The following is a 64384-nucleotide window of genomic DNA, read 5'->3' as shown; positions in this document are numbered from 1 at the left end:
GATGGACAGGTGTGGGATGGACAGGTGTGGGATGGACAGGTGTGGGGATGGACAGGTGTGGGGGATGGACAGGTGTGGGGGATGGACAGGTGTGGGGATGGACAGGTGTGGGGATGGACAGGTGTGGGGGATGGACAGGTGTGAGGATGGACAGGTGTGGGGGATGGACAGGTGTCGGGGATGGACAGGTGTGGGGGGTGGACAGGTGTGGGGGATGGGAAGGTCGGAGGGGAGGAGTCCACACAGCCTGCATGGGTTCTGGACACTCACCCCAGGCAGGGCTGGGATTCAGGAAAACTTCCTCCAGTCCCAGGACAGGTGCAGAGGCGGGTGGGGATGGAGGCAGGGGGACCAGTGAGGGCAGGGCAGAGTCCCAGGGACATCAGGGAGGCAGAGATGGCGTGGGGCTAGCCGGGCAGGAGGGGAGCTGGGGCACAGGAGAGAGGGTCCGGCCTACAGGGACAGCAGACCCTGGGAAGGGCCAGGCCGGCCCCCACTGCACGGGCCTGGGGCCTGTGTCCTCGGAGAAGCTCCGAGCCGTGTGGGGAGGGCGACCCCAGGAGGTGGAGGCAGCAGCGGGGCCATCTTGGGCCTCAGGCTCCGCTCCGTGGGTGAGGAGACCCAGGCTCCCCGCCTCAGTTTCCTCCTCCGTACTCCTTGGCAGGGCCGGGAGGGCTCCGTGCGCGGATGTGTGCCCGGCCCGCGGCTGGGACTGGCATGTGCCCTACCACCCTCCTGAACACACCCAGCCACAGCTGGACAGCGCAGCCGCGGACGATGCCCCGGTCGCGTCCCCCTTCCCAGTAGGCACGGCCTCCGGAATTTGGGGCCCAGGAGCCGTGCTTGTGGAAGGTGCCCCCGGGCCGGGCTGTGGCCACGCTCACGTTTCTCTGGGTGAGCACACTGCAAACAAAACCCAGACGCCACCACAAGACTCAGCCCTGCGGTGCGGCCGCCTGAGCTGCAGGGCCATCTTATTTTCATCAAACAGCTCTGCTTCGTCTCCAGCGCTGCCTGTCTTCCTGCTCACAGCCTCGAGCTGGACAGAACAAAGGAGAAGGCGCTCTGAGGCCACCCGTGCGGCTGGGAGAGGGGCCACGCGCACAGACAGGGTCCCTCAGCCAGCGTCACCCCCACACTCCACAGGGCCCCTGCTTCCTCTTGAGGAAGGGGACTTGGCAGAGCAAGCTCAGTTCTTGGGGTTGGGTGGGAGGAGAGAACGCTGGGGGTCTCCAGGCAGCTCCCCAGGACTCACCCTGGCATGGCTGAGCTGGGTGCTCTTGGGCACTGGCCCCTGGCCTCAGACCCCCACCCCGTCGGCCCTGGACAGGGGTGCACAGGGCACCTTCCTGGCCCGCGGGGCCCACTGGGGCTCCTCAAGCTCAGGCACTCCGGCACCAGGGGCTCTGGCTCTCTTCCCAGACTGCCACAAGATCGCTTGGGCCATGAGAATGGATGCCTTTGGCAGCCAGGGTCTTTGACCCCCTGCGCCATCCTGGGGGCCCAGCTCCCTGTGGCTCAGTCCAGAATCCTTCCCCTTGAAGGGCAGGAGGCAAGAAACCAGGGCCCCACTGTCTGCCCCCAAGGGCATCTCAGAGACCAGAGCAGAGAGCTCCTGGCTAGCGCACGGTCTTCGGGGAGGGAGTGGGGGGAGAGGGCAGGGGGACAGGGGATGGAGGGGAGGGCAGGGCAGGGGCTGGGAGGTAGAGGGGCACAGGGAGGGGGAGGGGAGGCCAGGCCTTTGATCCCAGTGCCATCATCAGAGGCAATGGTAGACCGCAGGGCCTGTCACTGTCCGTGGCGTGGGGCGGGGGGGCTGCTGAGTAAGGCACAGGCCGGGCCGAGGGGCACCAGCCCAGGGCTGCCCTGACAGCGCAGGGGGGAGTCCTTTTCCTGACGGCCACCCAACTCCCAAAAGCTCGCGCCCCCAGATTCCTCCCAGGGGACGTTCATGGACTTGGTGTCTCTGTTCCAACGTTTGCTGTTGGCCAAACCAGCCACTCCTTTTATCTTTGTTCACATGTTTCTCCTGCTTCCTTGGGCTTTATCTTATTTTTCTTTTCTACAGTCTAGAATTGAACGTTTAATTCACATTTTATTTTAGTTCTCTCTTTTTTTTAAGGAGTCTTCATGCCCAGCATGGAGCCCAACACGGGGCCTGAACTCATGACCCTGAGATCGAGACCTGAGCTGAGATCAGGAGTCGGACGCTCAACGGATGGAGCCGCCCAGGCGCCCCTATTTTAATTCTCCCTTGATTGTATCAAGGCCCTTTAAGATGGTAAGCTTTCCTCCGAGTGCGTTTTTGGCCGCCTTCTAGAAGCTTCACTGGGCAGTGTCTTCTTCACTCAGCAGTTGCTGCCTCTTGGACTTGAGTCAGGTGCAGAGTGTCGGTGTTGTTTCTCGCTGTCCTGCTGGCCTCAGTGGGGCTTGGAGGTGGATTTCCGGCCCCACCACGTGTGAGAAAGAACTCTGCGTTCGCGGGAGGGGGTGCGGCTCGCTGCTGCAGACACCTGTCGTTTCCAGGTGTTTCTGGCCTGGCTTGGGCATGGCACCAGCTCCCAACCTCAGGAGCCAGAGTAGCGCTCTCTGTTCACTCCTCGGTCTTCTCGGTGGGAACCAGAAAGCAGATGCATCCATCACACGAAGGAACATTCCCAAACAGCCAGCGGCTTCCACCCCGCTGCGGGTCGGCCAGGGCTCTGGTCCCTGCAGTGCACACAGTGGGAGCCCAGGCTGCCGGACGGGCCACGGTCTGCAGCCCTGCCGGTCACACACCAGCACGGCGCACCACGCGTGGACTCCAAAAGCATCCCCCAAAGCGGCACATGTCCCTCACACCCGGGGCCAGATCAAGTCCACGGCTGTGCCCAAATCCAGGGGAGGGGGTGCAGGCCCACCACAAGCTGGTAGAGCAGGGTGAGGACAGGGTCTCCCCGCCCCGGCGGCCTTGACATCGGGGACTCCTCATGCCACTCGGCCCCAAGCGCCCCTGGCAGAGCCAAAACGGTCAATACGCGCCCAGGCTTCTGAGAAACGGTCACCGGGTCCCTGGGCCTCCCCAGGAGGAGGCCATGGGCACACGGTCCTCTGTGGACCCCTCCGGGCTCCCCTCCTGAGGCTGCCCGTCCCCCATGATTCTCACCTTCCACATCCCCCGAGATCAAGCCCCCCACTCCTGAGCGGACAGCTCACTTCTGAGCGCGTTTACAGTCAAGACCAAGGGAAAGGTCGAGGGTGGCACGGAGGCAGGCCGTGCCTTCCAGTTATTCGGCGCAGACAGGGCGGAGGCCCGGCGCAGCTGGCTGGGAAGGAGGATGTGACTGATGGAGACATTCCTCGTGCGGCAGCGTTTTGTCACAGATGACAAGGAGACTCGCGCAGGCTTCAAGGGCCAGGGAGGAGGGTGGGCCCTGTCCGGGTAGGGGCTGTGAGGGAAGACCCACGCAGGACCCCGGAGAGAAGTGCTGACCGCCACACAGTGACCTGCTCCTTCCGGACTGTTGGGAGCAGGAGATCCGCGGGGCAGGCCAGGCCGGGGTCCCGCTGGGCCCACGGCGGCCTCTGCAGAACCTCAGGGCTCCCTCCCCAGGCGGAAGGCGGGGCTGGAGGCTGCACTGGGTGCCCCCCCACACACACACACACCGGGGCTTCAGCACGAGGCCTGTGTCCTGACCTCCACCTGGGGGCTGAGCACGGGGCTGGTGGGAGCCCGGCGGGCAGGGTGGGCTCCAGCCTCGGGGATCCATGGGCTCCGGGCAGGGCAAAGGCAGGCACATCTGCCTCCTCCCCACCGCCCCTCCCCCCTCCAGAGGGTGGAAGCTCAGAGACACCGTGTGGACAGCTCCCTGGAGACCTGCCGGTTTCAAAGGCGATGCCCAAGCTGTGCCCCTCTCAGCAGCCCCCGCTCAGGAAACCCCAGCAACCAAAACACAACCCAAGCCAAGCCCGTGACCCCAGGAATGCAAAGCCGAGCAGCATGAGGGGAAAGTAATCACACCATTCGCCCCCCAGCGGGAAAAATAATAACAAAATAACAAAACACATGACTTTCTCAACAGGAACCAAGAAGGAATTCAGTAAAATTCATCTCTTCTTGATACAAGTGCTCCTGAAGTAGGAATAAGAGCTTTCGCCCCTATTCTGATAGGAAGTCACGCACGGAAACGCAAACGCCTACAGAGACTGAGTTTGCACCTGAAAGCTTGTACGCTGCACACGTGTGCGCTCACGAGCATACAGGAACAGAGGCGCCCGTCCCCACAGGTGCGTGTGCACACACGCTCACAGTCCCACACGTGTGCCCCACGGCCGTTATGTCCTTCAAAGTGGGACCAGGTGTTCCAGAGGCCGGCCGGGCCCCGAGTGGGGCTAGGGGGGGGCCTTCCCCGGTCCCCCCCGGCCGTTCCCCTATCCCCCCCCCCCGCAGGATGTGACCCCAGCCAGCAGCAGCAGCATCTCCTGGCTCAAAAGATGTGCCCCAGTGCTGCCTCCAGTCCAAATCTGGACTCACCAGCGCCCCCCCCACCCCAGGGGTAACTGACCGAGGAGTTTGGGGTACTTGGTCCCAGAGCAGGAACGGCCAAGGGTCAGTGCTGTTAGTGCCCCTCACCCCCAGCCAAGGTCATGCACTCGTCAGGACCCTCAACCAAGCAGGACCAGGGTCACAGGATCCTCTGAGGGCTTCCGGCCAAGCGCAGGTTAAGTCCACAGTGCTGACCGCTAAACCCAGGGGCCTCGCAGCTGAGCTGTCCCCGAAGCAGCCCCGAGTGTCCCCAGGCAGCCCTGCACTCTTCTGGAAGAGGGGGCCCCACCTGCTCCCAGGGTTGGGCCTATCCACAACGTGGGACCCTAGCCCGCCCTTAGTGCCAAGAGACGGTCCCCACCCGAGGCCTGTGCTGTCAGGGAGGGCAGCCACCTCAGGCTCCAGGCAGCTCCAAGAGAAGGGACAGGGGCGTTGGGAGAGGGGGCCAGCAGGCCGGCCACTCCCTGCGGCAGTGACAACGATCTGGGGCTGCAGCCAACAGCTCCAGCCCTCCACTCCCCCCTCCAATAGAAGTCCTCCCATGTTGTCCAGGCCTGTCCCACCATGGTAACCAGGGCCGTGGGGCAGGTAAGGCGAGCGTCCCAAGTGTGCAGCAGCCAGGCAGCTTGGTAGGGATTCCTGCAGGCCACCCCAGTGTGCATTTATCCACGTGTATGTACCCACGTTTGTCCACACCCATGTACTCCCGTGTGCGTGCACTTAGCCACACACTCTGCTAGTCCGTGTAAGGCGTCACGATACATGCGAGTGTTTAAAGACGAGGGGCCTGGACCCTGCATCCAACCGGACGACCCCTGCCCGGAACCCAGGCGCCGTTGGCAGAGGCCTGGTCTGCGAGCACCTGAGCCCAGCAGGGCCGCCTCTGTGGCCGAGCTGTGCATGCCCGGCCCCCTCCCCTCCTCTAGGTAAAGCTGGAGCTGAGGCCCGGGACTTGAGGGCCGCCGTGTCTCTAGCAGCCCACCAGCTTCACGCACCAGGAAGGTCACACTGTGCCGCCAGATCAGGTCTTCTCGTCAGACAAGATGCAAAAGCAAAGGCAGCGTGACCGCAAGCCACCAACGCCCTGTTAAAAGGCCCAGTTCCTGGCTGCCCCCAAACCCAGGGTGGGGCCCCAGAATTTACTTGGATGCAGCTCTGGCCCCTCCCTGCCTGCAGAGCACCCCCACAGTACTGCGTCCGCCCTCCTGCTGGGTCTCAGGGGGCCCTCCCTCCACCCCTCGCCCCCATCTGAAGGGCCAGAGGGATCTGTGCAGGGCTGAGCCAGAGCAGGACCACCGGCCACCTTCTTCTCAGGGGGCACCTTCTTGTCTTGCCCTTGGACGTCTGACCTGCGCCCAGGCACAAGGACTCAGACGTCCAGGGGAACCTTCCTGATCACCCTGCTGGCCCTTCCTCTGCACTGCTGTGCGTCCAGTTACCGACAAACGTGCTCACCGTGGCCCCAGGTCAGAGGACAGCTCGGACCCCCCGGCAGCAGGGTCAGCAGTACCGAGGACCTGGCAAGAGCTCTCACTGCACACATGCTGCTGAGATACACCAACACCCACCCAGCTCGCTGGGGGCCGTGGTGGACAGTGGTGTGGACGGCTCTGCTGAGGAAGCCCAGGCCTTGCCCTACCCTACTGCAACGGAAACCACCACCCACCCTCGGCCCTCCCCCTTTTCCCGCCTGGAATGTGGACGTGATGGCTGGGGTGCTAGCAGCTGCTTTAGCAACAGGAGGAATAAGAGCCTGGGCTGCTGACAGCAACTTGCATCCAGGCTCTCATTCTGGGAGGGGCAACCCACCCCGTTTCAACATAATCAGCTCCCACGACTTCTGCTTTCAGTCAGAAGCACTATAGCGAACTAGCACATGACCAGCGCACCCCTCTCCTCTCAGGCCCACCAGATGGCATCCCCAGGGTGCTCTGCAGTAACGCTGGGTCAGCCCCAAGCCAACCTCTCGTGTGCCTGTCCCCCACCCACCCAGGGCCTCCACCACCAGTCTGGGACATGAATCCCGCCGGCAGGAGCTGACATCTTCCTCAGTCACACTTGCCACTGTCCCCTCCCCTAGAGACCTCCTGGTGGGGCCCAGGGCACCCACCGAGCTTACGGGCAGCGGACAGCTGTGCCTGCCTGACCCACCAGAACGAGCTTTCCCAGTGTGTGCTGGGTGTGCGTGAGGATCAGCTACAGACTGGGGCAGAAAGGCTGGCTGGGAATGGGGGGGTGCACCCTGCCAGGTGGCAGGCCAAGGGATGGGGCACATTAGCCTGTTGGGTGGGGCGACGTGGGTCGGCCAGCCAGGGCCAGGTCCATCAGACCCAGGGGCGTGCATCTGCAGGAGGCAGAGGGAAGGCTGTTCACACAGGCGCCCAGAGCCCGAGGGCTGACCAGGATAGATTCTCTAATTACACACCGTGATGTAATTAGAATCTGCTCCCAACTTAGGAGACTGGAATAATTACCGCTGTGCAAGAACCCTGGGCACCGAAGCAGGGAGAAGGGCGCCCCAACCCTGTGCTGTGGCTTCAGGCACTGACCTGAACCTGCAGAGGGCGGAGGTTAAGGGCATACATGGGGGTCCCAGGGTGCCTGGAAGCTCTGCATTCCTGAGGACCTCAGCCTCAGCAGGAAAAGCACCGGATACCCCAGCTCCAGCCCCAGCCCGGGGGGGGGGGTCTCCCCTCTCCAGGCTCTTGGGTTCCCCTCTGCAGAGAAAGTCCCAGCCAGGGCTCAGTGGGCCCAGCCCCCAGGTCCCCTCTTCTGCCAGCAGAGACCAGAACAGGAAGGGAAAAGGCTTCAGCCTAGCAGGAGGCCCCACAGACTCCACGGCCCTGCAGCCTCTGTGGCACCAGAGGACATGTGAATTCAAAGACACAAGTAATCACTGATTTTCTCCCCACAATCTGAAAAATAACATTTCCCAATCTTAACAAAGCCTTAAGAAACACAAGCCAACATCCAGAACACGTCTGTAATTATCACTGTAACCCATGTTATTTTAACACCTTTAGAAGAAAATGCAGTTTATTGAGTCTGTTTGACTTCCAAAATGAGGTTGTCCGCGCAGGCCGAGGGTCTCAGGTCCAGAAGCAGGGGACTAGCTGGCCCGGGAACGGGACATCAGAGAAAGGCCCGGAAGGCTGGCGTCTTGCTATCTCCAGGAGCCGGCTGGCTCTCCCGATAGCCTGGAGACATGCACTGATAGCAGCACCCTGGAACCCAGGTCACGGGGTGGTGGCCCAGAACCCACTGGGGCCAGGCAGGGGCTGGGCTCCAACATCTCAGCCCAAGCAGCGGTCACGGACCCGTGTGATCGCTGCATGAAGAGCATTCCAAGAGCAGTTCGCACAACACCTGACTTCCAAGCAACACGGAACCCTGAGAGGCACAGCTGCCTGTGCCTGACTCACCACCCAGCTGCGGCTGCCCGGCACTGACGCCCGTCTTTGCCCAGGACAGTCTCTGAAGCAGCAGGGGAGCCCGAGTCCACGTGAAGGCCGGCACGCTGAGGCTGTGGGGCTGCATCAGGCTCACGCGTCACCATCCGCCCGGCACCAGACCCAGGCCCCTCTTGACAAAGCTCCATACAGACGGGGTGAGCCATCATCAGCCCAGCCCTGCTGGCCTGCCTCAGAGGCCTGCGGCTTGCAGACACACCCAGAACCAGAACGGATCCCGAGGGCCGTGCATTCATACCGATTCCTTCCTCCCCTCCAGGCGCCTGAGTCCGCGCCCCCAGGAACCCTCTCCCCACTGGACACCGCGTGCAGACACAAGGCCACCCCAGCAGGGCCCTGAGCTTGGTCACCTGGGCCCACGCAGGCCACTGCTTCCTGCCTCTGGTTCATTCATTTACTGCCACGTGGGGCTGCTGACCCCCCAGCAGCGCAAAGCACACCCTGCCCTCCATCGTTTCCGTCCTGGGGGAAGCAAGCCAGCTCGGAGAACATATTAACACCGGGCAGGACAAGGGCAGACATGCCAGAGAGAATGGCTGGGGTGCCGTCTGGGGGAGCACAGAAGGGGTGGGGCAGCAGGAGGCCCTTGTCACGAGGGGACCCCAGCCCCCCACCCAAAGCCCCAGGGCAGTGCTCTGCCGTCCACGACTGCCCCACGCCTTCCAGTCCTTGGCCCGTGTCAACGTCGCACCCCATGAAGCCTCCCAACACCCAGCGCTTTGCCCTGTAGGCAAGTTCACCTCCTCCCCGCCCCATTTGGCGAGCGGTAGCCAACTCTGGATGTGCATCTTCGGTTCACCTGGGAGCTTCCGAGAATCCTGCTGCCCCGATCTCCCCCCAGACCCAGGGCATCGCCCAAGATTCACATCTACGTGGAACCTCAGAATGCAACCATTCTGGAAATAGGATCTTTGCAAAGGAATTAGTTCAGGGGAGGTCATCCTGCAGGAGGGCGGGCCCTGACCCAGGGACTCACAGGAGGCAGAGCGACGGACAGGAGTGATGCAGCCACCAGCCGGGGGCACGAGAGGAGCTGACAAACAGGACTGCCCGTCTCTGCCCCCGTCTGGAGGCCTCCGGAGACGGCGTGGGCCTGCCGGCATGACCAGGCTCCACGGGAGAGTGCATTCCCAGGGGCTGAAGTCACCCCATCTGCTAGTCTGTTCCCCAAGAAACAAATTCAGTGGGTGCCTCAGGCAGGAGTCCGGCCTGGCCCAGGCTCGTGGGAAGAACACATGGCTGCACGTCTGGGGGACGTCGGTTACACAGGTACCACAGCAGCTGACAACCGATGCACACGTCCACCGAAAGAAGGGGACAGCATACCTACCAACCAGGGGCTCTAGAAGGGCAGAGGAGAGGGGTGTTTCATGGGGAAGGAGGATCCAGGTGGGTTGCTGGAGTACTTTTAAAAAGGGGTCTTGAAGATTTCTGGCCGGGAGCCAGGGGACCTTCAGAGGTGAGCCTGCGGGCAGGGCAGGCAGGACCCTATGGGCAGGTGCCAGAGACACAGACCCACGCACCCCTGCACAGCAGGAGCGCACAGGGTTTAAGAGGCACAAACACCATGAACTGTTCCACTTCACCACTTACACCTGCCACCACGGCAGTCGTGCCCACGGCACACACATCAGAAACCACACACATGCCTGCTCGGCGGTAGGCATCTGGCCACAGCCAGGGGACACCCAGGGGGACTCTCCTGTAACCTGTCACTGGGACCCGGCACTCTGCTCTGGGGCTGAGGTCCCCACACGTTCGAGGCTTCTCTGGTGATCTTCCTGGGGTGAGTTCTGAGGCCAGTGGTCGGCACAGCCCACGTGCCTCACCCCCTCAAGAGCAGCCCGCCCCCTGTCCGTGCGGCCCCTCCCTTTCCCATGGCACACACGCTCCCGGGCAGCCAGGGCACAAGGGGAGCCGAGGTGGCCCGGCCGGGGCCACACTGGAGTTGCTGGAGGCCAAGAAGTACATTTTCCCTTCAGACGACACGTACCAGCCTTGCAGTCAGTGTCACCAAACTCAGACATTCGGAAAAACATGACGGAGAAACATCAAGGTGCCTGCATCACCTTCCGGGCAACCTGTACCCCACTCTGTTTCTCCCAGCACTTATTTATTGCACAAATGAGTTTGTCACAAATACCACTTTATAAACAACTCATCTCCCTTACCAAGAACTGGTTTCTGTACTGAGGACAACAGTGCACCGTCACTTAAGGGGTGGCAGTCCTGGCGAGACGGCCGTGCTTACCTCCGGCCCAGGGGACTCAGGCTCCCACCTACAGCCTCAGTGGTCACATCTGTCCCTTTCCATGTCCCATTCCTGGGAGGCGCCCACACTGTGTGCTCTTGTGCAGAGAAGAGGCCCAGGAAGCCCAATGGGGGCGGGGCATGGGCTCAGATCCCTTCAGCCACCCATGGCCGGATAGCCTTGGTAGACGCTGCTTGGGTGTCCGTGAGTCGCGAGCATGCCGACCAGGGCACCAGAGGTCAGGGACATAACTGGAGCTCACGCTGGTTCAGCCACAAAGCCTAGAGTGCCTGGCGCCTGGATGCGCTGGTGCCCACCCCCACACCACAGCCTGTGAAGGGGTGCTGGGTATCCTGGCCCCGGCCCCAAGAGTGACAGGGCGCTCACTGGGTCCAGAGCTGCTGCCGTGGGTGCCCAGGCCTCCGGGCCACACATCCACCACCACTGACCCCGCAGGACATGGGCAGTGAGTCCCCACACAGCACACACTCCCAACTCCCACTCCCCAGGCAAGCCCAGGCCCTTAGGTGTGAAGTCTATTCCCGCAGTCTGGCCCCCAGACCCCAGGCTTCTAACAGTCAACAGCCACCTTGCTCCCGGGTCGGCTGTGTCGCTCTAGGGCGGGACCAGGCCTGCTCCCAGTGTCCAGACTGCTGGACTCCGGCAAGCCCAGCTCACCTCAATCACAAGGGCAGGTGGGGAGCAACCTGGGCTCGGAGCCAAAGGGAGACACCGTGGGGAGCAGGCCAGGGAGGAGCTCAGGGACCACGGCCCAAGAAGGGCAGACAGGAGCCCCTGGGAACCGGGAGGGCAGCAAGCGCCCACAGAACCCACCACGACTGCATCTTGGGGCTGCAGGGGAGCTGGGGACCCCCAGAGCCTGCTGGGTAGTGGCTCGTGCCGAGGGAGCGTGGGCAGCCTCCTGGGTGGCCCGCCCAGAGAAACCCAAGAGCAGTCTGGAAGGAAGCCCAGGGAGCCGTGGGGGGGCCCAGAGGAACTGCCCCCATCCCAACGCCCGAGATCGTGCCTTCATTCATTCTCATGGTGGGCTCTCCTGCCAGGCTCACGGCAAGGACAGCAAGGGGTGGATCCCTGGAGCTCACAGCACGTCTCCAGGCTGCATCAGAGATCAGAGCCGGCTGCCGCCGTCCAGCTGCATTTGCTGGGCCAGCTGCTGCCCGATGGCCAGCAAGGGGCTGGCCCTGTAGGCTGGACTAGCCAGCAGCTCCCGAAACCGAGCCCTTTCTTCCTCCCTGAAAGAGAGGAGATCAGCGCAGGTCAGCAAACCCCACAACCCTGTGCAGGGAGGGGTGGAGATGAGCATCAGCACTGCCCCAGCCCGGCCACCCCATCCCTGGGCACCTCAGGGAGGGCGAGACACTGGAGTGGGTAGGCAGGGGTTACACAGGGCAGAGCACCTGGGGCCTAAGGGTCACCAGAGGGCAGTGGGCGGGGGCAGTATGGGGGGGATGAGGAAGGCAGCAGGGCAGGGAGGGGGCTCAGGAGCGGCCTTGCTGGGTCAGGCCCAAGGGGGATGAGGGGGGCTATGAGAGCTAACAGGCGCTTTGGGCAGGAAGGGACTGGCTGCCCTCACGATCACACGCAGGCTCTGGAGCGTGGGTCTGGGGGACTAGCACCCCTGCCTTCCCCCAGGAAGTGGGCTCTGGGCCCCCCATCCCCAACTCTGATGTGGAGCTGCTATTCAAAGCAGGAAGAAGCGGACACACGTGGGGAGGTAGACACGTGGCCTGCAGACATGTGGGCTTACACAAGAGGCGCCCTCCCTCCAGCGAGCCAAAACCGAGCACTGCGGCCCCACGGGCCCGAGACCAGCCTTGCCCACAATGGGGTGCCCCAGCGACAGAGGGGGCAGTGGCTGCCTCTGATGGGAGCTGGAGGGCTTCCTCCCGGGGGAGGACCTGAGCCCCCAGTCCACAGTGGTGGCTGCCACTCTCTGCACGTGGGTCTCTTAAGCCCAGCCAGCCCCTGGGAGAGCCGGCACTCATGCCGCATCTCAGAAGCACAGGGGCCAGCTGGACGTTTGCAGGTGCCTTGGCGAGGCGCCTCTGAGGGAGGACACCCGTGCACTGAAAGCTCGGAATGGCGGTCCAGGACACGTGCGGGCAGGGCCGCCGTGGCACCTGCGGCACGGTGCTGGGGAAGGTGCTGCAGAAGGGGCGGCCCTGGCCCGGGGGGCGGTGGGATGGAGCCGAACTGGTGCTCTGCCATTTTTTGTGTGTGCGTGACGGGGCAAGGCTGAACCGCGAGGTGCCTGGCTTCCCCGGCTGCTGACAGGGAGACTGAACCCCTGGACCAACTGCCCAAGCCAGGGGTCCACACCCAAGATGCCTGGGAGGGCAGTGGGCTCTGGGCTCCCAGGGTGATCCCAAAAGAGCCAGCATGTCTTGTTCTGGCAGCTTCTGCTCCCCTCGCTGCCTGGGCAAAGGGGCTCCCCGGCCCAGTTACAAACCGGCTCCTTCATGCCAATAAGAGGCACCACTGGCCAAGCTGTCCGTGGGCCTGAGTGGGCCAGGGCCGGGGGCGCTCGGCCAGAGGCTGGACGGTACTGGGGTGAGGTGGGAGGGAAGGAGGTGGGTGCACTGGAGCCTCATTTTGGTGGCAGGGCCTTACTCACAGGAGCTGGAGCCTCTGCGCGGCGCTCATGCGGCTCAACTCGGCGGGGCGGGGCCTGCTGCTCACCCTGTGAGGGACAGAGAAGCAAGTCAGCACAGGTGCCCCTGTGGGCCCCCACGGTAGCCTGGGGAGCTGTCACCCGGAGGCATGCGCGTCTACACAGCCAGCAGCAGGAAGGGTGAGAAAACCAGAGCCCCAGGCCAACACCTAAATTTAGCCTCCAAACCAGGAGACCTCATCCTTTATTCATGGTTTCTGTTAAAATATGAATGAAAGACCTGTCTCATGCGTCCCAGACGGTTCCCACTGCAGCTCTGCTCCTCTCGCTGCTGACCCCCCATGTTCACCCCGGAGCAGGCCCCTCGCAGAACTGACTGGCATGCCCAGGACACTGCGCCGGCAGGTCAGGGAGCCTAAGCCCTGGATCCGATCCAACCCCCACCCCCCAACACCCCAGCACCCCCACTTATAAAAACGTAAAATTGGGGCGCCTGGGCGGCTCAGTCAGTTAAGCATCATCTAACTCTTGATTTCAGCTCAGGTCATGATCTCAGGGTCGTGAGATCGAGCCCCACGTCGGACTCCGCACTCTGCAGGAAGTCTGCTGGGGATTCCCTCTCTCTTCCCCTCTCTTAAAAAAAAAAAAAAAAAAAAGATAAAAAAATAAAAATAAAAAGGTAAAATCCACTGAGGCCACTCATGGCCCTCCAGCTCTGATAGCGGTGCCCGTGTAGACGCATCTGGGAGTCCCCTCAGTGCCCAGGGGCCAGGTGCAGTCTCTAGTGGCTTAAACCCCCCAGCACGGTGGGCAGCCAGGGCGTGCACGGAGCCTCAGGGCATGCCTAGGACCTGGTAAGCAGCTTCCAGGGGGAGGCTCCCGTCCTGTGGACAAAGGCAGGCTGTCTGGGTGAGCAGAGCCAACCCCTCAGTCCTGTCACCTCCGTCTAGACAGGCCCAGGCTTTGACTTCAAGTCTCTCAGGTGGAGAGCCCCTGGAAGGCAGAGACTCACTTGGTGCTGGCTTCAGACAGAGCGGGGTCAATGGTGGGCTGAGACCTCCGGCCAGGAACGATGTGCTGCTCAGAGCCCACAGCCTGCCTGCTGCTTAAGTACCACCAACATGACCCCAGCCCCACCAGCCCTGGAGGGAGTGGCTCTGGACACCAACCGACCAGGGATGAACCTTGGGAAAACCGCTGTACCCTGAAGCCTCAGTTTCCCCGTCAAACAGACAAATGTTTTCCTGGCAAACTTGCATTAGCGGGCCTGCAGTCCAAGGGGAAAGTGAGTGCGCAGGTGCACCCAGGTAACTCCCAGCTTTGTTGCTCTCCTGCAGGCGGTGGGGCCCAGCCCTCCCACTTGCCTGCTGATGGGACTGAGCCCACGTGGCATGTCCCACCCCAGGGGCCTAGGAAACCAAGTGGGTGTAAGAAACCCCAAACAATACGGACTCTTGTCCAAACCCACAGCCCCGGTGGGCGAAGCCCCGAAGTCCACCCAGGGCGGCCCAATGGGGTCCACGGTGCTATTCTCAGCCCACTCTCCAGCAGCACCTGCTGGCCTGTAAGATCCGGGAGGGCTGAGCCGGCAGGAAGCACCCCGACCCTGGCTGCCGCCCAGGGGCTCTCCGAGTATCCATGGCAGCAGCCTCAAGACGTGGCCAAGGTCACCAGGACCACATGGGGTCCAAGGGATGGCTAGCCTGGTGGCTCAGCTGCACAAAGCTCATCAGAAAGGACAAGGTGATCTTCGCCTGACACTCTTTTGCCCAAAGGACCAAGTTCCTAGAGAATCTAACCTTTCACTAACGAGCAGCATCACTGTGCGTACAACTCGTGCTGTGTCGTGCCCACCCAGATGGCTTGGGACACAGCACGGGAAGGTGTGCTCCGATGGCTCTCTGCAACCACCGCCCAGTGAGGTCACATCACGGATGTGGGACGAGCTTGGAGAAGGGTCCAGGGCCTTGGTCACGGTGTCCCAGTAGGTGACTGGGGACCCTCGCACTCAGACCTGGGTGTCCAGGGCCACAAGGCCAACCCCACAGCACATCCTGTCCTACCCCAACCCCAGGAGGGGGGCTGCTGGGGAAGGTGCTGCAGCAGGAGCGGCTCTGGCCCGGGGGGGGGGCGGTGGGGTGGAGCCGAACTGGTGCTCTGCCCTGTGTGGAACCCTGCCCCCCACGCCTAGAGGAGGGGGGCACAACACACACTGATCAGCAGAGCCATCTGTACCGTCTGCATGCTTTCAAGTGTCAGCCCCTGGTGTGACCCCCTCCAGCGCAGAAGCCACCTGAAGGGGCTCCCGGTGGCCAGAGCTGGACCAGTCCCTGCAACAGAGTGAAGTCCTGTTGGATTATAGCCACAGTATAAAATAAATATCCACGAGTCCATTCGGACATCCATAAATGAGTCACTCATGCGCTGACACGGAAACGGTACTTATCTCCTCCTCCGAAGGAGAATCCCAGTGTCTGCACAGCCGCTCCGTCCTCGGGGAGCACAGCGCACCTCCCCACTCCTTAGGTGTGGGCTGAGCGTGGCGACTCCCTTCCCCAGGGGACAGAGCAGGAAAGGGAAGGAGCCACGTGGGGTGGGGACACCGGGGAGACACACCTCTGCCGGGTGACCACGGCCAACATGAGCAGTGACAAGTCATGTTGACGGCAGGCACCTGGGCCGGATGGGATGAGACGGACACCTCCCTGTGTGGTCTTCCCCCCGACAACCCCTGACCCCAGTCCACTCATGAGAAACCACATCATGCTAATCCCAACGAGGGGCAACACCCCAAACGCCTGACTGGCCCTCCTCCCAACGAGGAGCATCCCCCCAAACGCCTGACTGGCCCTCCTCCCAACAAGGGGCATCCCCCAAACGCCTGATGGGCCCTCCTCCCAACAAGGAGCATCCCCCAAACGCCTGACGGGCCCTCCTCCCAACAAGGGGCATCCCCCAAACGCCTGACGGGCCCTCCTCCCAACAAGGGGCATCCCCCAAACGCCTGACTGGCCCTCCTCAAAATGAGGAGCATCCCCCCAAACGCCTGACGGGCCCTCCTCCCAACGGTCAGGGTCATCAGAGAAACTGTCACGGCCAAGAGGTGTAAAGGGACATGACCAGTGTCACATGGTGTCCTGGACGGGATCCTGGGACAGAAGAGGGATGTTAGGGGAAACTGAGGAAATCTGAATAACCCATGGGCTTTATTCAATCACTACTATTTACATATCCACACTGACTCCTTAAGGGCCCCCAGTGCACTATGCTGACAGAGGGAGCTGGATGTGAGGGACGTGGGAACTCTCAGTATCCTCTCATCATTTTCTGTAAATCTAAAACTGTTCTAAAATAACATTTATTCAAACAAACAGCTCCCCAGTGCCAGACGCACTTGAGGAGGGACGGTGACCCCCATCCAACAGGAGGCTCAGCTAGGAGACCAGCTGGGGACCTTCCCACACCCAGAGAGCCGGAAGCAACCTCAGCTACAGCCCAGCTCAGCAGCCCAGGCCGCCCAGGGCCACACACATTCCTCCTCGGGCTGCCAACTGGGTGTTTACGCAGCAATTCCCCCCCCTGGGAGCCCTGAGCACATTTTTCAGATGAGAAAACTGAAAGCGGGGCGCCTGGGCGGCTCAGTCGTTAAGTGTCCGCCTTCGGCTCAGGTCATGGTCCCAGGGTCCTGGGATCGAGCCCCGCGTCAGGCTCCCTGCTCCGCGGGAAGCCTGCTTCTCCCTCTGCCGCTCCCCCTGCTTGTGTTCCCTCTCGCTGTATCTCTCTCTCCGTCAGATAAACAAAATCTTTAAAAAAGAAAAGAAAAGAAAAGAAAAAAGAAAAAACTGAAAGCAGGGGAAGGACACTTGACTGGGGTCACATTTTTTTATCAAGAATCAGAGGGGGAATTTGCCTCTCAGGCTCTGGCTCGATCACCAATCTCAACTGTGAAGGCCACTCCTCGATTCTTTGTCCGGACCAAAGGCTCTGGGTGCTCCCATTCCGGGAGCTGGCCTGGGATGTTCTGGGTCTGCAGCCAAGTGGCCCTGAGCACATCGCTGGACACCCCCAACCTCCAAGCTGATGAAGGAACACAGAGAGGGACAGCAGAGGGACTGGCTTCTCTGGAGCACCCATGTTCCAGGGAGGCAGGAAGCGCTACAAGAACGTGTACTTCTGGGAGAGGGTGCCGAAGGCAGCAGGTATGGTGGCAGGCTGTGTCCCTGGGGGGTGAAGCCCAGTGGCTGGAAGGACCCACCACACCGCAGCCCTCCCGGCTAAGCTGCTCCGAGGCCCACGCTGGAGAAGGCCGACAGGTGCCCCTCGTCAACATGCTGGACAGGCCATCTGCCTGCAGAGGCCCCGGCGAGAGAGTCAGCACACCACCTGCCTACCTCAAGGCTTGGACCACGGAAGCAAGGGTTTCTGCATCAACAAGGAGGTCGGGCACCTCTGCAGGCTTTGCCTCCCCCCGTCCCCTCCCCTGCTGGTTCCTCCCCAGGCTCCGGACACAGGTCAGCAGCTGCCGCTCTGGAAGAGCCGGCCCTTTCCTGGCCTCGCATTCCCAAGGCAGCCACAGACAGACACTCACCCTCTGGCACGTGGCTGCCGACTGCCAGCCTCCAGCTCCAGCAGCTCAGGGAGGGCATCTCTCAGGGGCTGCAGGTCCCCCACCACCACCGTGGCCCTCCGTCTCCGCTCTGCCTTGCGCTTCTGCTCGGCCAGCTTTGGGGCTTGGGTTGGGGGGGGGGGGGGGGGGGGGAGGGACAATGGGTTAAGCGAGAGGAGCAGAGAGCAAGGGACAAGCACACAGGCAACCAGCTTCCTTCCCGAGCAGGGCCGGCAGGTGGCACCTACGTTCGCCCTGGGAAGCCGGGAGGCAGGTCGGCACCCTGATCGCGGGATGCCAAGACTGAGCTGCAGGCGCTGAGGCTTCTTCTCTTTCTGAAAAGGGACGCTGGCTCGGGGGCCTGTGCGGGGCGCAGGCTGCGCAGTCAGCGGGCGAGGGGAAAACGATGTAAACAGTGAGCCACTGAGCAGCAGGGTCATGCTCTCCTGTGCTCCCCAAGTTCCCCCTGAAACGCACCAGGAGGGAGAAAGTGGATCCCCACATACAGGAGTTGACATCATGGGGCTCCCAGAAGGCTCTGCACGGAGGTCCGGCGCAGCCACTGGGAAGGGGGCACCGGGGTAGGCCGGGGGCCAGCGCGGCTGAGAGGAACACAGGGTGCTGGAGGATGAGGGACGGGGGCACGGCCTTGGGAATTGTTTTGTTAAGATTTATTTATTCACGTGAGAGGACGCGGGTGCAAGTGGGGGCGCAGCAGAGGAAGAGAGAGTCTCAGGCAGACTCCTCGCTAAGCAAGGAGCCCAACACGGGGCTCGATCCCAGGATCCTGAGACCATGACCTGAGCCAAAATCAAAAGGCAGACATTTAAGTGACGGAGCCTCCCAGGCATCTCAAAGCCTCTGGGGATTTGATTTTCACCTAGAAATGTTTTTATTTCACAGTTGCTAATAAAGTATGTATTCAAATGCAGTATTTCCAGTGTGGCCGGTGGGCAACGCCAGCTCAGCTCTTACCCAGGGAGACAGCGGGTGGGCCCAGGGCCCGTTGTACACAAAAGACGCGCGGACTCCGCGCTCACGGATTTTGTGCATTTGCTCTGTCAGGCTCTCACTGAAAAGCTGGGACAGAACAGCGGCTGGGGGCTGACCAGACCTGAGCCCATCCCGCTGGAACGGACAGCCACACGAGGAATCACACCTCAAAGGCTGCGACACGCCGCCTTCCTGACACAGCGCCCGGCAGGTCCACAGCCAGAGGCGCCACCAGCCAGCGACCTGCACGTGGCAGGTACAGGAGCCCTGACTCCACGAGCTGGGTCCTTCGGAACACTGTGGCCGCCCGTCACCCCACAGAAGGGCAGTGACCTCCAGGCACAGGGCAGGCCAGGAGGGGAACCCCACACCGAGCCCCAGGAAGCACATGTGAAAGGGGAGTCATACGTGGTGACCCCAACAGGCATTTTCAAGAGGGGAGTTTCCAGAAACTGCAACTATTCACCTAGTGGGGAGAAGCACCGAGGAAGGCTTCCCAGAGGCAAGAGCCGCTCGACAAGCCTACAGTGCTAGGCCAGGGTCACCCACCCCAAACCCCTCGGCTGCCCAGGGCAAGCTCTGAAAAGCCCACCCTCCTGCGTGGCCCAAAGTCAGGGACACCCATGCTGCCCCCAGCCACAGCCCCTAAGAGAGCCCCAGAGGGCCCCTGGGGAGCGAGGCTGCTCCCCTCGCCCCAAAGAGCAGAGCTCAAGTGGACAAGGACAGCTCCACTCGCCAGCTCCTCGTGTGCGGAGCAAGCCCTCAGGGCTCCGGATTATTAGGACTTACGAGGGACAAGTCAGTGCTTTCCCTCCTGCCAATAAGAGGATCAACAACTTACTGAGCATCTCCTCAAACCAGATGCCTCTTCCCCGAGAGCCGAGCATCCCAGGAGGGTGGCAAAGGCCAGGGCAGGTGCTCTGAGACCCCTGCCCCTTCAGTGGCCAGCAGACCAGCACTGGGACCAAGCACAGCAAAGCACAGGCCCAGGCTCCTGGGGGACACAGGAACACGACCACACAAACGTCCGCAAATCCAAGCTCGAAGTGCTTTTAGTAACACATCCCACCTAGCTGGAGTGTAACCGAGGCACATGGGGACATCTGCCAGGCGCCCCACTGGGGGTCTGTTTAAACACAAAGACCACCATGGCCACAAGAAGTGCCAAATGGAACACCACAGAATTCACTATCCACTCACCATAAAAACGACAGCACAGCCATGAATGGAGGCCAATTCCTTAATGTGACAAGAGATTATCTACCAGAAACATCATGTTCTCTAGCAAAACATCACAAGACTCCACAGCAACCCAGGGAGGGCGGACGGTGCTGGGCTGGTGACCCTGAGAAACCGCAAAGCTCACACAGCCTCAAACTTCAACAGGACTTTCACCTGAACCTGTGAAGCTAATTCCAAGTCTTACTTTGAAAAAAAGACTCAATGTGTAATCGTAACCAGAACATGTTTAAGGGAACACGCAACAAGGAAGTGGGCCTAATGGACGCTGAAGCAAATAAGGAAGTGACAGGAATCCCAACAGGGCAGCGTCCCAGGCAGGTGTGGAGGGCAGGCTCCCGACATCCTTCTGGGGAGGGGGGGGGTCCCTGCTGCCTGCCCTAAAAACGAAGAATTAAACACCACGAATATAACAAATAGGAATCAAAAGCCACAAAACACAGGCGTGCACGCACACGCACACCCTGAGTTTCTAAAGCTCCACACCCCCAGGATAAAGGGGAAAGGTCTGCAAGTTCAATCCTGCATGAGCAACCAGCTTGCTAGGGAACGGTCTTCAGCTCTGTCCGTCCTACCTAAACAGGTTTATGACTTTTTTACGTGACACTGAAACATTAACATGTCCTCAGATTTGGGTGCCTCTCATTCCAGCCTGGAGACTGGGGGGGGACATGTGAACAGTGAATTTAAAGTGGTGTAGTTCTGTGCCACTGGGCTCGGCACAGGGGCTCCAGGCTGGCCACCCTCCGCAGAGGACAACTGTGCCCATGTCACCACAGGCCCTGCCCACTCTCCCCTTTCTGCCCCAGAGCCACTCCCACGCCTTCTAGCCAGAGATAGGGGCCCAGGGGGAGGGGGGCGCCCGCCTGGAGTGTCCTCTGAGCCCAGGACCCTGTTACACCATCTTCTGGCAATGAAGTCTCCCTTCTACCCTCCATGCCAGATAGAGGTAGGGGGCCTCCCCTCCACATCCTTGTACCTGGGCTGGAAATCGCCTCCTTCATTGAAGACTCCTCTCCAGGTAAACCTTTCTTGGGGTGCTGGGACCAGACAGACCACACACCGACGTTTCTCCCCAGGGAGAATCTCATGGCCAGCCCACTTGTAAGCAAGGGCAGGGGCAGTGAAAGGTCCCTTCTACCAACGGTGTGTTCTAGAGCAACAGATTCTGAGCATTTTGGGGGTGGGGGGCTCCTCTTGCCCCTATCACTGCCCCTCCCCTGGCTCTGGAAGTTTCCCAGGGACTGACACTCCTTCATTCTAAATGGTTTAACTTAAAACTAGCTTGAGGTGTAACCAAGAAAGCATTCCACATGCTAATTGAGCCTCCAAAAACAACTTCACCGGCTGCATGGGATGCTGACCATGGGAGGCTTAAGGGCTGAGTTCCCTGAAGGCCAGTCCACATCCCACTGACAGAATTCAGGAGCAGGGGGCAAGGCATGTGCCCCCGTCACTCTCCTTACTTCCGTGCCCACATCTGCCCATCGACGAGAAGCCTAAGGGAAGTTCCTTAGAAACCGGGCCTGAAGCAGAGAGCCCATGATGGCACCTTGCGTTGTGCACCAACACAGCTGGGTCCCAACCCCTGGCTGCAGACTGGGAACCATTCGCACCCCTTCCATCACCACCCACCAGAGGCTCGAACCCCTGCCGTAGGATGAGAAGACATGAAAACATGAGCTTGGAGAAGAAAATGAAACTGATCCATTTTAGGTGGCATGATTTTTTATGTAGAAAGTTCTAAGGAATCTACAGAATAACTATCAGAACACATGATTTTAGCACTGTCAAAGGATACAATATTCTTAAAAATCCATCCTTTATAAACTACTAGAAAACGAAGCTTTTGAGAATCTCACTTACAAACAACTCCAAAACCTATGAAACCATCAGCAACAGGCATTAACAAAAATAAAAACCCATGTAAGACCTCTACTCTGAAAACTATACAATGCTGACAAGATAATCCACAAAAATGGAGAAATGTACCATATTCATGGACTTAAAGATTCAATACTGTTAACACGGCAATTTCCCCCAAACTGATCTACACACTCAAGGCACCTGCAGTCGTAAGCCTGACAAGGTTCTGTTGGTGGGAGCGGGCCTCTGGTAAAACCTACACGGAAGCGCCACAGACCCGGCCTTCCCACAGGAGAACCGAGGAGGGGGAGGGCGCCCGCTGTGCACCACGGCCTCCTGCAGAGCTGCCAGTACGTGTGAGGACACACTGGCAGCAGCCAACAGCAGATGCCCCCAAACAAACCCACACTCAGGAGACCGTGCAATGTTTCGCAAAGACACTGAAACAATCAAACGAGGAGAGAAAAGCCTTTAGAACAAACAGTGTCAGAGTAACCGAACATCCACAGAGGGGGAAGGAGCCTCAGCCAGTACCGCACGCCACCGACAAATGCCAACCGAGATGGACCAGAAACCGAACTAACCTAACTACACAGCTTTTAGAAAAGCAGAACAGCATCTTGAGGACTTGAGATTGGGCAAAGTTTTCCTAGACAAGACACACATGTATACAAAATAACCACATAAAAAAAGGTAAATCAGATGCCTCAAGATTAAACTTCTGTTCATCAAAAACACATTGTTCAGAAAATGAACGGGCAAGTCACGCTCTGGAAGAAAATCTGCAAGCACACACTTGACGCAGGGCTGGCTTCCGGGACGTCAGAACCATTCTTGGAGTGAGGTAACGAAACCACACCCAACTGGGGTGCACACGCAATGCTCGGGGGTGGTTGAGAGCCGACGCCACGGGGAGCTGCTGACGCCCTGCTCTGCGGGGAGCCGTGGCTGGTGGCAGTGTGAACACAGGACCACTCCAGGGAAATGTCTGGCAGTTGCTTATAAAACTAAACATACACCTGCCCTATGACCCAGCACACTCTATTCCCAACCATTCCTCCAAAATGACGACACACTCCACAAAAAGACCTGAAGAGAATGTTTGTAGCAGCCTTTTTCATAGTAGCTAGAAAGAGAAAAAAGACCAGGTGTCCATCAATAGGAAAAGGGGTAGCAGTCGGTCTATCCAGATAAACCCTTCTCAGCGAGAGAAGGGCCCGGGCCACAGCGACACACAGCAGAGCAGACTTTCAAAGACTTCCTGCGAAGCCAAGAAATCCAGACACAAACAGAACACATCCTACAAGATTCCAGTCAGAGGACGTCTAGAGCAGTAAAATCTAAGCTGTGACTCTGAGGGGAGGAGACAGTGGTCACTCTCAGTGCTAGTGCTACTCTGTCTCTCCCAGGGACTCTGGTCGCACGTGTGTGTGCAGTGGCACCCAGACTGGCACTTCATCGTAGGCCAGCCTTACCTCAAAATGAAGGAGAACCATCTGCAGATGCTGAACTGTAGCAGAATCATTTGGGAGAAAGTGTCCTGACGTCTGCCATTCACTCAGCAATGGGTGGATAGAACACAGGGTGGTGGACAGATGGACAGGAATGGACAGAGGAACAGATGTGGTAAACAACAGTGTCCACATCAAATCTAGGTGTTCACTGTCAGGTCCTCCCTGCTTTTCCGTATGACACTTTCCATGATAAGACAGTAGGTAAGCCCGAGCGGGGCGGTGCGGCTCACACAGCCCTCCGTTCCTAAACAAAACTGTAAAAACTATGAGCCAGGTAACTCAAACCTAAAGAAAGCAAGACTAGGGTATTAAAAAGAACAGAAACTAACCATTTAGGGCACAAGAAAGTAGAACTGACAAACAAGTACAAGGCTTAATTCTTGGAATGGAAGAGAAAAATAAAGAGAAGTTCACGAAAAGGAGGCAAATAAAGGGTGACAAACAGGGTACCGGTGATGAGAGGCCAGCAGCCCTTTGCCAATGAGGGTGGGGGTCTCATGAGAGTAGATGCTTTTATGGGAAAATAGGAATGGCCACGCCAGGCTCAAGGAGAGACGACGAAAGACCAACCAGCACGGAGCGAGGAGCGAGTTTTAAATATCGCGGCACACGGCAGTGCAGAGGAGCACAAGGCCCCAGCGGCCAGTCTGTCTGCCTCCCCAAGTCCAGCTTACAGAGAACATTCCGCACAACCCCACGCAGGGACCGTGGGAAAGAAAATGCACGAATGAGTCACTTCTGTAAGAAACACCCACAGAGGCACAAAACATAAAATAACTGTGGAAGAAGTCGACAAATTTCTCTAGGAAATTAAAACGTACATTTTCTTTAAAACCTTAAAGGAAAAAAATTTTAACCATGAGAGAACATACCAGATAACAGAAATTAATTTTAAAAGGTCAAGAAAACTATGATGGGTATTGAGGAGGGCACGTTCTGCGTGGAGCACTGGGTGTTATGAACAAACAATGAATCATGGAACAGTACACCAAAACAAATGATGTAATATATGGTGATTAACATAACAATAAAAATTTAAAAAAAGTCAAGAAAACTAAAAAATAATATAAATAAATAAATAATAGAAGTGAGCAGAATCACACTAAAATGAAAACAGTAAGAAAAAGGCTGCAAAGCAAGCCTCTTAGGACAATCCTTAGAAAACCACCAGTGCATACTCAGCATCACGAAAACTAACTCGAGGGAGTGAGGCGCCGGGCGCGGTGAGGCGTCTGCGGGAGGCCCGGGATGAAGCCCCCCTCAGACAGGCCCTGAGACGGAAGGAGCAGGGGCGCCGCCGCACCCAGAGCGCCCTGGGACAGCTCTGCTGTAAAACCCTCGCAACAGCACGGTCACCCAGGTGCTGGTGAGCCAGCCCTGCACACGCGGCGCTCAGGGAGGGCACGGTCAGGGGGCCGCCCCAGGCCACTGCGGGTGTGTTGGGGCGGGGGGGGCACGGGGCCGAACTTACTCTGCAGCCACTTCTCACGCCGCAGCTTCATTTTCTCCTTCTTGGGCAAAACAGCCCCGGCCTCCACACCTGAGGACAGAGAACACATGGGGGTGAGTGGGGCGCTCCGTGCCCACGGGGAGGAGCCGGGAACTGTGCCCCAGGCCAGGCCGCGGCCAGGTGCATGGTGGCCCAGAGTCAGGAGGGACCCCTGCGCACTTCCTCTGGGGCTGCCCCGGGACACATGACCCCGGGATGACCTCCAGAACAGGCTGCAGCGTGACCAGGCAGCCCAGAGATGCCACATCACTCACCAAGAGGAAGGCCCATGCCCCCGAGCCTGGGACCTGGAGCTCTGGACTTGAGGCTCATGGTCCCCACCTGTTTGCAGTTTCTCGGCACAGGCGCTGCCCAAAGCCGAGGGTCTCAGGTGAGTCCAGTCGAAGCAAAAAAATGGTCCCAGATCTTGTCACTGATTCCACCAAGGCAGTAAGAAAAACCCACTTCTCCTCACATGGTCCCTTCCGTGAGGGGCCGCTGTCCGCCCTCGCCTGCCAGCATCGGAACGTGTCTGCAACGTTCCCAGCCTAACCCTAACCCAGGGTCAGGGCAAAGAGTGCAACACATACCCTCTCCTCTGTCTCCCGAACACCTCCGTCATCAGAGCGCAGGCCACCGGCTGACCCTCCCACCACCCTCCCTGCTCCCCCCAGCTCAGCGGGTGAGTGGCCTCCCCTCCCTCAGAAGCCTGCCCTCACCCCCGCGGTATGTCTGCACACCCCCATTTTATGGACTAAACTGTGTTCCCCAAATGCACATGCTCAAGTCCTAATCACCAGGCCCTCAGAATGCAACTGTGTTTGAAGACATGGTCTTTAATGAGGGCACAACGGTGGCCCTGATCCAACGGGACTGGTGTCCTCGTAAGAAGAAATCAGAACACGGACGTTCAGGGGACGATGATGTGAGGATGATGGCCATCTACACACCCACGGGAGGCCTCAGATGCCCAGCCTCCAGACCGCGAGGGATACAGGTGTGTTTGCTCCAGCCGCCCGAGCGGACCCCCACATCCATCTTCTCAGGAATAAGGCAAAGCCCTGTGCTTCCGCCATCAGCCAGACAGCAGGCCAGTGCGGCCCTGCCTGCCCAGTCCCCACACGGACCAGTTACCAGACACCGACATGGCATCACCCATCACCCACCAAGGAAAGGGCACCTGTTAACACTCATTCACGAACTACCTGAAGAAACCTGCTGACCTTTAGGAGCACTGGGCATCTTTCTGTCAGTGACCCTACGAACTAGCCCAACACAGAGGGCCGTAACCCCCCCAGGTCATGGGAACTGCTAGGGACCAGGACCGGAAAGGAGCTGCCCTGGGACCACACTGCTGGAGGGGTAACGGAGACACGAGACTTGAAGTAAAGCCTGAACCACGTGGGCACAAAAAATCACACACAGCCCTGGCCGCAGGACACGGGGCTTCCCTCCTCAGCAGGCGGACGGGGTGGGGGGGGGAGACAGAGGGGCCCCTGCCCCCAAGAGGCACACAGAGGAGGCGGACTAAACCTGACATCACTGACCAGATGCTGACTCCCAGCTGGACAAGGCCAGTCAGCCCGAGTCGGCAGAAGCCATCTATAGCCCCAAGTTGCTCAGGCAGGGCCTGCAGGTGCATCAGACGGCACTGGGCCTCCCCTTCTCCAGGCCCTTCCTTCTCCAAGGGGAGGACGTCGGCCCAGGGCCGAACTACACCCTGGGCAGTGGGACAACCACAAAAGGGACCCCTCACGAGTCACTGAGCCTCTCGCTCGAGAGTGAGCCAGTGGGGCAGAGAGCAGGGTAACTGTGGGTATGAGCTATAAATTTACGAGACAAACCCAGAGAGATCGTCATCACCCCTTTGGAATTCTTCCAGCCGGGGAGAAGAGAGGCTACCTCACGTGTGGAGAGCTACCACGGGTGAAACATGCAGGTGCCCCCTGGGCTCTGTGCACGGGAGCCTGGCCGGACCTGGGGGCAGGGAGCATAGCGTCGCTGCCAGGCTCTGGGAGCACAAAGACGGAGCGGCCTGACTGCTATCTGCCCCACGTCAGGGCTGTGGCATGTGGGAACACAGGCTGGGAAGGCGCTGGGCCAGGAGACGCCGGACGCTGCGGACAGTGTCTCTGCCTCTACAAACAGAGCGGTCTCCAGGCTGGCTCCACTTCCTTGGCCTTAACTGGTTTCCCCAGAGATCAAGGGGCCTAAGCCCAGGGCATAGCCCACCCCAAGCTCAGGCTACGAGACACTCATATCTCCCGATGTGTCTTTACTTCACGCCGATTTTCCCAGCTCGTACGGGAGATCTATGACGTCTACACAACAGAGTGGAGACAAGTTCCATCAAGAGAAAGGGGGTGCGCCTGTTAAACTAGACTCTTCAGCTCAGGAACGTGCATAAAACCTTATAACCTGGGACTCCCAGGAGGATTAATCCCTTCTCCAAGGGTAAGACCCTGCACGCTGTGGCCTCGTGTTGAAACTTCCAGACGCGCTGGAGCTGACCTACTCTCCTCCTCGAGGCCCTGACCTCTCACTGCCCCCCCCAACCTGCCCAGAGAGCGGAGGCCTTGTGTGACTTTCCAGTCACCCTCAGCTGCTCAGAATGGGGGCGGGTGTGAGAGGGTGGACAGAAGGGGCTGCAGGGTACGGGCCCCCGGGGTAACCCTGCTCCTCCAGCTGCTCCAGCCCCCACTCCCCTGCACCTGGCACCACACCCACCATGCTATCTGGCCGCCAGGTGCCGGCCTGATACAGGGCAGGGAGGGCACCTCTGCAGCCTCGTGCAGGCACCAGAGGCCTCTGGGGGTGGGGGTGAGATGTCCACGTGTCCCGGTGCCAGGTCAAGCCACATGTGGGGTGATGACAGTGCCCACTATGGGGTCAGGGAGCATCCGACTGAGGTGACAGTCTGGGCAATGGAGACCAGTGACAGGAACAGAGCTGACCCACATGTCCAGCAGGTGAATGCAGGAGGGTGCCCTCCCAGAGAAGCATCCAACAGGCGGATGTGAAGGCGGCTCACAAAGCTCAGGGAGACCCCACCCGTGGGGGGCCTCTGCCCAGTAGCCTGTCCCCACGGCACCGGGGAAACAGGAAGCAAACATGCCGTCCCTGTGAGACAGCCGAGCACCCGGAGAGTGAGGTCCCCCAGAAGCTGCCTGGAAGCGCCGGCCCCACAGGCTGCAGGTAGCGAACACGCTGCCCACACCGGGCATGGGCGGCAGGGAGGAGCATGGGCACCACAAGCCCTGCTCACCTCAGTGCCCCTGACGGGGGTCCCCAAGACAACTGGAGGGTTCCAAAAGCCCAAACCCCCAAGGACCAGGCAAAGCCCTCACTTTGCACTGAGTCTACAGCCTCGAATGAGACAGACAAGAGGGCGTGAGGGCGTGGTGGCCAGTGGGCCAGGTGGCCAGGCCCTACAGACAAGCCATGCAAACCCAGGCTCCAGGGAAGGTGGCATCTGGGAGAGCCGGGGTGGTCTGGGCAGCCAGAGCCCGAGGCTGAGCGAGGCAAGACAGCTGCCCAGGCGCACCTCGCTGTCCCTGGACACCGTCAGACCCGGAGCGGAGGCAACCTCGGAAGAAAGAGAAACACAGGGAGAGGGCTCCACGGCAGCCTTCTTACTGGAGATTTTCACACACCTGCAGGCGAGGGAAGGCGGTAAAGAGCCCTCGAGCGCCTCCAGCTGCACCCACTCCGAGCCCGGTCCGGCATGCGCTCACGTGACCTCCACCCCCAGGCCCCCTGCTGTGCTGGTGCCTGCTCACCAGAGGCCTGGGTGTCCTGAGCCAACACCTGTGAAAGGGGACCCACCCTCAGCAACGGCACCAGGAGCATGGGCTGAGATGGATCAGGAGATGCTCAGGGGGACACGGAGGTGGCCTGTCCAGTCTTAGCACCAAGCCCCTTCCATGGCCCCACATCGGGCCCCCCTGGGCTCAGCCCTGGGCAGGCCACCCTCATGACCCCGAGGGAGGACACCTCTCCCAGGTGGATGGGAATCCCAACAGCACTGCCCGACTGTGGTTTCTCCACCACAGCATGCCGACAGGGCTCTGCCACAGGGGCCAGCGACCGGGGAGCACCCCCTCCCCAAATTCTGCTCTGGCTCTCAGTTACTCCCACCCTACCTTGTGGGCTTCCCTCCTGTGGTTGCAGGGGCTAGAGGGTGCTAGTCCCACAGGCCCTGTTCCTCCTGACGCCCTGCAGGTAGCTGTGCCACATCACAAAGGGAGGCACGGAGGCCCAGAGCAGAACCTACCCAGAACCAGGCAGGAGAGCGCAACCGGCACCTCCCACACCAAGGCCGACAGACCCACGTGTGGTGTCAGCGTGGGCTGTCCCAGTTCTTACACGTACAACAAAGGAAGTACACCAAATCTCCAGTCGCCTCCTCGGTGCAGCAAGCTCCACGTGACCCACAACAGCAGAAACACCAGCCTCGGAAAACTGGGGCTGGGTGCAATGACACTGGCCTCTCTGGTCCCAAGCAGGAGGCTTAAAAGTACCGCACACAAACCTGGGTCCTCGTCCCTCCCAGGGCCACTGTCCTGGGTGTGTCCTCACCTCCAGGACCCCCAGAGTCAACACTACAGCCCTGCTGCCCTGGGGGAGGGGAATGAGAGGTGTCCAGCAGCATTCTGGTAAGTGACAAAGTGACAGCAACTGCGCACCCCGGGGCGTGTCATCCCAAACTGAGTGCCCAACCCGAACTCAGGGCAGGTGCCAGGAACACCAACCCTGGGTGTCCACGTGACCCAGCGAGAGTGTATTCTCACCTTCAGGATCACAAAATTCTCCAGAACCTAAAAACAATACTTAAAACAATCAACCCAGTGACCATGCTGAGCACAGGAGGCAGGGTGGCCTCCCACCCTCGCTGTGCCTGCACCCCACCAACCCACCCACCTTCTGAGCCCCACCCTCCAGCCCCAGGGCACTGACCTCAGCTACGGGCCAAAGGGCTCTGGGCATCCCAGGGAGAAAGGGTGGGCATGAGCTCAGGCACAGGCTGCTCCAACCAGAAAAGCTGACGGTGAGACGCAGCTTCCTGCGACAAGACAGGAAGCTCTGGATCCTCAGCGGTAGAGACACAACAGGCTTCTCATCCGTGTAAGCGGAATGCCAGTGCATAGTGTGAGGTCCAGTGCCCAGCACTGCACTGGCGCCCCAGTGGCCCGCCTCCCATGCAGTCTGCAGCCTGGGCAGGACATGAGTAATGAATCACAGGACGTACGTCCTAACAGAACTGGAAAAAGAATTAATACGTAATTAGCTTTTCCATAAATGACACCAAGAACCTGCTCCCCTTCTGTCAACAAAGATGTGCGAAAACCAAGCACAGGTAACAGAAGGAGGTAGCCTCAGGTTTCAGAGCGGCTTCAGGAGCAGGCTGATGTGACTGAAGCCTCGCACAAAGGCATCCCGGGACACTGAGCTCACACCTCAGCTTCTCAGTAAATGCTACCAAAGACAGAGATTTGGAGGAATAAAGCGGGAATCCTTCCCGTCCCTCTGTACATCAAAAGAAGGTCCCGATGCATAAAATATATAAACAACAGAAGCGTAAAAGTACTACAAAAACACAAATGAGTCACAAAATACAAAGAAAACATCATTTTGACTATGTACAAGAACTGTATTAAAAAAGTTACGTGGATAAACTCAAAAAGCATTACTAATGGGGACACCTGCAGATAACAAAAAAGCACTTCTGAATCAAGAGGAAAGGCAAACAGCATAAAGGAATAAGAAAAGTGCAGACACGGGCTGCCTTCAGAGAAACACGGCTAACGGAACTTCTAAGGAAGCGCACATCTCTTCCAAACCGGCCCCCAAAAACTGGCTGCCCTTGACGTCAGCAGAGACCTAGGCATGCACCAGCTGGCTCAGCCCAGAGGCAGAGGCAGACTCTCAAGCGCACAGCAAGGGCTCCCTCAGGGCAGCATCTCTCGAAGGCCATCAGGCAACTGTCTACTGACTTTCGTCGTCGTTTTACGGGCTTCTCGTGTCCGGTCCCCAGTCAGAGGCACGTACTAATACCCTGGGCCACAGGGCATTAGAGTGTATTATACACAAGTCCACCTCGGGGACTTGTGACGCAAAACCAGGGCCAAAGGGGCCATCTGGCTCCCAAAACCATCTACGGATTTTTTAAATGTCTGCACATCTAACTCAGCGACTCCACCTCTCCATTTCTGTGTACAGAGGTGTTCACTAGCATCCACAGAGACAGGAGGACACAACGTGCCCTGCAGCGTAGGTCCCACCACAGGACAAGCCCCAACAGCCTTGCAGAGGAGCAAGGTCACCCTGTGCTGATGGGCAACCACGCCCAGCACTCGGGGAAGCACGGGGCCAGCACCAGCCACGTATGCAGACTCTGTGGAGACGGAGAAACCTGCAGTGGCGACAGCCGCACAGAGTCCCCGCACGGAGTCCCCATGCTCGTGTGCGCCATGCTAACGCGAAGGGCAGTGGTGGGCCACGGGGGGGGGGGTGGCGAGCACTGTGGGCTCGCTCGTGTGCGCCATGCTAACGAGAAGGGCAGTGGTGGGCCACGGGGGGGGTGGCGAGCACTGTGGGCTCTCTCCAGGATGGAGAGGACGGGGGGGGGGGGGGGTGGCGAGCACTGTGGGCTCTCTCCAGGATGGAGAGGACGGGCCCGGTGGCCAGAGATGAAGCTAGAACAAGGAGGGCCCGGGCCCCCCACCCCGGCAAGCCTGAGACAGGTGGTTGCCTACAGACGGTGCAGCTAGATTTTGCTCCCTTCATTTTTCCATTTAATTATTTATGCTGTACCCTGCAAGCAGGCAGCCATTCAGGAATTTTTATAAAAGCAAAGATATAGAAAAACCAGGGACAAATTTCCCTAATCAGAGACCACGTCTGGGAAGAAAAATGACAAGATTCTTAACCAAAGAGGCCATATCAACCTATTCTCGAAAACACCCACCAAGTTTTACTGTTAAAGCACCCTTTTTGTTGATGAAAACCTCTCCCATGATGAACTCCCAGATGCCCCAGACTGTTGCATATGTCAAAAGGACAGACTCAAGGGAGCCAACTCCTAACATAAAAACACATGGTGACGTGGCCGCTAGCGCAGCTTTCGGAGCGGAAGGCTGACAGGGCCACCAGTGGTTCTGGTTCTGCAGCCGCAGAGCTGCTCCTCGTTCAGAGGTGGCCCTGCAGGCCCAATAGACTGACGGGAGGGGACGAGGAGCAGCACCCATGGGCAGAGGAGAGGGGCTCCTGGGGGGCTCGGGCCAACCTGCGGTGCTCCCCTCGGGACAGACTGTCCTGCCAGCACCTGGGCCCTCGTCCCCAGCACGACATGAGTAACCCCTGCCTGCTCCTCCCGCAACCCCTCGTTCCACCCCCGCCAACCTGGCCCATCTCCATCGCCTTCTGCAGGCCACTGCCAGGACAGACGGGAGGGGGGGGAGGGCTCTCCAGATAACCAGGTGCCAGAGGGACAGTGAGCAGCATGGCTGTACTCCGAGGGTGGAGGCAAAGAGCTCATCCTCACGGGCTCCTTTCTCTCAGGGAAGGAAGCCTGCAGGCGGCGCCTCCACCCGGAGACGCTTAAGCCAAGCTCAGCCTCCCCCCTCCAGGGGCCTCTACATCTGCCAGGGAGAAAGGGGACACTGGGCAAGGTGCCCCGAGGGTCCCCCAAGCAGCATGTACTCAGCATGCTCTGGGGGTGTCCCCTCCTCACCTCCTCTCCACAATCTATGGAGCGCCCAGGATGATCCCACAGGGGGGTAAGGCTAGGCCCTGCTCAAGGCTCCTTGCCAGGCAGGCCACACACCCCCTCCCTGACCGTGGCGAGCAGCAAGCCGGCAGAGCGAGGGCAAAGTCACAGGCAGGCAGGCGAGCGCAGGTGATGCTCAGGTTCAGCGGTCACAGCACCTTCACTGGACAGTGCCTCCCTCTGAGCGGTAGGAATGTGAGGACCCTTCGTCCACAAGAGGCCAAGGAGGGCCCCAACCTCACAGATTCTGCCTGAGCATCTTGAGGTGGGCTTTGGAAAACCCACAAGCGTGCAGGTGCCCAAAGGGGGACAGCTGCCAGACCCGCAGGCACCGAGCGCCGATAGGGCCGGACAGCCTGGATGAGCAGAGACCGCACACAGGCCTCCGGCCCCCCTCAGCCACCGGGGACATGAGTGACAGCAGACGGCCTCAGTGGGGTGAGGCTGCCAGGCTCCACAAGCAGCAGAAACGCGCCGAGAACCTGAAATAGCTGCTTGCCGCCAAGTCCAGAACACCGGGTTTAGAAATAGCAAGCCACGTGCCCAGACAGCACCTCCCCACAGTCTCCTCCTGCACGTGACACAGTCATGCCCAAGGAGCAGCACCCCTCACAAAGGGAATGACCCTCAAATGGTCATATAACCCCACCTGCCCCCTCGGGTCCAGTGGCCGCTGCTGGTGGACAGCGCTGTAAAGACAGCATCCCCCCTTGGAAGGAAGGTTCTGGAGTAGCAGGAGAGAAAAGGCTCTCAAGTGGTTATCTGTAGATGGAGGAGCACCCAAGGACCCGCCCACAACCAGACCCACTCTGCTGACGGAGGAGATCCGGGAGCTGAGGCGGCGCACCGTCCCTCCACACCGGCCCGCCACCTCTCTGCGTGCCCAGGGAGGCCTCCCGCTCACGCGTGGAGCAGCAGACGGAGGCATTCCACGAGCCTTGCAGGAGGCAGCCAGGACTCTTCCCAGATGGACATTCGCCCAGGCAGGGCCAGCAGCTCCACCCAGCTGGCCACAGGAGGGGGGCCCGTCTGCACGAAGGGCAGAGAGGTGAGCTGGGCCAAAGAGCCCGCCGGCCGCTTCCGGAAACGGGGCAGGTGGCATCCGCTCTGACCAGGTCAGTCTGTGGGCACGGCCAGGTCACAAATGCAAAATCCCACACAGGGACACAGGGACTGCAGTCTCTGGGTAGAGAAGGAGGCTTTGTCTTTTCTCTACTGCACACATGCTTTTCCAATTATCAAGTGTTACCTTTCACAAAAGCGGTTTTAGAGGGAGGCCAGTCCCTGACTTCCGAGCCTCCGCCAGGGCTGAGCCTGGTTGTTCAGGGTTGAGGACTCGGGGCATCCATTCATGCGTCAGCTCAGCTTCATGGAGCCAAGACCTGGAAGAGCACAGAGTAAAGGGGCTTCTTCCACAGCCTGGCCCCTCCTGCTCCCCCCAGATTCCAGAGAGAGCCCAGATCTTTCTCCCCCCGCCGGCTCTCCACGCCCCCCACCTCCTGTGCGAGGTCCACTGCAGCAATTCGCTGGCCCCCGAATGGCTGCATGTTCTCCCCCCATGCCATATGTCAGCCATTCCTAAGACGGCCACATCCAACAAGCTACTTCAATTGGAGGGAACAGTCAGCCCACCATGCTGCCAGGAAGGGGGCCGCCGTCACAAGCTCCAAGACACAGGAGGGGGTCGCCATGAGCCTCCCTGTCACCTGCTTGGGCCACGCTCTGCAATCAGAGCTCTACAAGGATGACCTCACAGAGACCCCCAGCAGCCCTTCTTGCAGATGAGGGAACCAATCACAGAAAGCTTCAGGCCTCCAGCAAGAAAACGGTGGGCAGGACGTGACCCAGCAGGCTGGCTCCCAACTGCCCGCCAACACAGCAGAGGGGGTCACTGACGTGCACAGGGCCTGGGACAAACGCAGCAGCACCACAGATAACTGACAAGAGGAAGACAGGCAGCAGAGCCCGGCCCAGGAGCCCCGGCACGCCCACCCCACTCCAGCGTCTACACGGCACGTCACTCACGAGAGCAGAGACTAAAAGGTCAGCATCTCACTGCTTCCTGAGCAGAAGCGCTCGGCCTCCCAGGTCCCCAAGGAGGTGAACAGAACATCCGACTACAGGCACGTCCTCACACCGGCCACTGCCCACCGTGACAGGAGGCGGCTCCGGCACAGGTCGGGGTGGGACGGATGCCCAGAGCTATCTAGCAGCACAAACATGAGCACCCCCAGGGTTTGAGCCTGATCCAGACCTAGACCTGGGCCTCAGCCAACAGGCACACCGGGGCCCTGCAGTGTGGTGCCCCGGCAGCCTGGCTGTAGAGTGGGGTATGGTCCTCCCAGTCCCAATTCTGGTCCTCTTTCCCACTGCCAGGTGGGGTCTTGGACCTTAGTCCCGCGGGGTGGCTGCCTGGCTCACCCCGATGGTCCTTCATTGTCCTGAGGGTGGACACAGGTAGACACTGACTCCCAAGCCTACCTTGAGCCACGCCAGGGAGCACTGATGGGAGGGAGGAGGGGCCCCTTGCTCAAAGGGGCTGTGACCATCGCAGAGGCCCTGGAGCGTGGTGAGCAGGTGGGGCCTACCCCTTGCTGTGGCTCACAATGATTCTGGGAGCCCAGGTGTGCCGGGCGTGTCCCATCTCTCCCCCACCCCCCACATGGGCTGTCATCTGGGTCACCAGGGCTGGGCAACAGCGCAGGACCAGGAACAGGGCTTGGGCTGGGGCTCTCAGAGAGAGGCACCCGAGAGAGAGAAGGCCTGGAACTAGGCAGGGAGGTCCCGGCCAGAGGGCTGCCCCAGCCACCTGCAGGGTACATCTAGGGGCTGCCAGGGCCCTGCCTGCTGCACACCCTGAGCACAGGCCTGCAGGTGTGGGTGTTCAGCAGACATTCACCACACCACACCCTACCCTCTTTGGCCCAGAAAAGACACCTCCGAAAGGCACCAGGCCTCCTCCAGCATGGATTTCCGCCCCCACACCGCACTCAGGGCTGCCGGGAAGGGCACAGAGACTCTGGCTGGTCAGCCTATCACAGGCAGGCCCCCAGCACAAGAGTTCGGTGGGCAGAGGGCAAGCTGCGGCCACTCCGAGGTGCTCCCGGCTCCACACCTCATCCCTCTCAGTACAGACTGCACACGCCAAGTCCTCCCGCAGCCGCGCTGCAGCTCCCGTGGGCATCAGCCAGGTCCTCCCATGCTTCACCTCCCACAAAGAGCCATCTAGAGGCTGGAAGAAGGTCCTGGAAATGAAATGGCCGTGGCTTGTCCCAAAGTGGGGAGGAAGGGGAATTGAAGCAAAGGACTAAGTACTCCCACATTCCTCCTCCCAAAGCCCTGATGACAGAGGGAGCGGGATGCAGGCCCCATACCCCACAGCCTCACGCCCATACCCTCTCCAAACCATCCAAGCAGGGCCCTTCCAGGCTGCCTCCTTGACCCTGCCCTTCCCTGCTTCCTGTTGTTAAAAAGAACGGGCTGGAGGCAGACCAAGGCGCAAGCAGCCGGACGGCGGGCCCCTTCCTGCCCCAGCACTGCGTGACCGCGGGGCCAGATGCCATCAGCATTCCAGCTCAGCGGCCCCACGGCTGCCAGCAGGCCCAGAGCAGAAAACCCTGCCTTCCAATCCTCCGCCTGGTCAGGGGCACAGACCTTTGGGCCCTGCGAGCCAGGCTGCCTCTGGAGGCAGTAGGTGCCCCTCCCTGGGGCTGGCCAGAGGCGCTCCCGCCCACAGGCTACCCCCACAGCAAGGAACCAAATAAATGCCCAGGCAGCAGCAGAGGGCCTTACAGCCAGCCAGTAGCCTGCGGTCACAGGAGACACGGCCACCTCTAGCGGGCGGGCGCCACGCACCGCAGCGAGGAAGCAGGAAGGCTCCCTGGCTCCCCAACCTGATAAACAGCACCACTGGCTGCAGACCTCTGGGAGTTCCCCGCAACAGCCTTCAAGAGGGCCAGAAGGCCACGGGGGCCTCAAACACTCCCTCAGCCAAAGCAGCCCCAGGAAGCTACCGGCAAGGCCCCCAGCCTGGCCCAGAGGGAGCAGTCACCGCGTCTCCTTGCTCACTTCACTCTCGGGGCAGCACGAGGAGAAGTGCTAAAAACCCGGTGGGTCATGGCTCACCCCTACCTCACAGCCGGAGGAAAAGCTGTGAAAAGTCTCTGAAGGCAGAGCTCTACAAAATCCCTGAAGACAACCGCCACAAAGCCCTCGGAATCCGTGCTGCCGAGCTCCTCTCCTTAAGGCAGGGCCGGCCTCTCCAAAGCCAGGCTTGGCCTCCAGGGAGACGCAGCTTTGCCGCCCTCTGCTGAACACACTGCACACCTGCAGCTGCTCCAGACTGAAGCTGAAGGTCACAGTCCAGCCCTGGAGCCGGGGGCCGAGGAGGGCAGGCCCCCACGCTCTGTTCCCGGAGTCCCTGCGGCCTGGAGGCCGGCCTGGGCCGCTCACCACCGCCACCTCCCTACCCTCTCGGCCACAGCCTAGTTGGCCCCCAGAGCACCTCCTGGCAGCCTCCACACCGCCCAGCACACTGGCCATGCTCTTTGGTCATCCCTAGGGACTCCCTCCCTAACCGGGCCTGTCCTCTCCAGGCCTGCCCTCACGTGCCTGCTTCTCTGGGCTTGAGTCCAGGGGCCAGCCACTGCCCAGCCCAGGCCACAGGACTGAGTACTGGCCCACTGAGGACTGACGACAGACCGAGCTTGTTATCTGCAACTTTCCAGCACAGACGGGCACAGAACTAGACACCCAGCACCAGCAGAGCGGTGTCCCGTGCAGGGGAAAGACGCAGAAGCCACATACTCACCCTGGACCGGCCGTGTGCCCTCCCAGACTGATGCAGAGGAGCTTCAAAGCCACTTCACATACAGGTCCATGAGCCCACAGACCCTGACCCTCGAGGCAGAGCCGAGTTCTGCTGCTGGGGGTGGGAGGGGCGTCTGCAGAGGGAACTGGGGGCGACCTTTGGCTCCACACCACAGCCTCCTGCCCCCAGGGTGGGAGGTGAAGCTACAGGGCCACAGGAGCCCCACAACCCACCGCACAGAGTCCAGCAGCCCCCACGGACTGGAATCAGAAGGTGGGACCAAGGAGGCAGACTTGGCTCACAGGCCAGCAGGATTCCCAAAGGCTCTGTACAGACTCAGGGAAGAAAGATGCCAGCAGCAAAGGACCCACAAGGTCAAACAGGCCCCTTGGGCGTGAGCACAAGTTGACACAGGGAAGGAGCACATGTGTGCATGTTGGGTCAGGGGAGCCACACACGTGCACGTGGCGGGGACGTACGACGGGCCAGGGGCCCCCCAACCGTACCCGCTGTGTGGCACGGTACAGCGGCGAGAGGGAGGCAGTTCTGTGACTCCGCCCAGGGCAAGGACTCTGGGAGGGCCATGTCCGTGCTAATCCAGGCCGACAGGCACCCTTGCCTTCATGGCCCAGCGGATGATTGAGCAGCAGCTGAGTCCTCAGATACCACCTTCCACAGGACCTGTCCCAGGCCACCAGCCCTCGCTCAAACCTGGGAAGCCACAAAGTGCGACGTCTCCTGTAGGACCCAGGGCACTGGCCCGGCGGGAGGTGACAAGGGCCAAGATGGAAGAGCTGTTGGCCGAGAGGGAGGCACAGCATGGGGGGAAGGCCGAAGCCCCAACACCTGAGCTGTCTGGACACGTCAAGCCAGCAGGGAAGGGGCCGCGGCTTCTGTAGCCCCAACCGGGTGCTGACGAAAATCAAGCACCGTGTCCAACACTTCCCATCTACTAACCCACCTTCACCAAAACACGCCTCAGACGATGTGAAGGCAAGAGGTAACTGAGTTCTGCCCACTGAGCAGAGACACGAGTGCGAGGCCCCAGATCTGCTGGCAGAGCGGCTGATGCACCAAGGTGCTCCACTCCGGGGGCTCCCACAGGACTGCAGTGGCTGCTAGGACCCAATCAGGTCAGGAAGGACGTGGTCTTGCAGAGCTAAGAACCCAGAGAACCGGGCTGGGGTCTAGGATCTTCAAGAGGATCCGAGAAAAAATGGGAGAGGTTTCTGTACTCCTGTAGCTGCCAAACAGGCCCCGCTAGGCTCCTGCCCCGTATCCTGATGTGGCAGCAACAAAGACCACTGGAGGGTGGTGGCAACAAAGTTCAGCAGGTCTGGGTGGGGTCCCAGTGATGCTGGTGCTGGCTGGGGACCACCCTACGGGAGGCGCACAGCCTCAGCAGCGCTCTCTGCACAGGAGATGGGGAGGGGAGGGGAGACGTAGTGGGGAGAGCTGACTGTGACCGTGCCCTGCAGGGAACAGTGGCAGAGGGAGGCCCTGCTGTCACTCCCACTGAGCTCAGCAAAGGGAGGGTCCAGCCCCTACACCGCCAGTTCACCTCCATCCGTGAAGGGGGACAAAGTACACCAGCCCCTCACAGACATGGGAGCACTGCCTGGCCAGCACGGCCAGAGGAGCCCCAGAAAACTCCCAGGCAGGCCACGTGGCACACCTGCCCAGCAGATGCCGCGCTCACCTGACAGCCGAAGTTAAAGAGATGCTCCAAACTCCAGCAAACACCAGCAGACCCAACACTGTATCACCAGTGGTCCGACGCAGGACCCACAACTGCACACGAAGGCTCTGTCCCCTCCACTCCCTCCAGACTGTCCAGGGACACCGAAGCACAGACGGCTTCACCCGCTCTTTGCCCTGGGTCCTCACCTGAAGCCAGCCCCTCACAGAGACTCCACTACAGGCAGGCCAGAGGCGGGCACAGGACTAGGGTCCCCGGCGCCCATGGACAGCACAGCCGACCTCTCCCCTGCAGGGGCTCACCCTCTTAGGTAAGTGGGAATCTGCGCACTTCCACGGACAGGGCTGCCACTGAGAGCTGTGTGTCAGCTGACACAGGAACAAAAGCCACACACCAGTTACCTCCACCACGCCCCTGGATGGAGGGGACAAGTGCCCAGCACACATCACCACGGCAACGGGTCTGGATGGGCTCAGTCGCTCCAGGCTGAGCACCCCTGCTGCCTCGGGCTGCACCGCTCCAGCTGTTAGCCACAGACGGGATGCTCACGCGGAAGGACGACCGTGAGGAGCACACGAGAAGGTGAGAGCACACGCCAAGCCGTCCCATCTCCCAGCTGGCGGCCCGCGAACCCTGCAGATGCCCACCCCGTGGAGGGCTCAGCCTGTGGGGGCCAGACCGGGCCCAGACCAGTATGCCAGAGCCCGTCCCATGGGCAGAAGGCAAACAGCCCCACAGCCACCAGGGAGGCAGGAGGAGCAGGGGAGAGGCCACAGGATGGCACGCAGAAGGGGGACGCTGCCAGAGACAGCCTCTGTCAGCTCTCTGAAAGAGTAACTTACACGGCGATTTAAAAACCCTAGCAGAGCTAACCTATACAACACAGAAAGCTCTCATCCAAGGCTGAGAGAAGCAGAAAACCGCCTGCTGGTCAACAAAGAAGCCTGTGTACCCATGGCCTCCACGCACACACCCGCCCCAGCCCCTGGGTCCCTGCAGGAGCGCAGGGACTCACACCAGGGCAAGACACAGCCCGAGCTGCAATCCGCTTTGCAGCATGCATCCGCAGAAACAGTTGCAGGAGGGTCCATGAGGGACAAGAACATGCTACCCCTAAACATGCCACTCTGGCCGCCATGAGGATCCTTGGACCTGGAGACAAATGGGATCAACAGATGCAGAAGGCAACCCTCCCAGAGCCTCCCTTATCTGACTAAAGGCAGAAAATTCTGAAAATGTCTGCCTGGGTCCCTGTCCTGTGACGTCTTCCGGCCTTGAAGACGACGGGAAATCAGCACCTAGATGTACGGGCGCCAACGAACCTTCCTCGGGTAAGTTCCCCCTATATTTACCTTCTTGTCTGTGACCCTGGAAGCCTACTAGTTCTAGCCTTCTATGCTAGATGCCAGAGAAGCCTCGGTTCCAACAGCCCCTGCAGTTACCTCTCACTGAGGTTTCTCCCGGAAGATACATTGTTTTTCTCTCGCCTGTCTTTTGTTGGTTTACTTAGCAGGCTCCTGGCCAAGAACCCAGGGGTGGGTTCCCCTACAGGTTTCAATGTACTAAGAACTGCAAGGAGACAGGGATGGGCACATCTCCCCTATGAAACAATAAAAACCCCAAAGCACGGTGTAAAATATAATCCGAAACAAAGGGCTTGATACAAATAACAGCTGTGAAATAATTACAACTTACAACACTTAAGAATGGCTTACAAACAGGAGACGCAACCTGGAACAGTATCAAAAACCTGGAAGCCACACAATTACCCAACAAGAGACCAGTTCAGAAAAGCGCAGGTCAACTGGACAGAGTACTGTGGGGCCGCAGAGATCAGTGCTTACAGCAGCATGACGACGAGAAGGCCGCTACTTACAACTTTCGAGCCTGAAAGGCAGAGCAGGATTCAAGCAAGGTAAAAAGATGGGCAGGTCTCAGCAGAGCAGGATTACGGACCGGCACAGACAGCCCGGCCCCGCACGGGCCCACACGCCCCCATCGCCCCAAGCTCTCACCTGTGAGTGCGCGGCTCCCGGGGAAGCAGAGGCCTCCCCCCAGGCGGTGGGGCTGGCAGCGGCGGCGTGCCCTGCCCAGGCCAGAGCCCACCGCACACAAGTGCTGGTGACCGGCAGCAGCCCGTGAGAGAAACAACCAGCAGAGTCCCAAGTGGGGGGAAGCACACTGGGGAAAATGACCTGCCCCACATCGTAAGACATGAAGGAAAAAGTGGGGCAGGAGCTGCAACAGAATGGGTGGCCTCAAGAGCACCCTGATTCCTACAAAGAAATTTTCAGGTGATCACGAAGATGTGAGCACCGTGCGCTTATCTGATGGTAAGGACTACTAAATGATTCAGGCGTGTTAATGGTACCGCACGTTTATGTTTTAAGAACTCCGCACGTATATATTAAAAGGACTTACGACTAAAACACTGTTTGCTTCAAAATAATCCAGTTGAAAGCAGGTGACGGGTACACGGGGTACCTTTACACCATTCTTTCTACTTTAGTACACCTTAAAATTTTTCCACTGGATTAAAAAAAACCTTTGAAACACGTACAGGTTAGCTGAAACTTGCCCTGGCCCACACGTGAGTACGTCCGCCCTGGCCCGGGGCCAGGGCTGTAAACACCCGGACCTTAGCCTCACATATTCTCACCTCTCCTGACGGAAGCCACGCTCCTTGTGTCCGGGTCCAGCTTCTGCACCAAAGCGCTGGGGTCTATCTTAGTCCCAGCAAAAACATCAGTGTTCGTGAAAGCCCATTCCTAAGAAGCAAAGAAGACATAAGACTTCTCCGTGGCTGCAGAGCACAACTCAAGGCCGGTGACGAAGCAGGGAGAGCCCCCGACGGGCCCTCCAGATGAGCCAGGCCGGACCAGCTGCTCCGCGGAGAGCCTGGGGGGTAACCCTCGCCCCCCAGAGCTGAGCCCAGGGCCCCGGGAACCGAAGGCAGCACTCCCTCCCACCTGCCTCAAACCACCAAACAGGCTTTGCTCCTGTTGTGGGTTCCATCTTAGACCAGACTCAGGATAGGTAGTGATTATGAACCAGAAGCACTGGGACAGGCACCAAGATTTCCTCCCAAACCTGCACCATCTTCTCCTTCCCACAGCACCCTCCCCTCTCATGACCACGGTTCCACCTCAGCAGTGTCTCCCCAGGCCTCCTTCCAACAGTGAGACTCCAAAACCCTCCCAGTCACTGCCCATCACACTGTCCTGAGCCAGAGCCCACCTCCCAGACCCACCTGGCTCGTTCTAGGCCCAGCCACAGAGGGACCGCAGGATCGACCCACAGGGGAGTCACAGACCAAAACAGGACTGCGGTGCGCAGAAACCAGCCCGAGTGCCTGCAGCCCAGAGCACCTGAGCAAGAAGCTCACGCTCCTCGGGAGCTCGCAGGGTTGGAGGGAAAGTCAGTCAGCAAGAGACATCAGAAAATTCACAGGGGGCAGTGCTGGATGCGAGGCAGCTGGGAGGACCAAGCAGGGAAGGCCACCCCAGCTGAGCCCTCCCGCCAAGGAGGAGCCACAGGAGAGGAGGGGCAGCGTGCAGTCCCCGGTCGCCCGGGGCGGTGTGCACACAGCCGATCCTCACTTCTCTTCACATGGCCGTTCGGACATTGTCCACAGGAGTGCTTTACATCTCAGTGCTTCAAATTTCAACTTAACTGTAACAGGTATTGATGCTACGCTGCTGGGAGTGTCTTTTGAGGTCTGCAATGTCACATGACGAAAACCAGTGGTCTGTTCAAATGCCTATGTTCCACGTCAGAGCCCAGCAACTGTAAGCTTCGTCTCCGCGAGGCCCCTCTGCCCTCTTCTCTTCCAAGTCTGCCTACTCTCCTCAAGGTTTTCTTCTGCGTCCTTCTCTTCTGTGTTCTGGACATTCTTATTCCACAGTCTCCGTCTGATAATTCAACTTTCTGCCCTCACAGCATCTAACTCTGATGCCGACGCTCGTTCACGGCGGGCTGTTTCCTTCTAATTTGGCTGCGGTCCTGAGATCAGCAGGATTTTACCCTTGTGGGACTCCCACCTGGCCTGGTCAGCCCGGGGATGGACAACCAGGGCTGCACGGGAGCCCTGGTCAGATGGGCAGGCACGGGTGTGACACACCACGTCCTAGCAACCATTTAGCTGGAGCAGGTTACAAATTTCATCACGAACTCGAAGAACCTATGGCTTAGGAGCTCTGCCCTGTTCTCCAACCCCCCCTTACAGAAGCTCCCTTGGGAGCTCTACTCCTGCGCCCCAGCGGCCAACGATCCCGCCACCATGCGCCACGGGCTCTAGTCCAAGGTGAGCCAGAGGATGCGGCTCCCTTCCCCCACCTCGCCCCCACCTGTTGCGCAGGGAAGGCTGGGAACAGCAGCCTCCCCGCTCACCCCAGCTTCCGTGGCGCAGAGGTACTAACTAGCCAGGAAGAGGGGCCACGCCCTCGGGGCCAGGGCTTCTCTTCAGTGCGATGAAAATGTTCTGAAATTTGTGCTGACGACTGCGCGCCTCGGTGAAGATGCTTAAATATGCCCGTTGAATTGCACACTTCAGATGAGCGAATTTTACGACACGCAAATGGTATTCGAGAGTTTTTGTGAAAGCCAGGGCACCGGCGCCAGACCCCGCGTTCACACGGCAGTCCGCCAGCGGCCGAGCGTACTCGGTCACACGGCGGCCACGTGCGCAGCGCTCCCACCCCCCGACCGGCGCGCTCCGGGCCGCCACCGCTCGCCAGCCCCCGGCTCCGGGCGCAGCAGGTACACGCCCGCGGCGCTCTGCCCGCCCCGGGGGAAATCGGCCCCCCGCCAAACGGCGGGAGGCGCCGACCCCGGGACCCCGGCCGCACCCCCACCGACCCCGAAAGCAGCAGGCGGAGCGCGGCCCCGCGGGAGGGAGGGCAGCCCGACGAGCGGGCGCGCGCGCGCGCACACGGAGCGGCGGCGGCGGACCCCGGGCCTCTCTCCGCTGCGCAGCCCCGCTGCCCGCCTCCCCGACCCCGCGCGGCCCCCACGCCCAGGGGCGCCTACCGCCCCGCCACTCACCTTCGCGCCGACCCCGCGGGCCGCGGCATGCGCAGGGGCCGCCTCCCGGGTCGGGGGCGCGGGGCCGGACGCGGCCGGCCCCGCGGGCCTCACCGCCGCCTGGTGCACGCGGGCCCGCAGCCCCCTCACCTTCCCCATGCTCCCGCGAACCCCGCCGCCCGCCGGAAGCCACGCGGCGCGCGGCGCCCGGCCGGCCGGAAGCCGGTCCTGCGCGCGGGCGGCCCGGGCGGAAACACGAGCGGGGCGGGCGGGATCCGCGCTCCTCCTGCGCCCGCCGCGCAGGCGCCCGGGCGGGGGCGGGGCTAGGACGCGCGGCCCCGCCCTGGCCCCGCCCCGCCGCCTTTGGCCCGGCAGGTGTGGGTCACCGCTGTGGTCCAGGCGGCCATCCTGCGATCCCGGGGAATGATGGATGGCTACAGCCTGCACGGATACCAAGCATGTTGGAAATACACCAGTGTGTCAGCCACACGGCCTCGTGCCTTTGAGAAACGCCCTGGGGGAGCGGGGGGAGAACAGGAATCAGAGAACTGGGGCGTGCGGGCCCGTGCGTGCTGAGAAGTGGAGTCCCGTCTGCAGCGGGACACCCGGGCACTAAGGGGAACCCCAACAGCCCTTGACCCACCTAGTCCGTTTGCTTTCATTAACTCTGGTCGCACATTTACACTGTTCATTTAGTCCTCTGAACGATTCCTGGAAACTGGTGTAACTCACCCATTTCAGCCTGAAAGGGGTGCAGGGTCGCAGGCTGGGAAGCCCTGCTCTTGGGACATCCGCGGTTTGCTTTCTGTGCATCCAGTCCGGACGGGTGCGCTCAGGAAAGCAGTCTGGGGGTGGGTGTGATTCCCATCCTCAGGGAGCCCGTTGTGCTGCTGGGGAGAAAAAGCTGACGGATCTAGAACAATGTACAGCACGAAACGGGCAGTGGTTGAGGCCACGCAGGAGTCCAGACTCAGCCAGGGCACCAGCCACAGTGTCCCCCCACACACACACACACTGGGTGCCAGCACCCACGTCTCAACCACGTCCAGGAGCCCGGTGGAAGCCCACCTACGCAGATGAGTTTTGGAGAGGAAGAGCCAGCTGCAGGCAGAGCTGGGTGCCACTTCTCAGGAGGGACACAGAGGTGCTCCCCAGCAGGAGATCGGACAGATGACCACATCAGCCGCTTAAGACCAAGGTGACAGGATCTGTGATTGACTCAAGGCCACATAACTGGCTGGAATTTGTGTCCACTTATATATTTAAGGCTTTACTGAGGATGTGATATTCTAGAAAAGGCAAGACTATGGCTAGTCAGCACATCCTACTTGGGTTGATAGCAGGTCTGTTCAGGGTGTCCTTGGCTGCGCTGTGCAGGAGTGAGGGTTGACTTCACAGAACGGATCTAGGCTGAAGCCACAGAGAAATGTCCCTGGAAGAAACCCCAGAAGACCCTCTCAGGCTTGACATCCCCCCGCTGTAAGAGCTGCCAACGTGGATGTCTGACCAGAATCTGCCAGACCGGTCTGGTCAAAAGGAGAGACCAGCTTCCTCTGGCTAGAACCTCCTGCAAGGGTGTGAGCAGCACTGGTTGTGCTTAGCACCGGCTCAGCTCGAGGCCTGCCACAGCTTCAGTTTTAGGGTCTGCTTTTTGCCTCTTCTGTGCAGTGCAAGTTTTCTCAGTAAAGGGAAAACAATGTCCAACAAGATGGGTCAGCTAGGGGTTTTCGAAAGTCCTGGGGCCTCTCCTCCCTCCATCTGTCCGTGGTCCGCCTGGGTGACCTCGCCCTTCCCTGCTTTCCTGACATTTCCATCTGCAGCTGGATCTCTCCAGCTCCACCTGAAAATTTAGTGAAAATCTCAAAACAGAATTCTTGGTTCTGATCCCAATCTGTCCCTGTGCCCCAGCAGCATATTTGCCTTCCAAAGAATGGCACGGTTACCCATGCAGCTGCCCAAGCCAAATACCGAGGCGTCATCTTCGCCGGCTCCCCCTCTCCCGGGCGTGTTCAACCCAACAGCCCCATATCTCCAACCCCCCAACTCCCCCACCCCCAGCCGGGGGCTCCTGCCCTGGCCTCCTCGCTGGTCTCCCTGCCCTCTAGCTCTACCCTTGGCCCTCCTGGAGTCCCTCTCTGCTTACAGCACCCGATGTCCCCAGAGGAGAGGCCTGGAAGGGCGAGCCTGGCCCGGCTCTCCCCAGGAAGCTCCGCCCCAGCCGCTCTGCCCTTTCCCGGCGCTAAACCACGCCTCGGCGCGTCCCCTCCCTGCGGGACCTGGATTCCTTGCTTTTTCTCTGATTCGTTGTTTTGCCGCCCGAGGGCGCTCGCGGACCGCTATGGGCGCACCCCGGGCTTCTGGGTTTCCGGGCGGAGCTGGGCTGGCGGCGGGGCTGCGGGAGAATCCGCTTCCCCAGGGCCTGGAGCCCTTTCGGGCCGTCTCAAGACCACCGCGCGCCGAGACTCGGGGTCCCACGCAGCCGCGGAAGGTTGGCCTCCAGGAGGTGCAGACTCCCCCGCTGCTCTTCACGGTCCCCCGGGGCCCTCAGGGAGGGACTTCCTAGTGAAGAACCCGGTTCCGCAGACCCCACCAAGCTGCGCGTGGGAGCCGCCAGCGACCGCTCCCCGGAGGGCAGCGTCTTGCAGCCCCGACGCCGTCCGCGCCCAGTCGCCGTCCTGGGATCGGGACTCCCAACCCTGCCTGACCCTGGGCCGCTGCTCCAACCCTGCACTCGCCAAGTGCCCAGTGCCAGGACTTCCTTCCCGGGGTGTTCACGGGGCCGGGGGCACCAGCCTCCCCGGTGCAGCGCCCAGCCGGGCAAACCCGGCTCCAGATAAATTCTCCCCAGCGCTCCTCCCTCAGCCCTGGGAATGTGTCCTCTCAGCCCGTTTCCGCCCCTCTCCCTGCACACTCTGCTCCTTTCGACCCCTTCCTGGCCTGAGTCCGGGCCTCAGGGTACCCCCAGTCCTCGCTCTGGGAAGGAAGGCCCGTGCACGAGGCCAGCCAGGCTTGGGGTCGACTTGGGCAAAGCAGTGATGCAGTTTTGGAATATAGGTGAGGTTCCGTGGGGTGGAGTCCAGAGCCCACGACCAAGAAAGAATTCTTGAGGCCTCTTTGGTGCAAAATGGTGGCTTATTAAAGCACCGGACAGAATCCGTGCGCAGGAAGAGCTGCTACCCTGTGGTCTTGAGGAGTGGCCGGTTACATACTCAGGAGTTGGGGAGGTGAGGACAACGGGGGTGTCCAGAAGGACTGTCATATGCTAAAGACTCCCAGGATGCTGAAGGCCTGGTTGTTGTCAAGCCAAGGTTGTTTTCCCCTCTAATGAGGCACGAACATGAAGACAGTTGGGAGTTTCCTGGAGGAGTGTTGCCTTCCTCCAATCACAAGTCCTTGTCAATGGGCTTCAGGCTCAAAACAAATTCAATTTTATTTACATTTCCTCCTGCCTCAGCCTCCCTTCATATTATGGAGGGGAGGGTGATGTTAGGGCTTCAGGAAACTGTGTTGTGGGTCTCTTGGAAGTTAGGTTATTGATGAGAAAGCTTCTTCCTTGTAAATCACTAGGACACTTGTAAACGGAGGGAGACTCCTGTCCTGCAGGACTGTGATCTCTATCAGTTAACCATTTGTTTTTCCTTTAGGGCGGCCAGGAGTGCCTGAGGAATGTCACACATACCACACAGAGGGGGGGGGAATACCAGCTTCTGCTTTGTCCTCAGCTAGCCTTCTGTTCCCTCATTAGTAGGAGTTTCTGGCCCTATTGCCCCATCCCTACAATGGGGGTGCCACTGCGGGGTCCTTGAGGAGACAGGTAGAGCCCCAGGAGCGCCTGTGGGCAGCACGCTCAGTAGATTCCAGGGGCCCCCGAAAAGGGAGGCAGCAAATGCGGCCTGGTTCCCGGCTCAGGGTCGGTGTGGGGTTGGCAGGGGCAGAATCCTCAGCAGCGCACCCCAGCCCATCCTGCCCGCCCAGGTGCTTGAGGGCGAAGGGATGGGAGGCTGGTTTCCCTCCCCGCCCCCACCTTCCGGACCCTCCCGTGCGTGCTGGACCAAGCGACTCTGGGAAGGAGATCCACGGTGCAGGGCGTGCGGCTGAGACCTGACCCACTCGGCGCGCAGGGGGTTCGATCCACTGATTACAAATTGGGAGACTAAGGCAGGCGCCAAGTCCTGCCATCCTCTGCCTGGCCTGGTTTCTGGGCGAGGGCGCTGAGGCCACGCCCAGAACCTTCAACGCGACCCCGAGGGCACAGCTGGAGACGGGCTGCCGGCAGGGGGATGGGGGTCAGCTGTGCCCCGTAGACGCGTTGGCACCTGGGCGCAGCTGCCTCTCGGTCCTACCGCCCGACGAAGGCGACCCCGGCCCCCGGCGGATGGGGACGTGGCATGCCGCGCCGACAGCAGCGAGCTGGGGTCGTGGTCGCCTCCACCCCCGTGACTTTTGGCTTTGTTTCAGGGACTTCTGTAGTTAAAAACGGTCGGTTTGAATCTCTGCAGGGCCGTTTGTCGTCCGAACAGCTCCATAACCAGACGAATTTCCGGGAATCGGGCACGCACGCCTCCCTCGTGGCTCCTGGACAGCGCGACGGGTCCCCAGCCTGAGCGCGCAGCTACCGCGGGGTGGACAGTCCGTGCCTGTCCGTGCCCAGGAATGCGACCGGAAGCTCAGATGCAAACTATTTGGGGCTGTGCAGTTCCCGAATTTGGAAACTTTCTGGGTAAAAATAATGTGTCCAACTCACTGCGTGATGCCGGGGGCGATTGGAGGAAGTGGCGAGGGAAGGGGTGAGAGGAAGAGGCCCCGAGAAGTCGAGGTTTCGCCAGCGCGCTCCGCCCCGCGGGGGTGCCGGGTGGGGCCCGCAGTCGCCCTCCGGGGGCGGTCCCACAGCCCCAGGCCCCACACTTCCAGCTTTGTTCCTCGCCATTCCTTCCAGCCCTCCCTCCCCCGAGCTGGCTAGAGAGCCGCTTCTGACATTTGACGGTCAGGTTAACCTAGTTTGTAGTTAACATCCTTTTCTGATTATAAAATTAATACATGGCTATCACAAACAATTTGGAAAATACAGAAAACTACTTTAGACAGCTAAAATCCCTTTGATCCCCTTGCTCAGAGGTGCCTGCAATGAACAGCCAGTTCCTCCCAGCATCTTTTCCGCCCTCTGTCTGGGTCTTGCAGCCTTTTGAAAAACTTGGAATTTTCATGTTGTTCAGGCGTGAGAAGGGTTAGGTCTCCCTGGCGCCCACCCAGCACACAGCCCTGGGTCTCAGACCAGCCCCCACTCCTACCCGTGTAACCTTCAGCAGGCAATTCCCTGCGTGGATGGGGTCACACCCAGATTAGGGCAAATGTTCCAACCCCCTGCTCAACCTCAGCCTCACCCCAGCTTAGCTAGCTCCTGGGTGCTTTGCCATCAGAATGGGGTTTTCCTCTCCTACTCCTCTGTCTTATTCGCCAGCCCTAGTGGGCTGGGCACTTGGCCCGGACCCCTGCCCCACCTCCACCTTTCCAGGCTCTGTTGAGAGCTTCAGGTTTTTCATCTCAGTGTCCTGAGAGGCGGATCCATCACCCCCGCCTTTCAGGAACTGGGCCAAGGCCTTGCAGCCATCTGCCCAGCAGGTGCCTGGGACTGCAGTCCAGGGTTCCCAGGGCCCAGGCACGTGGCCCACCGCTGCTCACCGGACCTACACCTCTACGGGCCAGAAGCAAGACTGACCATGGGACCCCACGTTGGAAAGGTGCTGCTTTTCCCTTGAGAGAGAGAACAGCAAGAAGACAGAGAAGACCGCCCCCCAGCCTGCGAGGGCTTCCCAGGTGAAGGAGGGTGAGACCTCTCTGGATAGGTCCTTCTGGGCTGAGAGGCCAGCTCTGGACTGGGGCCCAGCACCAGGGCAGGGGACGGGAAGCAGGTGGGCAGAGCTGGAGCACTTCATGGGAGAAAAGAGGCCCCTGGTCCCAGCTGGATGCCCGCAAGGGTGTTGTGGACCCAGGTGGGACGGGCACAGGAACACCCACCTCTGGGGCTTGGGGTGGGGGTGGGGAGGCTGGGGAGCCAAATGACATGCCTCTTTCTCCTCTGCAGGGGAGAAGGAATCTTGAAACTGGGGCAGGAGGCCAAGAGAGAAGCTTTTCAAGAGAGAGAAAAGGCCCCTAGGGTCGACTTCAGCTCCAGGTGATTCCGGTTCTGACCCGGGCTCTGAGGTCCTCCCCTTCCTCCAACAGCACCCAGTGCCTTCTAAGAGGTGCAAGCCCACTGGGGCCTGGGGTTAAGAGTCTGCTCTGGGGCTACGTCCCCTGCTGCCCATCAGACCACCTGGAGTGTGTTGACCAGCTGCTCAGGCCCCGCCCCGATCAGGCTCTGGATCAGTGGGCTGGGCGTGGGCCAGGGGATCTGCATTCCTCGCATGCACCCTGACCAGCACTTGGGCCGGGATTTCCAGGTTCCTGGGTGTACTTCCTCCTCTCCCACCCACCGTCCTCTGTCCCCAGAGAATCAATGGTCTACAGCAGGGCTCTGCCTGGTTTTGAGCACAGCTCAGCTCATTTACATACGTTTACATGCGTTTGCATACGTTTACATGCGTTTACACTCAGATGGTCCCTGCGGCCAGAGCAGCAGAGCTCTGCAGTTTCTGCAGCTGGCCTGTGACCAGCAAAGCCGAAAATACACACTGCCTGTGGGTCATGCACTTTCTCTGTGCCAGGCACTGTTCTGGGTCCCCCGTTGGCCCCGTTGGCATCACCCACGGATGTCGGACCAGTGATCAGACCAGCGAGGCCAGAAGCGGCTGCGTGCGTGTCACCACGGCCATGAGGCGAGGGAGCAGCCCAGGTCTTTGTCCCTCACCTCTACCTCCTGACACATTGGGGTATAAGGTGTCACCCCAAGGCCAGAAGAAGGGACGGCTCCTTACCGAGTACATATGCGGCAGGGAGGCCCACGGGGAGACAGCATTTGGGATGCACCCTTTATGATGGAAAATGCATGGGCAGATTGGGGGGGGCTTTACAATTGACCATTCAAGCAAGACAACACCAATGAGTTCAGGGATGAGGCGGTAATTAGATTTGGCCAAAGCACAGGATCCCTGGTGGGGGAGGGAAATTCAAAGTGTTTCTGTAGACATTGCCAGGGATCCTGGTTGGGAAGAGGCGTGAGAACGTCTCTCACATATTCCTCCAAAAGCTCAACCTACCCTGAAACACACCTTCTGGGGATGGGCGGTGGCAGGCGCTGCCACCCCCACCAACCCAGGAAGGCCTCAGACGCCATGCCTTCCTGTGTGTCCTTCCTTCACGCTGTCAACATGCAGGGAAGCCAGGTTCTCATTTACGCTTCTGGGAGGGAAGGGAGGAAAGAATTTCATTCCTACCTATTACATGCAAAGAAACAAATGCAGAAAAAGTAAATTGTTCCCCCAGGTTCAGAAGTTAAAGGGTAGAAGCAGAAAATTCAACAAGAAGAAATTTCTTTCTTTTTCTTTCTTTCTTTCTTTCTTTTTTTAGGGAGGGAGGGGTGAGGAGGGGCAGAAGGAGAACCTCAAGCAGACCTTGCAGAGACCACAGAGCCTGACACAGGGCTCGATCCCAGGACCCTGAGATCATGACCTGAGCCAAAAATCAAGAGTCAGATGCTTAACCAACTGAGCCATCCAGGTGCCCCCAAAAAAAATTTCTCTATAAATCCAGGTATAGATGCTCCCCTCTCAAAAAAAAAAAAAAAAAAAAAAGTCTGCTTTAGTTTTACTGAAAGCTCCATGATCCCTGGGACTTTGTCTCTATCATCTTTTTATGGTTTGTAACTTTACATTTATTGGGCACCTGCTGTATGTGCCAGGCCCTTTGGAGGACCCTTTCATAGATCTTCATTTGTCCTCACAAAGGGGGGGGGTGAAGGAAACTGGGGCCCAGGGAAGGGAAGGGATTAAGTGTCTAGAGGCTACTACCACTACCAGTGGGCCTCTCTGTGGACCCCAAGTGCAAGCTCCTCTCTTAGCTCAGCACCCATGCCCCCAAACCAGGCCCCTGGGGCAAGAGGAGCTTAGAAGGCAATCATGGAAACTGAGTTCCTTAATCCAGGGTTGGAAGGTACAAAGTTGCTTTGACAAAGGGTAGCCCAGACTTTCAGTGGGCACACATCCCTATAGATGTCCACAGGTGGCTCTATTTGGCATTGGTAGAAAGGACAAACTGAACAGGAAATGGCAATTGGATAGGTACCATAAGGAGAGAAATGACCCTGGGACCTGGGTTAGGATTAGGTGACTCCCCTGACCTACTGGGGCCCCACAGGTCAGCCTGATCTTCATAGTGAAAGGAGAAATTAGATCCCAGGGGGCCAGGAAGGCATTATGACCTTCCTGTTGTGGTAATGAAGATGTTAGCTCCTCACACCCCCACCCATTCCTCACATCTCTTTGAACTATAAAACTGTTTCGTTTTTAAATTATTATTTTTTTAAGTAATACCATGTTCAGCATGGAGCCCAAAATGGGGCTTGAACTCATGACCCTGAGATCAAGAGTCAGATGCTCAAGTGACTGAGCCGCCCAGGTGACCCCCAAACAGCTTCATTTTTTTTTAAAGATTTATTTATTTATTTGACAAAGAGAGAGAGAGAGCACGTGCGCACAAGTAGGCAGAGAGGCAGGCAGAGGGAGAGGGAGAAGCAGGCTCCCTGCAGAGCGGGGAGCCCGACGTGGGGCTCGATCCCAGGACCCTGGGATTGTGACCTGAGCTGAAGGCAGACGCTCAACTGACTGAGTCACCCAGGCGCCCAAACAGTTTTATTTCTAATCTGGGCTCAGTGCTTTTGTTATTCTGACAATGTAAATGTGCACTAATGAGCCAAATGGACATTCTATGATTACATTTTCTTCCTTATACAGCTTGTGGTTTTCCCCCAGAGTTGATAATTGCTTAACTTTTTCTGGCTCAATCTCCTCTGAATCCAGAGCCAAGGCTTCTGCCCTCCAGTAGGTTCTCAGCGTGACCTTCCAAAACGTCAAATCTGTTGGTTAATCTTTCTCTTCTGATGAGGGTTGGGCAGTCCCTGCTCAGTGCCCCAGCCTCCTCAGGGTGTCCTTCCTTCAGTTGAGTTGGAGGGAGGAGCCCAGAAAGAGGAAGACTAAGGAGAAAAGGCCCTCTGCTTGACATGAAGGTGGTGGTTGGGTAGTAAGTGGGGAGGAGGATACGTAGGCCAGCATCCAGGACGGTAGGTGGCTAGAGATGGCCCCAACCTCTCAAATATCTTCCCTACTTTCTATGCTCGCCTGGCTGCTCTAGCACCCTGGATTACAGTAAGGATGTCCGTTGCCCTGGCAGGGTGACTGCCTGCCTGTTGGTGTGGATTTGTGGGAGACCCAGTGAGAGAAGTGTCTGGAGCCCTCGCCAGGGCAGACACTGCTTTCGGCTCTGTCCCGCCCACTCCCACTGGAGCTTGCTCACACCCGCCTCTGCAGCTGCCTCTGCCAACTCCTCCACCCCCTTCCTCGCCCACAAAGGGAGCAACAGCTGAATCAACATGCAGAAGGAAGTTACTGGTAGGAAGAAATTAAAAAGAAAATAAAAGCAAAGATGGGGGAGGAGTCACGAAAAGACAAGAGTTGGGGCAGAAGGAAGTTAGCAAAGGGATGCAAGGTAGGAGGCTGTGAGCTGGGAAAGTGCTGTCGCAGCCTTGCTGTTGGCCTGAATGCCATCACGGCACGGCACCCTCTCAAAGGCCAAGTTTGTTCTCTGCCTTTTTTCTTTTTTTTAAAGATTCATTTATTTATTTATTTATTTATTTGAGAGAGAGAGAGAGAGAGAGAGAGAGCACGCATGCTGCTGCTCAAGCAGAGGGAGGGGCAGAGGGAGAGAGAATCCCAAGCAGACTCCCGGCTGAGCACAGAGCCTGACTTGGGGCTCGATCTCAGAACCCCGGGATCATGACCTGAGCCGAAATCAAGAGTCAGACGCTTTACAGACTGAGCCACCCCGGCGCCCCTGCTTTCTGCCTTTTGAGTGCTGGGTTGTTTCTTCTCTGGTGCCTCCTCTGATGAGTGGGCCCCCAGTTCTCATGCCCTGTGCATCATACCCACTCAGCATCATGGGCTGTACTGCCTGACTCTCCAACCCTTTCCCCAGCGTTGGGCAAGATGCTGCAGCCCTGCCTGGGATTTCTATAAAGGGAGCTTCACATTCTCCATCATTAAAATATTTCTTAATCTTCAAACTCTCACAAAGGAGTGCTCTAGTCCTCTTGGTGCTGTGTATTGTGGGGATGTGACTGGGGGAATGGAGTGGGACTGGGGTGCCCAGGCCAGCATTCAGGACAGCCAGGGAATGGAACCAGCCTGCCTCTCACATCTCTTCCTCCTTTCTACGTCACTTGGCTGCCCACCGCCCCTCACCCCACGCCCAGAATACTTTGAGGGACCCCCTGCTCATTCTGCCTTATATCACTGTGACATGCTTGTCCCTGAGCTGGGACGTGACATCCTGGAGGGCACAGGCTGTCTGCTCTCTGGGCATCTAACACAGTGTTGGGCCAGGTACCATGTCCTCAATGAACACCACCTGATGAAATGAAGTTGATTTACTGGAAGGTTAGGTGAAAGCAACTGCAAATGGAATTTATTGGCCAACGTTGGGGAAAAGATTATTCCCAGAATTCTGTTCTTTCATCCCTGGCTTCAGCTTTCTTCAAAACACAAAGCCTTGTCTCTCGTGGTAACTCCCCGCAAAGGCCTCCGCTGGTTGGACCATCATGTCCTCTGTTTCACACCGTTATTCCTGAATGGAAAAACCCCTTGGCACACACCCAAGGACTCCCTGCTTGCCACCTTGCTGTCAGAGTCACTGGCACCAAGCCCTGGTCTCAAATGCTCTATGGTGTTGGAGATTGGAGGTGCCATGGTCTATCTAGCCATTTCCCTGTCACTAGATGTAATTTAATTACATTGTATACTGATAATGCCCCAATAAAGACACAAACACTTTGTGGTCCTGGTCACAGATACCAGGAAGAACAAATGGTGTGCACATTAACCATTTAAATATGCCAGTTGCCCCCCATTACCTCACAGTCTTTCCAAATTTGCCCCCGTGGGAAATGGTATCTTGTGTGGTTTTGATGTCTATCTTCCCAGTGTCCACTGAGCCTCTGTTTTGCTGGCTTTCTGTATTCCCCCCAGCTTTCTTCACTTGGCATAATGCTTGGGATTCACTCATGTTGTTGAATTCTTAATATGTGCATGCAATGCCATAAATTTCCCTCTAGGCGCTGCTTTACCTTCATCCTGCAGATATGATATGCAGCATTTCAGCCTCTATGATTTCTTTTTTTTTTTTTAAGATTTGTTTTTGAAAGAGAAAGTGGAGGGAGAGGCAGAGGGAGAGAATCTTCAAGCAGACTCCCCACTGAGCAGGGAGCCTGATGTGGGGCTCAATCTCACGACCCATGAGATCATGACCTGAGCTGAAACCAAAGAGTCAGACGCTTAACCCACTGAGCCACCCAGGTGCCCCTGCCTCTATGGTTTCTGATGAGAAATTTGCAGCTACTCAATGCTTATTCTTCTGCATGTAATGTGTCATTTTTCTCTGCTTGGTTTCAAGAATTTTCTCTTTATTGGTTTTCAGCCATTTCAGTATGATGTATAAGGCTTGATTTTCTTCAGGTTTGTCCTGTTTGAAGTTCACTGAGCTTCTTGAATCCAAAAACTTACATTTTTTACCAAATTTGGGAAGTTTTCATCCATTATTTCTTCAAATGCTTTTTCTATCAACCTTTCACTCCTTTCCTTCTGGGATTCCAATGATGCAAATGTTGGACCTCTCAATGTTATCCTGCAGATGCCCAGGCTCTGTCTTTGCCAGCCTCTTTTTTTCTCTTTGTCATTCATAATGGTCTTCAATTCACTCACTTTCTTCTGTCTTACCATTCTCCCATTAAGCCCATTCAGTGAATTTTTTATTGCTGTTATTGTGTTTTTAATTTAAATACACATTTTATTCTTTCTCATAGTTTTTTATCTCTGCTGAAATTTTTACCTTTGTATTTGTTTCAAGAGTGTTTTCCTTACTTAATGGAGCATATTTATGATAGCTGATTTTAATGCTTCCTGTGATAATTTCAACATTGGGATCATCTCAGAGTAAGTATTGTTCATTATTTTTTCTCTTACAAATTCTTGAGATTTTCTTTGGTGTTGCTGTTGTGTGAGTACTTTTGGATTGTATTTTGGACATTTTGAATATTACTTAATGGGTCTCTGGACCTTATCAAAATCTTCTCCAATGTTGCTCATTTTGTTTTTGCTGTCAGGTCGGCCAGATTAGGGGCAGACCACAAGTTCAGACCTGCTTCCTGTGAGCTGTGGTTCTCATGCGAATTCAGTGTTCACAGTCTTCCCCGTGCTATTGGATCCATCTCGCACTTGCATGCCCCTGGGTCCAGTCTTTGACCTCGGCAGTGGGCTACACCATGGTTCAATGCTCAAAGCCTCCCCATGCATGTCCAGCTCAGGGGTGAGTCTGGGACAGCCTACTAAGCTTATGAGATCTTTTCCTTGACCTCCTTCTTATCCCCTATACTTTTTAACCCCAGAGGCCTCTGTCCCTGCTCCTCTGGCTGTGAAGCAGGAGTTGTAGTCCCCCACACACTGCTGAGTACCTCCTGTGACTGTGTGCACCCTGGGCCCCAGTGAGGATTACAGTAGCTTCTGCTGCTATAGCTGCTGCTACCCAGCGTCTTGGGAGCACAGGTTTGGGCAAGAATTGCCTCTGGGACAAGACTAAGACAAAGAAAATGAAGCAGGCACTTCTCCCTCTCTCTTCACCCATCGGGGCGTCCCTTCCCAGCTCAGGGTCCAGAAAGGAGGGCTTCTCTTGGCCTTGTGCACCTGCTTTCCTGGAGTGAAGGCTACCTTGAACTAAGTCAGGGGTCTTGAGGGGGCAGGACACCCCCATATCAGCTTTTCATCAAGTTTTGATTTCTTGCCCTGATCTTTCAGAAAATTGCTCTGTTTCATTCTGCGTGATATTTTTAGTTGTGATCAGTGGTAGAGATGGAGTGCAGTGTGCTTGCTTGGTGTCAGCTAGGACTGGAAGCTGCCGGTGGCTTCTTTTTTCTCCTAAATATTCTTTATTTTGTTTCATTTGTTACAACTTCATTAAGGTCGAGTTTACATGCCAATATTCACTAACTTGAAGTATACCATTTAATGATTTTAGCAAATTTACAGAGTTGTGAAATCATCACCACAGCCCAATTTTAGCACATTTCCATTACCCCACACACTCCTCTTGCTCATTTGTAGTCACTCCCTGTTAGTTCCTTTTAAAAAAAATAAAATATCTGAAGACTACAGAAAGGTGTGAAGACCAGCATCATCAACACCCACATACCACCATCCTAGTCTGTCAGATCTTAACATTTTGCCTTACTTTGCCCAGAAATTTTTCTTCTTAAAATTATATAATTGAAGGCCTCTGCACTCCTCTCCCAGGACCACTGTCCCCTCTGCCTTCAGAGGTGACCACTGTCCTGAACTCAGGACTCCTGAGCATGTGGGTGTCTCCTGCATCATGCAGGCTGCGTGGTGTTACACCATACATCCTTCTGCAACTTGTGCATTAGAGAACCTCAGTGTCATGGTTTTGAGATGTGTCCTGCGGATACATCCAGCTCCAGATAAATACTTAAGTTGCTGCATATTATCCCACTGCATTAATGTTCTTTGGTGTGTCTACCAATTCTACATTAGGTTTGCTGCCAGTGTCTCTTTTTTCTTTAATGTCACCCTTTGGTTAACATCTAATTTTCTTATACTGTGTCCGTGAATTTGGCCTCCTTGTGACTTTTGTGCTTTAGAACATTTGAGATTTCCTTTGTGGCTTAATACAAAATCCGTCTGTCAGTTAGAGAGAAGAGGTCATATTCCTCAAATTCTTTATGGGCCTCACCTGCATTTCTGTTTGACGTGTTCATTTCTGAGAGAAGTACATTAAAGATGTTCACTCATTTGTGGCTGTGTCCGTTTGCTTATGTATTTGTCAGTTTTTGTTCTAGGTATTTTGTAGCTATTTTGTTCAGCACAGAAATACCCGTGACAGGCACAGCTTTCTTGTGGATTATAAATTCCATCACCTCTATCGTGCCTTAAGCATTTAATGCTCTTTGCCTTGAGTTATACCTTTTTTTTTTTTTAAGAGAGGGAGAGGGCAGGGGAGGGGCAGAGGGAGAGAGAGAATCTTAAGCAGGCTCCATGCCCAGTGCAGAGCTCCATCCCAGGACCCTGAGATCATGACCTGAGCTGAAGTCAAGAGTCGGAGGCTTCACCAACGGAGCCACCCAGGCGCCCCTTGAGTTATACCTTTTGACATCATTTCCACATAATTGTTAGTATTTCCCAGCACATAATACATCTATCTTCCAGTCCTTTATTTTTGGCCTTCAGTGTCTGTTTTAACAGTTTATCTGACAGACAGCATTTTTTTTGCATTTTTGCCTTTTTAACTGTGGTGAAAACAAAGAAACAAACAAACACATAACAAAGGGCACCTGGGTGACTTAGTTGGTTAAGCTTCTGCTTTTGGCTCAGGTCATGATCCCGGGTTCCTGGAACTGAGCCCTGAGTTGGGCTCCCTGCTCCGCGGGGAGTCTGCTTCTCCCTCTGCCTCTGCTCCTTGCTCGTGCTCGCTCTCTCTCTCTCTCAAATAAATAAATATTTTAAATATCTTAAAAAAAAACACATAACAAATATAACCATGTAACCAACCACCTTTCCTATTTTTAAGTGTGCAGTTCAGATGTTAAGTTATGTCCACATTGTGTACAATCTCCAGAACTTTCTCATCTTGCAAAACTGAAAGTATCCTCCTTAAGCAAATTTACACTTCTTTTTAAAGTTAAAAAAATTTTTTACTACAGAAAATTTTACAGTTACAGAAGTAGACAGAATAGTTTCATGAATCCATATGTCCTCAACATTCGCTTCAACAATCTTCAACTCCTGACCAATCTTGCTTTATTTGTACCCTTACCCACTGCTGATGCAAAATGAGCCAAACTTTTTGAAAAATTTTTAAGAGAAAAGAAAAGAGTTTTACTGGGGCCCAAGTGAGGACAGCTGCCCGGGCTCCACAGTGCTCACAAGGAAGACTGTGCTCAGGGAAGGAGCATTTGGTGCAGAGTTATGTATGTTTTTACATAGAGTTACCAATCATCATGACGAAGTGCATTTCAGAAAACTACAGACTTTATCTTATGTTCTTAGTATGTGCGAGGCTATATGACTTTAATCTTATGGGTGCCAAGGATGTTTTTTTTTTGTTTTTCTTCTCTTTATGCTTAGAATGCTCCTTTTTGGTTATTTTTTTTTAAGATTTTATTTATTTATTTGACAGAGAGCGAGTGCACAGGCAGGGGGAGCAGCAGGCAGAGAAAGAGGGAGAAGCAGGCTGCCCGCTGAGCAGGGAGCCTGATGCCCGCTGAGCAGGGAGCCTGATGCGGGGCTCGATCCCAGGACCCTGGGATCATGATCTGAGCTGAAGGCAGGCGCCCAACCGACTGAGCCACCCAGGCGCCCCTGGTTATTATTATTATTATTTTTTTTTAACAAAGCAAATGTACCGTGTGTGCTCAGGGCAGAAATAGAGTCCATGCTTTGAGATTTTGCTGAGTCATTTTGACCCTGGGTAAATGTTCAGGTACAGCTTCCCCGGGAGCCCAAGAGCAGGGCCCACATGTATGAAAAGGTGAACATCTCCTTAATTTTCCCACCCTTCCTCCATCATCCCTTCCCACCCCTCATTATTTGGCAGCAAATCCAGAGCATTGTATCATGTCATCTGTAGATATTTCAATGTATAACTCTTAAAGGTGACAACTCTTTAATATAATCATAAAATTTTTATCACACCTAAAAAAATTAACAGTAATTTCTTTTTTTTTTTTTTAAGATTTATTTATTTATTTGAGAGAGAGCGAGTGAGCGCAGGGGGTGGTGGGACAGAGGGAGAGAGAATCTCAAGCAGACTCTGTGCTGAGCGCAGAGCCCAACAGGGAGCTCGACCCCAGGACCCTGAGATCACGACCTGAGCTGAAACCAAGAGTTGGAGGCTCAACCGACCAAGCCCGTCAGGTGCCCCAACGGTAGTTTCTTAAAATCACCCAGTCCATGTGTTGTGATTGGTTGATTTTCTCCTAGATCTCTATCTATGGATTCCTGGGACATGTCTTCTTCCTCCCACTCTGTCCCTTGCTGATTGTTGTTAGTCTTGTGGGGTTTTGTTGGTTGCATCCCTGTGGTGTCATTTAACACATTCCTCTGTCCTCTGTTCTTTCTATAACCTGGTAGTTAGATCTAAAGTCTTGGTCGAATTGGGTTCAGTAGCAACAATTGTTATGTTTATTTTAATAGCATCTAAATTTGTACTGCTCTTGCACCCAGACTGCTCCATAAAAGGCATGTGCACAGTATGTGGTATCTGTCTCTGGGGTGTGGTGGCCGGTGATAGCCATTGCTTTGTCTAGTGAGCCTGCAGTGGGTGTGATATGGGGACATTCTCAGTCTACCCTTCTTCATTATTCTCTGGAATTATTCTATAAAGAGCAGATTCCCTTGATAGAGAACATTTAATCGGAACTTATCTGTCTCTTTATTTTTAAAACCCAATGCAATAATTTGTTTAATCAAAGAGGGAGACTGTAACTCACTCCTAGGTGCTGTGATTCCTGAAATTCTGGAATATTCTAGAACACTTGAAATCATTCCTGGGGTGCCTGGGTGGCTCAGTCGGTTAAGCACCAGACTCCTGGTTTCAGCTCAGGTCATGATCTCAGGGTCGTGGGATCAAGCCCCAACCCAGGCTCTGTGCTCAGTGGGAGTCTGCTTGGGATTCTCTCTCTCCCTCTCCCTCTTCCCCTCCCCCCATTCATGCTCTGTCTGTCTCTCCCTCTCTCCTAAATAAATAAAAGCTTTAGATAAAAAAAAAAATATCACTCCTGATATTGTATGTTTTTAACTTGTAATCCTTTGTTATTTGTTCTATTTCCCTTGCCTTTTTTAAAACAAGAATTGTCCTATTTTTTTCAGATGTATACAACCTATTTATATCCTGAAGAAGGCTTTTTGATTGTTCTTACATATAATATTAAATACTTCCTATCAAAACGTCCATTGATGAGTATCAGAAACAGCAACATGCTCCCCTCATCTCCTATTCCAGGCCTGTGGGATTTTTGTTTCAGATTCTTAGTATTTTTACCTGTTTTTAAAACCTGTAGTTACTTAGGCTTCCTCACTTCTGCTTATTCCTTTGCTCACCTTTGTGTCACCCACCCTCGTGTCCCTGTTGGATCTGTTCTTCTGTCTGTCTGCCTATTTCTGGAGAGCATCTTTCGCACAGAGTGTAGGGAGCTAGGTGTTTGCGTCCTGGTTCATCTGGAGATGTCTGGTTTTGTTTCTTTGTGGACCTAATCAATCCATGTCTCCGCTCCTCCGTCCCCATCGCCCCCCCACCTCGTGGTATTTTCCTGCTATCTGTTCTGTCCTGCCAGGGCATCGGAAGCCTCCCGAGGGCATGCATCGGCCTGTTCTGGCCCCTCTTCGGGATCTGGAGCCTCTCCCATCGCTGGGTGTCTGCTCCTCTCCGTCCACAGGTCTCTGCTCCCAGGCTCTGCTGGCCAGATGGGTGTGGGCATCGGGCATCTGCATCCATCTTGCGTCTTCCCCCCTCTGTGCTGGGGCCGATCCTGCCTGCTCACCAGCTCATGTTGTCATTCTGCTCCTTGGTCCCGGTCACGCTTTTTATTTCCATGACCAAAATCTTCATCCCAGCACCTCTGCTTCTTCTCTGATGGGTGCAGTCTGCAGGCTGGGTCCCTATCCCAGGGTGCAAGTCTGTGGTCCTCCGTCCCTGCAGGGCATAGCCACCTCCTCCCACAGGGGTGAGTCCTTGGTGCCGCCAGAGTACCTGGTCTGCCATACTCATCCCTCCTTTCGTGCTGCTCTGCTCCTCACCAGGAGGTGTGTAAAGGAATGGCAAGTCCCTCATGTGCTTGTGGGGTCTTCCCCGGGTACCCCCGGGTGGGGAGCCCGTGCAGCATGCAGGGCTGACATCTGACAGGCCACCTGTGGCGCAATTAGCCACATGTAAGTACTTCCTCCGAAGAAGCTTGGAACAGGAAGCGCTGTGCCCCACCATCGGGGCTCACTGGCCTGTCGGCTCACCCGTGCAGCAGCTCCTCCGGATACCAACGGAGCTGCCGCCCCCTCCCTGCCCGGCCAGGACGCCCCACCGAGGTCGCCAGGGCATCAGCGGGGTGAGTGGACAGGGGCTCCTCTGTGTCCAGGCTTGTTTTTCTAGTGGGAGCAGGTGGGTCCTACGGCTCTTCCCGGGGGGTGGCCCAGCCCTGGAGAGGGCCCGGCAGCCCTGGTCCCCATTACCCGCCCTGGGCTTGTCTGCTCCAGGCCCCCTTTTACTGAGATCCAGCAAGGGGGAGCGCTGTGCCCACCATGGGCAGAGCCACGCAGAGCAATGTGAGCGTACATAACTGGGGGCAGGACCCAGCGTGGCAGGAGAATGGGGCATAGGCTCAGGCCTCAGCCCCTGGGTCTAGGGTCTCTGGACAAGCCCCAGACACTTACTGAGCCCCCAACGTGGGGGCCGTGAGGCCCTGCAGAGCCCGGAGGAGGCCAGGGGGCAGGTAAGACCCTCCCGGAGGGGCCAGAGCGGGTGGAGCCAGGGCCGTACGGGGAGTCTGGAGGCCCCAGCCCGCCTTCCTCTTCCTGTTTGAGACCGCCTCCTCTCCATGCTCCCCAAGGTTGGCTGTGGTGGTCTGTCCTCCCACAGAGTCTGTGTGTGCGAGTGTGTGTGCAAGTGTGAGATTGTGTGTGAGCATGTGTGCACAAAGGTGTACGCGTGTGTTTCCTGAGGCATGTGAGTGTGTGAGGTGTGCGGGGCTGTGCTGTGCGTGCGTGTGCGTTCTCCTGCTGCTGGGTCCACCTCTCAGACTCTCGGGGGGTCTGCCGGGCCTAATGCTGTGAAGGTGTCACATGACAGCTGGGTTTTAGGGGACAGATGTTAGGTACGTGACTAAACGTCCCACAACCAGTCTCCTGGGAGTGGGGAGCCAGGACCCTGGGGTCCCCCTGGATTCCGCCGACACCACACAGCCCACACCGACCCCTGGTCTCACGTCCTCCTGGCGCCCTGCCCCCTTCCCCCGACCCAGGGCTGGGACCCTGCCCTGCTGTCCTCAGCTGGGCTCGGCACACCTGCTGGCGGTAGAGGGCCCCTGGGACCCCTAGTGGGGACGAGGAGGAGGGGCAGCCGGGGCGAGGGTGGAGCTCGCCCCAGGGTCCTCACGGAAGGTTCTGGCGTCAGTGGCCGAGCCCTCGCTCAGTCCCACATCCTGGGCAGGCACAGGGCCTCCCTCTGTGGATGCCTGCCGTCCAGGTAACTGCAGGCTGGGCTGGCTCCGAGTGGCCCAGGCAGGGCTCCTGTGAGGGTGGGGGACCAGCCCCGCCCGGTGTCACTGCGACGGGGCTCACACCTGCTTCTCCGCAGAGCTGGTAGGTGGATCCATGAGCAAGGAGCAGAGGTACCTGTGCACAAGCACGGGGAGGGGGCTCAGCATGGCCGCTGGGCTTCGCCTTGGGAAGGGAGTCCGTGAAGCCATCTCCCGAAGGCTCAGCCTTGTGCCCTCACGAAATCTGGGTGCAACACAGCGTCACAGGCCCAGGGCAAATACGGGCATTGCCTAGAGATTTTGTGAGGGACGGAGCGCTGAGACCAGCAAGGGCCTTGCAGACTGTCCTGTGGAGGGCGCTGTCCTCTCTCTGGGGGTAGGAGGGACCTGTCTGCACCCAGGAGGAAGGCCTCCCCCTGCAACAGGGGGCGACCCATAGTTCAAACTCCTCCTGACTCTGTAATCAAATGTGTGATTCGGAACCCCCTTCCCTGGGGGGTCAGGGAGCCAGTGGACCCCGGCTTCTGCGGGAGCCCCTGGCGCGGGTCCCCCGCTCAGCACAGACATCCCCGGGCCACCGCCCAGACAGAAACATAGGCCCCTGGGGGACGTTCGCTTTTACGTTTTTTCCAGGAAACTTGAGTTGCCCTAACAGGCGCTCCCACATTTTCTCTGCTGTGGGGCCCCCTGGGAGGGCCTCCCAAGCGGGAGAAATATTTTCCAGCCAGACGGCTGGGCAGGCGGCCGCGTCGGCTGGGTAGACGGAGCCGGCAGCCAGCCAGAGGCGCCGCGCCACCCACTGCGATGACCCTCCCGTCCACCCCCGCCCCCCGGGGCATCTGCCTCTTTGTTCCGGACTTCTAACACCTCCTTGCCACGAAATACCCCTGCCCTTTTGCGTTAGAGTCACTACGTGTCCTCTGTTTTATGCACAGATTCGTTCTTTTAGAGTCCATCTGTCTTGGTATTTTCTTCCTTAGTTTATACGCTCAGTTTTCCCGATTCGGAGATACACATTCTTCTCACCTGCGTGTCCTCTGG

The 64384-nt window shown here is 57.8% G+C and overlaps 2 protein-coding genes across 6 annotated transcripts in view; one reads left to right on the top strand and one right to left on the bottom strand.

Moving 5' to 3' along the window:
* Positions 1 to 7530: 7530 nt before the first annotated feature.
* SLX9 (SLX9 ribosome biogenesis factor) lies at positions 7531 to 44121 on the bottom strand. Its single transcript, XM_073888905.1, has 7 exons — positions 43906 to 44121; positions 41522 to 41630; positions 24568 to 24636; positions 20180 to 20188; positions 17467 to 17608; positions 12882 to 12947; positions 7531 to 11499 (listed from the first exon to the last, which is right to left on the bottom strand). The coding sequence occupies exons 1-7, from the start codon at positions 44041 to 44043 to the stop codon at positions 11376 to 11378; spliced, it is 657 nt and encodes a 218-aa protein (XP_073745006.1). The 5' UTR covers positions 44044 to 44121; the 3' UTR covers positions 7531 to 11375.
* A 12171-nt stretch (positions 44122 to 56292) lies between these two features.
* The window catches only part of ITGB2 (integrin subunit beta 2), a 28944-nt gene continuing 20852 nt past the window's right edge, over positions 56293 to 64384 (top strand). The window contains exons 1-3 of one of the 5 annotated variants that reach the window (XM_025863401.2): positions 56293 to 56394; positions 61795 to 61898; positions 62047 to 62194. In XM_025863401.2, coding sequence (XP_025719186.2) covers positions 56308 to 56394; positions 61795 to 61898; positions 62047 to 62194 — 339 coding nt within the window. In that variant the 5' untranslated portion in view covers positions 56293 to 56307. Of the gene's footprint in view, positions 56395 to 61794; positions 61899 to 62018; positions 62195 to 62509; positions 62579 to 63381; positions 63447 to 64384 lie in introns of those variants that run through there. The other 4 variants (XM_025863402.2, XM_073888893.1, XM_073888894.1 and 1 more) reach the window with 4 other exon arrangements.

This window comes from Callorhinus ursinus, unplaced genomic scaffold, assembly GCF_003265705.2.
Source record: "Callorhinus ursinus isolate GAN/ISIS: 27379988/994484 unplaced genomic scaffold, GSC_fseal_2.0 scaffold98, whole genome shotgun sequence".
NCBI lineage: Eukaryota > Metazoa > Chordata > Mammalia > Carnivora > Otariidae > Callorhinus > Callorhinus ursinus.
This window is presented reverse-complemented; position numbering and strand designations above follow the sequence as displayed.

What these genes read in the sequence shown, in the direction of transcription:
- SLX9 (XM_073888905.1), bottom strand. Translation starts at nt 44,043, where the DNA reads ATGGGGAAGGTGAGGGGGCTGCGGGCCCGCGTGCACCAGGCGGCGGTG. An exon ending in CGTGGCTTCCGTCAGGAGAG is followed by an intron (nt 24,637 to 41,521) that starts GTGAGAATATGT and finishes CTCTGTCCTCAG; the next exon opens with GTGTGGAGGCCGGGGCTGTT. An exon ending in CGGCAGCCACGTGCCAGAGG is followed by an intron (nt 12,948 to 17,466) that starts GTGAGTGTCTGT and finishes TGTCCCTCACAG; the next exon opens with GGTGAGCAGCAGGCCCCGCC.